The sequence below is a fragment of the Arachis stenosperma genome, chromosome 5, assembly GCF_014773155.1.
Source record: "Arachis stenosperma cultivar V10309 chromosome 5, arast.V10309.gnm1.PFL2, whole genome shotgun sequence".
In the NCBI taxonomy this organism is placed as follows: domain Eukaryota; kingdom Viridiplantae; phylum Streptophyta; class Magnoliopsida; order Fabales; family Fabaceae; genus Arachis; species Arachis stenosperma.
This window is the reverse complement of record NC_080381.1, coordinates 141,598,432-141,670,113: the sequence shown is the minus strand read 5'-3', so window position 1 is coordinate 141,670,113 and position 71,682 is coordinate 141,598,432. Positions and strand designations below refer to the sequence as shown.

General features: G+C 34.7%; 5 protein-coding genes, 1 long non-coding RNA gene and 2 pseudogenes across 8 annotated transcripts; 4 read left to right on the top strand and 4 right to left on the bottom strand.

The window, feature by feature from the left end:
- Nucleotides 1-14,866: 14,866 nt before the first annotated feature.
- LOC130982990 (putative methylesterase 12, chloroplastic) lies at nt 14,867-19,495 on the bottom strand. Of its 2 annotated transcripts, none has more exons than XM_057907148.1 (5): nt 19,184-19,495; nt 17,999-18,238; nt 17,762-17,905; nt 16,961-17,095; nt 14,867-15,380 (listed from the first exon to the last, which is right to left on the bottom strand). In XM_057907148.1, exons 1-5 carry the CDS (start codon nt 19,430-19,432, stop codon nt 15,108-15,110), a joined length of 1,041 nt encoding a protein of 346 aa, XP_057763131.1. In that variant the 5' UTR covers nt 19,433-19,495; the 3' UTR covers nt 14,867-15,107. The 2 variants fall into 2 exon arrangements, with proteins under 2 accessions (XP_057763131.1, XP_057763132.1); XM_057907149.1 differs by having other exon boundaries at nt 19,190-19,495.
- Nucleotides 19,496-27,615: 8,120 nt separating this feature from the next.
- Nucleotides 27,616-28,314, bottom strand: LOC130981605 (uncharacterized). Its single transcript, XM_057905181.1, has one exon. It carries the CDS (start codon nt 28,312-28,314, stop codon nt 27,616-27,618), a length of 699 nt encoding a protein of 232 aa, XP_057761164.1.
- A 12,506-nt stretch (nt 28,315-40,820) lies between these two features.
- On the top strand, nt 40,821-43,627 carry LOC130980014 (immune-associated nucleotide-binding protein 9). 2 transcript variants are annotated; one of them, XM_057903604.1, is made up of 6 exons: nt 40,821-40,949; nt 41,237-41,469; nt 41,654-41,931; nt 42,372-42,536; nt 42,642-42,776; nt 43,191-43,627. In XM_057903604.1, exons 2-6 carry the CDS (start codon nt 41,238-41,240, stop codon nt 43,389-43,391), a joined length of 1,011 nt encoding a protein of 336 aa, XP_057759587.1. In that variant the 5' UTR covers nt 40,821-40,949; nt 41,237; the 3' UTR covers nt 43,392-43,627. The 2 variants fall into 2 exon arrangements, with proteins under 2 accessions (XP_057759587.1, XP_057759585.1); XM_057903602.1 differs by having other exon boundaries at nt 40,827-40,964.
- An 801-nt stretch (nt 43,628-44,428) lies between these two features.
- LOC130980015 (uncharacterized) lies at nt 44,429-46,189 on the top strand. Its single transcript, XR_009086851.1, has 3 exons — nt 44,429-44,728; nt 44,841-44,947; nt 45,269-46,189. It is a non-coding gene; the product is annotated as an uncharacterized LOC130980015 (long non-coding RNA).
- Nucleotides 46,190-50,227: 4,038 nt separating this feature from the next.
- LOC130981834 (cellulose synthase-like protein G2) lies at nt 50,228-55,577 on the top strand. Its single transcript, XM_057905565.1, has 7 exons — nt 50,228-50,858; nt 51,218-51,310; nt 52,289-52,390; nt 53,012-53,224; nt 53,893-53,995; nt 54,081-54,607; nt 54,829-55,577. Exons 1-7 carry the CDS (start codon nt 50,271-50,273, stop codon nt 55,297-55,299), a joined length of 2,097 nt encoding a protein of 698 aa, XP_057761548.1. The 5' UTR covers nt 50,228-50,270; the 3' UTR covers nt 55,300-55,577.
- Nucleotides 55,578-58,134: 2,557 nt separating this feature from the next.
- LOC130981835 (protein LONGIFOLIA 1-like) lies at nt 58,135-58,971 on the bottom strand. Its single transcript, XM_057905566.1, has 2 exons — nt 58,771-58,971; nt 58,135-58,670 (listed from the first exon to the last, which is right to left on the bottom strand). The coding sequence occupies exons 1-2, from the start codon at nt 58,889-58,891 to the stop codon at nt 58,198-58,200; spliced, it is 594 nt and encodes a 197-aa protein (XP_057761549.1). The 5' UTR covers nt 58,892-58,971; the 3' UTR covers nt 58,135-58,197.
- Nucleotides 58,972-58,982: 11 nt separating this feature from the next.
- LOC130981604 (vacuolar-sorting protein BRO1-like) lies at nt 58,983-61,617 on the top strand (annotated as a pseudogene).
- On the bottom strand, nt 61,611-66,963 carry LOC130981603 (uncharacterized; annotated as a pseudogene).
- Nucleotides 66,964-71,682: the final 4,719 nt, after the last annotated feature.

The window sequence follows — 71,682 nt, the reverse complement described above, 5'->3', positions numbered from 1 at the left end:
TTTAATTATTATTAATAATAATAATAATAACAAAAAAAGAGGAGTACAAATATATTATGCATGAATATGTGATAAATTTATAATAAAAATATGTTAACTCAACAAGAATAACTTAGCTCATTTAAAAATTAAGTTGATTCAAATAAAATAAAATTATAATCTTTTTAACTAAATTTATTTCATGTTTTACCATGTTCTCTCCAGATACCAAATTTTAATTATTTTTTATTTTTTTTATATAACAATAAGAAAATGACCTTTTCTAACTATTAAGGCTGTCAAAAAAATTTAAAAATAACGTAAAACGTAATTATTTGTAATTTAATTTTACATTTATGTATATCAAAAAGACAATTGTTTCAAATTTTACTTTAAAAAAACCTAAAAATATTTCAAAAAGTACAGATCATTTACTAAAAAATAACAACAAACAAATTTAGGTTTTTTTTATTTTTTCATGAAAAAATAAAAATATTTTATGTTTAGATATTTCATACAAAAAAAATATTTTTATCCATCAAACATGTTTTGGTATAAGAATATAGAAAAAAAATTTTCTTATTGTGTCAAAAATTTCAAGTATTTTTTTTAAAAAAATATTAATTTAAATTCTTAATTTATTCCTTTCTATAATGTTTACAAAGAAAAAAGATTTATAGGACAAATGTGTAAAGGGCATTAAGTCATGATTCACTGTAATTTTTTTTTAGGATAATAAATTTTTGATAAATTATTGATACATATAGTTGTATCATATAAAGTAGCATATACCGTGATATACGTGCAGAATAAATCATGCATTATGCATTAGACTAAAGTTTATGATTTAAATGAGCTTACATAATTAGGATATTTAGTTATCACGTCGGAGTTTAAAATTTTTAGCAAACAGGATGATTTAGGATTTCAATAAGTCTACATCACAGGTGCTTTGAACCTTTGAACCAGAAAGTTATTATCATTATTTTTTATGACAACACTACTAGACTAAACTAGTATTAAAATTCAAAGTGCCAAAAAATCCAACTACCTCAGCCCAAAACTCCCATGGCCCAATAACACCTCATTGGACTAGCCCATATTACTACTTAATATAAACACTTCAGTTACGTTAATTAATACATTTAGGCCAAACGGAAAACAGAATCACGATGAGCTCCCTTACCGTTACCGCATCAACAAAGCACCTTTGACCAGTCTCCACAAACACGTGTCACATCCCCACAGCGACACATACAGACCGCATGATATGATGACTATGTTGGTAAACACCATAGAACTTCCCTTAATTCAAATGTCCATTTTATCTTTATTAGTTCTCTACCATCATCTACCACCGATATTAACGCTGTCGCTACCATAACTTTCTACCACTATCACCGCCACCTGTAATTTTTTAACTTTGTTGCAAAATACTATCTTCAACTTTTATTTATTCATCAGCGTAGATTTTCTTTGAGTTTCAGTTTCTCCCCAAATAAATCCTCTTTGCAGCTTCTCAATTTCTTCGCATATTACTTTAGACACCCTTCTGTTTTGCATCTCAAAGTTTACACTGGGACTGATGGCTGATTGGGTCTAAGGTGATCCTTCCCGCAAGGGATAAGCACTTGCTCTTCCAACCTTTTAACTTACTATGGACTCTATCGATGACAGTTTTGAAATTCTCCTTGCCTTTCCTGTTGTTGTTTATCATAGCCCCCAGATATCTTTCCAAAGTGTTATTTTCCTTGAAATCAGTTCTACTAGTAATTTCCTGTCTGATGTGGGTTGCTGCGTTCTTGGAGAATACTATGGTGGATTTGTCCTTGTTGACTTTTATCCCTGCACTGGCATGAAAGTTCACCAATACTTCTTTAGTTATAGTAATCTGGCTGACAGAAGCTTCCGCAAATAGCAAGAGGTCGTCTGCGAACATGAGGTGCGAAATTTTGGGGCCATTCCTCCCCACCCTTATAGGACTCTAGTTTTCCTCCTCCACTTATTGTTCAATGTTCTGTGATAGATAGTCCATGCAAATCACAAAGAGATAGGGGAATATTGGATCTCCCTGCCTCACTCCCCTACCGGGTTTGAAATCTCTGGTTTTATTACCATTCCACAGGATATTAAAGTTGACCGATTGTACCCCTTGCATTATGATGTTGCCGATCTTGGTAGGGAGCTTGAAGTCACTCAGCCTTCTCTGAATAAATTTCCAGTTAATCTTGTCGTAGGCTTTTTCAAAGTCAATCTTTATTGCCATATATCCTCTCTTTCCTTTAATCCTTTTCAGGGAATGCATAATTTTTTTGGCTATAAGGATGTTATCCTGGATGTTCCTGCCTGGTATGAAACTGGATTGGTGCGGAGATATCCTTTTATTAAGAAGGGGCTTCAATCTCTTTACAAGGATTTTTGTCAAGATTTTGTATCTCACATTGGAAAGGGCTATGGGCCTGAATTGGGCAACAAACTCCGGATTTTGAAATTGATAGTTTCAGTGGCTAAGAGAATGGGGGTTGAATCTTAGCCCCTTTTTGCTTAGTTACACTTGTTGGTCTTTGAGGAGACTTTTTTTATTTTTGTCTCGTCCCTAGCCACGAGACTTTTGTTTTTGTCTCGTCACTTGGCACGAGATATTTTTCAGTTTTAGCTCCTGTGCAGCAGAAACAGAAATGGAGTAGAAGAGAGAGAAAATTACACCCAGATATATCCTGGTTCAGCTGCTAACTGCAGTGCAGCTTACATCCAGTCTCTATCACAACAATGATAGAATTTCACTATAATCTTCTTGATTACAGACTGTAAAGTGCCAACCCAACTTACAAGGGGATTCCCACAGAATCATGAAACACAATATAGATGAACAAAGGAACTCTAAGGACATCTATGGTTTTTTCTTTTAATTTTGTACTATCTGCCTTTTTTCGCTCTATGGCTTTTTCATACAAATCTCACTGTTTGCCTTTTTCCATGAGACACAAGACATGACAAAATTAAACAGAAAAATACAAAACAGAATACATTGAAGGAGAAGAGAAATCTGTTAGCTCAGGTAGCTCTGAGAACACTGTGCCTCGCACTCTCACACTTTCTCCTTACTTCAAACCGTGGCTGTTCTGCCTTTTTATAGAAGAGGGAAGCCTCCACCTTTGAAGCTAAAAACCAAGCCAACTTCTTCTTCCTTCATGAACAAAACCGGTTCAGCCAGAGAGAGAAAAGAGATAACCCATGCAAAACCCAATATGCAATTACCTCTAGTCCTTCCTTGGTCATCAATCTTCATCAATCCGAGTTCTTCATCCTTGGCTTGCTCTCCAAGATAAATTTCTGGCCCTTGATGCTTCATGATAAGATAGCTTCATCTGCTCCACTTTTGCTTCCTCCCTCACGTAACCACCCTAGCTACCTTCTGTGATGAGTGAACTCAAAAGCAGAGACAAGCCATTCCAAAGATCTTCTCCTTGCTGGCCGAAATCTTTCTTATCTATTTTTGGTATGGAGAAGCCAAGATCTCTTCACAAAATCTTACCATAAGTGAAAGAGAATCTTAGCCACAGCATATTTTTTGTTTCCTTTTTCTTGCCATCATTGTGATGGTCTTGTTGCTTGCATTTTCTTCTTTTCGGTGGCTAGGCTTAGCTTCCATGGATGCTGGGTAATGACCGAAACAAGAAGAAAGAGTAGAGAGAGAATGGAGAAAAAATAAAGCTATGAGTAATGAGTGTTATTCACAAATAAATTAATTAAGATCAACTCCCCATGCTTTTGTGTAGTAGCGTGTAAGCTACATTAAAGCCATCAGATCACTTTTCTCTTTCTCTTTCATATTTCCAATGCAAGTCACTTCAAGTTTAATTGAATTTGAAATCCACCAAAATTGAGGTGGGATCTGTTGGAAACATAGAACTTTGCTTTCTTTGCTTAATGAATTCGGACCAAGTCTTGGTCTATTAGCAAAGATCATAATTGGGTCTTGTAGCAAAAACAATCCAATCTGGCCCATTCTCATAACAAAAATATTCAGCCATAAGGATGAAAAATAATTTTATATCAATGCTGAATGTTTTTAATCAAATTGGGCTTGCTGTATATTTTTTTTATTTTCGGCCCAATTAGCATCATAGTTTCAGCCATTATAATCACAATAAATTAATATCAAGGTTGAGTATGGATTCATGTTGGGCTAGCCAATTTTTCGGTCCAATCACAAAATCTGCATAGCAAAATTATTTAAATTAGCATATATGAATAGAAATCAAGTTAATAATTTTACAATTTATTATATTAATAATGTTCGATCATCATTAAATTAAATAAGAGTTTTCCAAACTCATCAATCTCCCCCTTGATGACAAACATTATTAAAATTGAAATGAAAAGAAATTAAAGATTGAAGTATAGAATACTCCCTTTGAATATTTTAATTTCTCCCCCTTTCTAATTGTCACATGGCTCCCCCTTAATATATGCTATTTTACCAAGGGAAGCTCCAACCTGTAACAATTTTATCAAGCCTAAGGCAACAATGTTATTCAACATATTCAATGTTAAATGTTGAATGGCTTGATTTATGAGCAGATTTGTATGATAGTCAAAACTCATTTGATATCAATAATATGATTTTCTGCTCAATCTCATAACAGAAAAATTTGAGAGTAAATTGCTGTTTTAAAATATTTCCTAATCAAATCAGAGCAACATACATATGGTAAGAAAATATTTTTAAGGGGTAAGTACGATTTTGGTCCCTTAAGTTTAGTGCCAAAATCGAATTCGTCCCTTTTGTTATTTTGCCATTAAAGTCGTCCTTAATGTTTTTTTCGTATTAAAATCGTCCTTTTCAATAAAATTTTTTATTTTATTCCTAAACTACCCCTATCCTATTTTAATAATAAAAATTATAAAATAAAAAAAACCCATAAAAACGCGTTGGGGGTGGGAGAAGAAAAGGGTTACGAAATGAAGGTGGAGGGGAGGGGAGGGGAGGGGAGGGGGACGGCGCCGGGGAGCCTCCGTCATCGCCGCCGTGACCTCGTCGTCGCCTCCTCCTCCTCCAGAACTCTGATGATGATGACGATGAAGGGGGAAGGGAAGCCGCCGTCCTGCCGCCGCCTTGCCGCCCTCCGGCACCGCACCGCACCACCATCACCTTCTTCTTCTTCTTTGTTGATTTGTTGCTTTCTGTTTTTGCTTGTGTTAAATTTGTATTGGATTTGTTGATTTTCTGCTTTGTTTCTGCTTCTTTGGTGGTGGTGGAGGTGGAGGTGGAGGGTGGGGGGAAGGGGAGACGGGGAAGGGGTGGGGCCGCGTGGTGAGAGTGTGGGTGCAGGGAAGGAAAAACGTGGAGGGGGAGGTGACGCGGGGTGGGGTGGGGGTGCTGGGAAGGGAAAACGGGGAGGGGGAGGGGACGCGGGGTGGGGTGGGAGTGCTGGGAAGGGAAGACGGCGAGGGAGGGTGACGCGGGGTGGGGGTGGGGTGGCGGTGGGGGTGCGGGGAAGGGAAAACGGGGAGGGGGAGGGGGAGGGAACGCGGGGCGGGGGTGGGGGTGGGGGTGGGGGTGCAGGGAGGCAGGGAGGGGGAGGGGGAGGGGGAAGGGGACAGGGGGAGGGGGAGGGGGAGGGGGAGGGGGAAAGCGGGGAGGGGGACGGCGGCGGCGTTGGTGGTGGTGGAGGTTGTGGCGGTGGTGTTGGTGTTGGTGGTGGTGGTGGAGGAAGTAATTATGTTGGTAGTGGTGAGGGTATTTTTGTCCAAAAAATTAAAAAGGACGATTTTAATACGGAAAAAAACGTTAAGGACGACTTTAAACCCAAATTAACAAGAGGGACGAATTCGATTCTAGCACTAAACTTAAGGGACCAAAATCGTACTTACCCCTATTTTTAATCATGACATGATCACAACAATTTTCAACATTTATATTCATACCCAATGCTTAAAAGGAACTGCCAAAAATAAAGTATTCAGCAAGCATGTTTACCAAGATGAACCAGATGTATGTTCCTAATCCAAAACTTATTCATCAAGATGAATCAATTGCTTCCACACATGCATATTAACAACCAGGCAGCCATATGGGAAAAATAAATGTATCACAATTATAATCAATCAAGCATTTTATCAAGATAAACATCAAGCAACATCAGCAATCACATGATAAATTATGCATTATCAAGCATCAAGTGTATCCTTTTAACAAGGGTGATCATGAACTCTCAAAAAGAGAATTTCATCCTCTGTCTCCCCTGTTTTTCCTGTTTCAATTTTCACATTCCTCCCCCTTTTGGCATCAAGGGGTACCTGCAAAAAGAATATGATATAGCAAGCATAATGTCCAAAATATTTCCAAAAGTGTCTACAGAGTATCACAGATTCATAGTACTAACAGTAATTAAAACATAGTATCAAATTGAGCCTAAGTGTGCCAATATCAAACATTAAATAGAAGTTTAATCATCAGAGAGGTTGTACTCCGAGCCAGAATCTTCTTCCTTGTTCTTTGTTCCCATCTCATTTTCAAAGCTTTGAATCATCAAGCCCACCCGTTCTTGACATTTCTGCCAAGATTTTTCATTTTCATATGCTAACTTTCGGGCAGCCTTGTGTGATTGAAACATTAACTTGGACATGTTGAGAAATTCATTAAGGACTTCTTTGATGGATTCAGTCACTTTAGATGGTTCAGCAGGGCGACTCTCAAGGTCGCTGAGAGACGGCTTAGAAGGCATTGAGCGCTTGCTTTTCTTACCAGAAGCTCCTCCTCCTTTGATCTGTGAAACCTTGTTCTCAACAGCCTCATTAGTTAAATCAACTTTAAAGTACTCGAAGATACTAGTGAGGAACATTCCATAAGGGAGATTAGCCTTTTTAGTACTTCTAACAGACTCCCACATGTGACGAATCATAAGATAAGCAAAGAAAATTGGAGAAGAGGTAACAAGAGCAAAGAGAACAATGGAGTCAGAAAGCGTTACTCTGTGGTGAGAACCACTTTGTGGTGTCAGGATGTGTGTGATGATGCGGTGTAGCAGTGAGTTCTCAGGGCCAAGAGCTTTATGAGTGGGAACTGATCCATCTAAGCCAGACAAGTTTGCACAAATGTGTTGCAGAACAGTTTGATGAGTGACTCCAACCTAGTCATCCCATCTATCAGCCATGTATACTTTTGATCCTTCATCCGGGTACCCTAGAGCAGCGCTTATGGTCTGAGGGTTGAGAGTCATGTAAACACGTTTGACATAGGAATGGATTGAGCCATCTATTAGGCGCATGTTCACATAGAATTCCCGGACCAGCCCCGGGTAAACCAGTTTATGAATGTGGAGCAGTGGAGTCCACTTCAGGGCATCGAACAGAAGAGTAAAATTGATCCCTTTAGCAGCCAGAGAGTCAAGATTCACCAAATAGGATGAGCAAAGATGACGTTTGGCTAGTACCTCCTTGTGAAATTCGTAGAAGGTACAAGAATAGAACCAAGAGGGATCATAGTGTGAGTGAGGTTTATGATGTTTGTTCTTGAAATCCAGTGATTCTAAGTTGGCAGGTTCTCTGGTGTCATGTAACATGAAACTTTTTGTCTTCTGAGAGCTTTTTTCAGATGCATGTGGAGTGGAAGTGTATATGGGTGTGAGTTTAGGGTGAAGAAAATGGTGGACTTTTTGGGAGAATGGTTCGGTTACTTCTTCTCAAGGCCGTTTTCTTTTTCATGATCTGAAAAAGATGAATGGTGATGGAAGTTGAAGAGAAGGCCGAAGGGTGAGGTGAGTGGAGGGAGGTTAGAGGGACATTAAATGCTGATTGGAAAGAGAGAGTGGAGGGAGTTAATGGCCATCAAGAGGGCGCGGTTATTAACCAAAGGGGGTTCCATTTTTTTGAAACAAAACTGAAAAAGGTAGTTTCTTTGAATCAAGGGATTAGTTGAAAGAAAAGATTTGATTTGACATTATCCTCTTCCAATTTAGATTTGATGAGACAACCAAGAGATTGTAATTTTCAAAAATGAGGAACTAACAAAACTGTCATGGTGGGATCAAAGAGATTTGGTAGGGCCCATGAAAATTAAATTCTGCGCAGCCTCCTCCTTGTTCAAAGCCCTTCAACACATTCTGATTTTTATCATTCCTACAAGATAAAACTGAGCAGAATCAAAATTCACAAAATATCAACAGAAGCAAAGTCAATCATTCCCAAGCTTTTTCTTAATGAACAAAATATGTCTTCACAGAGGGGTTTTGTAAAAATGTCAGCAAGTTGGTCTTCAGATTTTACAAATTGAATATCAATAGTACCCTTTTGCACATGTTCTCTAATAAAATGATATTTGATCTCAATGTGCTTAGTTCTTGAGTGCAGAACAGGATTTTTTGAAATGTTTATAGCACTCATATTATCACAAAATAAGGGTATACTATTGATCTTTAATTTGTAATCTTCCAACTGTATTTTTAACCAAATCAATTGAGAGCAACATGTAGATGCGGAAATGTATTCAGCTTCAGCTGTGGATAAAGCCACTGTGGCTTGCTTTTTGCTTGACCACATGTTGAGTGAGCTTCCAAGGAAGCAACACATGCCGGATGTGCTTCGTCTATCCACTCTATCTCCCACATAATCTGCATCACAAAACCCTACTGCACAAAAGTCATCAGATTTAGGATACCACAATCCATAATCATAAGTCCCCTTAATGTATCTAATGATGCGCTTAACAGCCGAAAGATGGGATTCTTTTAGGTGAGATTGAAACCTTGAACATACACCACACTTTGGACAATATCCGGTCTAGAGGAGGTAAGGTACATAAGTGAACCTATCATTCCTCTATACCTTGTTTCATCCACATCTTGGCCATCATAATCCTTTTCAAGTTTTGTGTTAGGATGCATTGGTGTACCCATTGATTTGGAATTTTCCAGGCCAAACTTTTTGATAAGTTCTTTTGCATACTTTCCTTGGTGAATAAAAGTACCACTAGGAGTTTGTTTAATTTGGAGGCCAAGAAAGAAAGTTAGCTCTCCCATTAAACTCATCTCAAACTCACTAGTCATGAGTTTTCCAAACTCTTCACACAAGGATACATTGGCCGATCCAAATACAATGTCATCAACATAAACTTGAACAAGGAGTATATCATCATTAGATGCTTTAATAAATAAAGTAGTGTCGGTGGTACCCCTTTGAAATTGATTTTCCAACAAGAAGGCACTAAGCCTTTCATACCAAGCTCTTGGAGCTTGTCTAAGACCATAAAGAGCCTTAGATAGTTTGAAAACATGATTTAGAAACTCTTTATCTTCAAAACCGGGGGGTTGTGCCACATACACTTCTCTATCAATAAAGCCATTAAGGAAAGCACATTTAACATCCATTTGAAATATTTTGAAACCTTTATGGGCAGCATAGGCAAGAAGCAATCTAATTGCTTCCATTCTAGCTACCGGAGCAAAAGACTCATCAAAATCTATTCCCTCTTCTTGATCGTAACCTTGGGCCACTAATCTAGCCTTGTTACGAATAACGTGTCCATCCTAACCAAGTTTATTTTTAAATACCCACTTAGTACCCGTAACTTTCTTACCATTCGAATGGGGTACTAGTGTCCAAACCTCATTCTTGTCGAATTGAGCAAGCTCTTCTTGCATGGCTTTGACCCATGATGGATCTTCAAGAGCTTGTTTGACATTGTTGGGCTCCATTTGTGACAAGAGGGCAAAATTGCTTGGTTCGGTTTGCCTTTTGGTGTAGGATCTTGTTGTTACACCTTGAGAGGGATCACCAACGATGAAGTCATGAGGATAACCCCTCATGGACTTCTATTCTCTAGGATTTCGGACAGGTGTTGAGCTTTGATGAGCTTCTGGTGTTTTCACTGTTTCTGTTTCTCGTGCCTGCTCAGGAGACAAAATGGAAATGTCTCCTCCAATCTGACGAGACAAAACTGGACTGACAGATTCTTCATTTTGAGCAGATTGGGGATTTTCTTTATTTATTCCAGCTTCTTCACAATCTGAATCATTATCTATCACAGTACTGGGAAATAAGTTAGAATCACAAAAAGTAACATGTATGGATTCCTCTATGGTTCTATGCTCTTTGAGATAAACTCTATAGGCCTTGCTTGTGGTGGAATATCCAACAAACATTCCTTCATAGGATTTTGGATCAAACTTTCCAAGGTTTTCTTTATTGTTAAGTACAAAGCATTTGCATCCAAAAACATGAAAATACTTAAGATTTGGAGGGGTTCCTTTCCATAGCTCATAAGGTGTTTTCTTCAATCCTTTTCTAATAATTGTTCTATTCAAAATGTAACATGCTGTATTTACAGCTTCAACCCATAGGAATTCAGGAGTCTCATTATCACAAAGCATGGCGCTTGTCATTTCTTGAAGGCTTCGATTCCTTCTCTCAACCACCCCATTTTGTTGAGGGGTTCTAGAGCATGAAAAATTATGAGCAATTCCAAAGTCATCACAGAATTTTTCAAAGTCTTGATTTTCAAATTCTCTTCCGTGATCACTTCTTAAATGGACAATTTTTAAATCTTTTTCATTTTGAATTTTCTTGCAAAGGGTTGAGAAAGCATGGAAAGCGTCATTCTTATGAGCAAGAAAAAGTACCCAACTAAATCTAGAGTAATCATCTACCACCACAAGACCATAGTGTTTACCTCCTAAACTTTTTGTCTCGTCCCTAGCCACGAGACTTTTGTTTTTGTCTCGTCACTTGGCATGAGATATTTTTCAGTTTTAGCTCCTGTGCAGTAGAAACAGAAATGGAGTAGAAGAGAGAGAAAATTACACCCAGATATATCCTGGTTCAGCTGCTAAGTGCAGTGCAGCCTACATCCAGTCTCCATCACAACAATGATGGAATTTCACTATAATCTTCTTGATTACAGACTGTAAAGTGCTAACCCAATTTACAAGGTGATTCCCACAGAATCATGAAACACAACATAGATGAACAAAGGAACTCTAAGGACATCTATGGCTTTTTCTTTTAATTTTGCACTCTCTGCCTTTTTTCGCTCTATGGCTTTTTCATACAAACCTCACTGTTTGCCTTTTTTCATGAGACTCAAGACATAACAAAATTAAACAGAAAAATACAAAACAGAATACATTGAAGGAGAAGAGAAATCTCTTAGCTCAGGTAGCTTTCCTCGCACTCTCACACTTTCTCCTTACTTCAAACCGTGGTTGTTCTCCCTTTTTATAGAAGAGGGAAGCTTCAAAGGCCAAAAACCAAGCCAACTTCTTCTTCCTTCATGAACAAAATCGGTTCGGCCAGAGAGAGAAAAGAGATAACCCATGCAAAACCCAACATGCAATTACCTCTAGTCCTTCCTTGGTCATCAATCTTCATCATTCCGAGCTCTTCATCCTTGGCTTGCTCTCCAAGATGAATTTCTGGCCCTTGATGCTTCATGATGATGATAGCTTCATCTGCTCCACTTTTGCTTCCTCCCTCACGTAACCACCCTAGCTACCTTCTGTGATGAGTGAACTCAAAAGTAGAGACAAGCCATTCCAAAAATCTTCTCCTTGCTGGCCGAAATCTTCCTTATCCATTTTTGGTATGGAGAAGCCAAGATCTCTTCACAAAATCTTACCATAAGTGAAAGAGAATCTTAGCCACAGCATACTTTTTGTTTTCTTTTTCTTGCCATCATTGTGATGGTCTTGTTACTTGCATTTTCTTCTTTTTGGTGGCTAGGCTTAGCTTCCATGGATGCTGGGTAATGACCGAAACAAGAAGAAAGAGTAGAGAGAGAATGGAGAAAAAGTAAAGCTATGAGTAATGAGTGTTATTCACAAATAAATTAATTAAGATCAACTCTCCAAGCTTTTGTGTAGTAGCATGTAAGCTACATTAAAGCCATCAGATCACTTTTCTCTTTCTCTTTCATATTTTCAATGCAAGTCACTTCAAGTTTAATTGAATTTGAAATCCACCAAAATTGAGACGGGATCCGTTGGAAACATAGAACTTTGCTTTCTTTGCTTAATGAATTCGGACCAAGTCTTGGTCTATTAGCAAAGATCATAATTGGATCTTGTAGCAAAAACAATCCAATCTGGCCCATTCTCATAACAAAAATATTCAGCCATAAGGATGAAAAATAATTTTATATCAATGCTAAATATTTTTAATCAAATTGGGCTTGCTGTATATTTCTTTTATTTTCGGCCCAATTAGCATCATAGTTTCAGCCATTATAATCACAATAAATTAATATCAAGGCTGAGTATGAATTCATGTTGGGCTAGCCAATTTTTCGGTCTAACCACAAAATCTGCATAGCAAAATTATTTAAATTAGCATATATGAATAGAAATCAAGTTAATAATTTTGTAATTTATTATATTAATAATATTTGATCATCATTAAATTAAATAAGAGTTTTCCAAACTCATCATAAGTCTTAGGGATAAGAGCCAAGAGGGTGGTGTTGGAGTCTTTGATATGTTCTGGATTGTTCCAGCAGTCTTTTATATGGTCACTTGTCTTTCTGCTCAACAGCTCCCAGTTGTTTTTATAAAAAAACAGTAGGGAACCCATCCTCTCCTGGGGCTTTGAGTGAGCCTATGCTGTAAAGGGCTCTTTTGATCTCCTCATCTGTTGGAGTTTCTTCCAAGTTTTTGCAAGTAGAGAGATCTAGATTAGGATAAGAAGTTATTAGAGAATATACAGGAGCTATATTTATCTCTTCTTTGTAGAGATTGTGAAAATAATCAATAATGTGATTTTCCCGTTGCTGCTCCTCTTCTATCCATTTGCCTTTCTGATCTCTAAGTTTCAGAATTTTGTTTTTCCTTCTTCTGATGATAGTATTTGTATGATAGAACCTTATATTTCTGTTCCCTTCCGTAATCCATTGTTTTCTGGATTTCTGTAGCCAAAAAAATCTTCTTTGTCCAACATATCATTAAGCTCCTTTTGGAGGGATGTTTCAAGTTGTTCTAAGAAAGGGTTGTTCCCATAGCAGTGATGTCTTTGGATGCCCACCAATCTGTTCATGATCCTTCTTTTCGTTTTAAAGATGTTACCAAAAGTTTCCTTATTCCAAGTGTTGAGTTCTGTTTTGATGTTGTTGAGGTTGTTGATGAGGTTATTATCATTTTTTCAATGTTGTTGAAGCAAACCATCATATTCAGGATGTGTAGACCACATGAGCTCAAATCTGAATTGTTTATTACCGCATCTGCTAAGTTTTTTATTTTCGGTCATTGTAGAATTTGGTCATTATAGAGCTCTATAGGGAGTCCAAGTAATCTAACTCACGCTGTGATCTTGTCTATGGTTGTAAGAAGAGGACTAAAGTTTGGTTCCCACAGCCTAATAGCCAAGTAGTGGTCATATATCTTCTAAGGACCATCTAGTAGAGCATGGTCGGGATCATCCTGGGCCAAAAATTTAACGATATAGAAATCATTTCCCAAATCTATAACGTCAATACCACTAAATCTGTCCCAAATGGCTTCCAATCTTCTCTTCATGGCTGCATAGCCTATTTTCCTTCCTAGCAGTTTGACTATTAACGACCTCCACCAAGGTCTTCATAGTTAACGCGCTTCACTGATCAGGATGTTGAAGAGGCCTTCCCCCAAGTCCACCACTTTGCTGATTTGCTTGTATTGTTATGTTTATCTGTTGCTTCTTCATTTTCTGTTTTAGGGATGTCTTCAGGTTGGCTGCCTTCTTTCCTCGACATGTCGTCATCTTCAGAGTCTCTCAGCTCGATCTCATCTTCTGAGTTATCTCCTCGGACCATATTAGCATATGATCTTCTACCGGATTCCGATTCTTTCAGCATCCAGCCTTCAACTCTTGGAGTGAGGATGGAGGTGCCAGTAAATCCTTCCTCACCCTTTCTCACTTTTTTAATACTTTGCTGTAGGAGATCACGTTCCTGTTCGGTGGTTTGGTGGTCGGCCGGATTATTTTCCGGTCTCCTGTTAAAGGTCATATGGAAGAAAAGAATGAAGGGAAGAAACTATACCGAAAGAAAATAGCTTTTGCTAACGGTCAATTATTTAACTTCAGCCTATAACTTATCAGTATTATGCCTGATCTTTAAGGAAGGTGATCCTATTATTTTCTCAAATTCTCCATAACCCGAAACGCTACTTACCAAAAATAAATGGCCCAATCTTTCCATTAGCTTGCACTTGTAGCTGATATCTCATCAGCTATAAATATTTAGCTTGCACTTGAAGAACGACAAAAACAGCCTGAAGTGCAAACAAAGTAATTGTCAAAGAGTTTATTTTAGTTCACGCTTCTATTGGTAAAGAGAATTGACTACACCATCCTTCTGCATATTCTATAACATTATTTTGCCAATTCATCTATACCTTTAAACTTTTTTTTATATATATCTCAATGGTTCTGCTTCATGGCATAGCAATATGCCATTAAAATGGTCTAAAATGGTCTGACACACGTGAAAACTTTCCTGTATTATTTAGTTATTTTCACCATATTCTAAATTTTTTTAGAACTTTATCTATTGTTCGTACATTTCAATATTGTTGTACCATAAATTTTGGAATGCTATTTTAATAATTTATCCTTAAATAAAGAGACAATTTAAAGGCCTTTATTCAATTATGTTATTATGTATTTTTAGAACAAGTATATTAACTGAATCCTGAAAAATATTTGAAAAGGGAGGAAGAAAAATCCAATGTACCTGTCATGTGATGCTAAAATATTCCTTATTATATATAATATATAATTTCTTTTACTATTTCTAAGACTTGAACTCTACAACCCTTAGTTAATGTCATTTTAAATAATTTCACTTTTATTAACTTTATACACATTTAATAAATAAAAAAATAAATTATAGACACATTAGTATTTATTGATACACTAATAATAATAATAATAATAATAATAATAATAATAATAATAAAACAAATGAAATATACCCGAAGCTTACACAAGTCACTTACAAGTCAGGAAATTAAATCATGCCCCTTCCTATTTAAGATTTCATGATGTAGAAGTAAAAATGAAATACTCCTCCCAATTAGGCTTCTTCCACTGTACTACACATACAACTATAATCGTTAATAATGCAAAGATAGATACATCAAATCATGTTCACCATTAACCTATGGAATTTGAGCTATTTCCACCAAAATTTTGTGCAGAGATTGTGGCTTGGAGAAGAAAGGACAGTGGTCACTGCCTTTGATTTTGAAAACTCCTTCAGGTGGGTTTTCCCTCACCAGCTTCTCTTGAACATCTGGTGAAAGGGCACGATCATCCAATGTCTGAATGTAAAACCGGTGGCCTCTACCATATTTGTTGGGCGATAAAGATAGCTTCTCCATGATAGGGCCAAGAGGGCTAGGTCTCATGGAAACCATGGCTAAAGCAACATCCTGAAATTGAAAAATACCTAGTTTCAAATTTAATGGATTCAGGCTTAATTTGATAAAACCTTTTGAAGAGGTGAACATTTCATTTTGTGTTTGATAAGTGTTTAAAAATTCAAAGTGTTTTTTAAAACATATAAGGAGGTGCTTTCTAAAGTTAACGTGTACTTATCAAAATTTATCATTATACTTATATCTAGCATGGTTTATTTAAATTCTAAAAATTATTTTACCAAAACAGATTTTTATTACTTGTGCTTTATTAAAAGTCATTTTTAGTTTGATTTATTAAAATAAATATTACCATTTTTAAAAGGCTATCTTTCCAAAGTCAGCTTTAATAAATTATTTTTAAAAAAAAAATTGCCAAACCAGCCCTCAATAAGGAAATAATATGTACTCATGGTAACTTGCAAAAAGCTAATTCAAATTGTTACAAACCTAATTTATAGTTGAGTATTTTAATTTTTCAAATATTTATATTTTCCAAGGTCATCCTGTGCTTGTAGTTTTTCCATGTAAGCTTTGTAGAACAAGAACCTATTTTGGTAAAGTTTTGTCTTTTCAAAATGACTAAATTAGCATATTAAAGATAGCTTTTGGTAACAACTATATTTGGAAAATCAAAATAAAAGTGACTTTCAATAAGCACAAATTACAAAAATTATATTTAAGAAAAATGCTTTTAACATTTAAAATGACTTTAATTAAAAGAAATATAATAAAAAGTAAGAATATAAAGAACGGCAAAAGGCAAATATTCTTAACCAAGATGAAATTAGGGGCAAGGGACTTCAACCAAATAAAGGAAAAGTATAGGTAGACAATGAGAGTACTAAACAATGTGAACAATAAATATGTCGGATGTTCAATTCAATAAGTATGCAAATGATTATGTTCATTATTTTTAATTGGATGGTTATTCATTTTGATTCGGTTTACTCATGCATAATTAATAATGGGTGGATGTTCAATTCATTAGGTGTGTGGATGGTTATCCTAATGTTAGGGTTTAGGGGATAATTTGAGAGTAGAGTGTTTTTTTTACTTTATTGGGTCAATTCTAGAGCCTATTGTTCACAAAAGTTATTGTTTACCTAGCAAAACCCCCAAATAAAACACATAATTACAAACACCACATAGTGCCACAAAATTTTAGACTTTATTCTCCATACATATTTCATCCAAACCCTTCAAAGCAGTCAAAGAAAAACTGCTCCCTCCAGCACACATCAAACACATTGATCCAAAAGGAAAGTCGATGTTAATAATGCATGAGCTACATTTCAGAGCTTTGGCTTAATAAAACATAAATTGGAGGTGAAATAAAAAAAAAATGAACGGGTTTGCAGCATGTCAGAAGGTTGATGAATTCTTAATCCAATCAGGTATTGCTGGCCCTTACACAGAGCAATGTTTCAAGAATAAACCTCTCCAAATTAAGAAAGAATGAAAAAGAAAAAAAAACAAAACAAAAACAAAAAGGAAAAGGCAACATAAACAATTATACCAGAAGAGACCACCACTATATAGAAACCAAAGAATCTAGGAGGAAAATGTTAGAAATAGAGTTGCATCCATCATACCTTAGATGGGGACTGGTTAAAATATAACCCTTTCATCTGCTCTTTCTCAAACATAAATCCTGTGGGGGGCTTTTCTTTACCATTCCCATGTATCAAAAACTTGGATTCTTTCATAAAATGTTCAGCGGAGCCAAGCTGCAGAGTAGATCATGTGAGAAAAATTACACGTTCTTCATGGTAAAATGCAAAACAAGGTTAATCAAAACATTAAGATTTTCATAAGTTGTCTCAAAGCATCGTTTTACAATAGTCATGGACGGTGACACCACTATGTGGCACATTAGAGCAATAAAACACTAGAAATTTATGTATTTAAGATGGTAAAAAGGGGGGAAAACCATACAGTTTGCCAGAAAATTAGTTAAGACATCAAATTCTAGAATCTGAGTTATTGAAAACAAACAGTCATGACATTGTAAATTTGTGATGATAGAGTAAAATGCAACCCAATGATAAGCTAGTAAGGTATTTGAGGTTGCACTACCCAAAGACAGAAGTAAAAGGAAAGATGTAAGACCTTAGGAAAACCATTCTATATTATCAGCCTCTAAGAAGTGATCTATTCCAACCCAAGGTTCCTGAACTATTTGTGCCGCATGGTCGGCAACTTATACTCCACATAAAAAACATAATTGCCAAATGAATGGTTACGTAGTTGGAATGCTTAGTTGGGACACTACATATTATATAAAAATGTTTTAGCATGTGTTATCATTAATCAAAGGTTGATTGGAGGATCTATTCACCATAAGTGAACCCTAAAAAGTTCAACTGATCATCACAAAGAAATTAACCAGGTACCTCGTCAGCGAAAACATCAAAAGGCCTTTGGCCATCAGTCACCATCGTAGCACAAAGGAAAATAGCTTTTGAAATCTTCTGTGAATAATGTTCCAATGCATAAGAAATGCAGGCACCACCAATGCTATGACCAATAAGAATAACCTGCAAGATTTCCATTTTCATTAAATATATAGATTAACATAGGGTAATGAGATGTGTCAAAGATAAAATATTTTCAATGTCACAGTTTCAAACCTTTTCATCATCCGGAAGGTTCACAAGATAATCAGTTAAAGGTTTTGAATATTCTGCCAATGTTGTGACACTGTTAGCATCAGTGAGATCAATTCCAGAACCGGTAAGATCTAAGGCAACGGGAAGCAGGCCTGATTCTTCCAGTAGGGCAACAGTCTTGTACCAACACCATGCTCCAAAACCTTCTCCATGGATTAATACAAACTTCTTTATTTTAATGTTCTCCAGAATCTCTGGAACCTGTGCAAGATATGGGAAGGAAGAGAGCAGTAGAAATTAAGGAGGAATTATTTTAATCATATGCATAAATTGAAACTCCTAAGATTTCTATTGAGGAGGAATTTTTCGTAATTTAAATTTAAATAACAAGCATAATCAACCTGCATTAACAAACATAATTAAGCACCAACACCTCAGTTGGTTTATCCAATGACAGTATTAATGGTATAACTGTTGAATGCCATCTAGTTCCAAACACAAAATCAGCCCTAATTCTCCCCTTAAACAACTATGCTAAACTTTCCTAAATGAGGCAAAATTACCTGCATTCTTTCATCAGGCTTTGGAATAATTGGAAGTCAAAATGCATTGGTAACTTACAAATGTCATGGTTTTCGTTTGAAACTCCAAACGCATGGCCAAAATCTACATGATTATAAGGTTTCAATACCCAAACCAAACATGCAGCTTCATACATATGCAACAACATGATTGCGATGCAAATTGCATAAAATAGAGTTTTGGAGACGACGGTGACAAGGCTTTGGTGGAGTCAGCACTGGGCAACTCAACCTACACAAGGCGGGCAGAGAAGTGGGGTACGTATATTGGTAAATAAATTGCATCTGCTTTTGAAAGCACGGTGAATTGGCCATGTACTTTTTCCAGATGCACCTTTTAAAAAAAAATAAAAGAAAAAAATTAAGGAAAAAGTTGCCCTTGGATACCTTTTCTAATACTTTTCGGCTATGGCTTGTCCCGTTGAGTGAAGTTGCTCCCACCACTAACAATTAACTATTTTTCCCCCTTTCCCTCCTACCCACGAGCTCCTCAAAGATCTTAATCATGACAAGCCACTTTTTGGCAGTGAAGAACTGATTGAAAAAAGAGGTGTCGCGGTGTGGTAGCGTACCTGTACCTGTTTATTGGCGGAGAAAGAATCAGAGAGATTGCGTGGTAGCGTACCTGTACCTGTTTATTGGCGGAGAAAGAATCAGAGAGATTGCGCCTTCTGGAGCTCGTGGAGCCGATTCTCCTTGACATGGAACCTTCGAACCTCTGAGACAACTGATGCTGTTGGAGTGCCATGGAGAGTGCCTGTAGATGCAGGTCTTCCTCTGCCACCAGCTTCCTCTGTGATCTGCCCATTCTCTTGCTTCTCGATCCAACATCTTTCGTCTCCTTCTTTGTCATGCAAGTAAAACGATTCCCCATCTCTTCCTTCACCTTCACAATCACTTTGAAAGTTGAAAGTTCTCAGCTCTTCCTCTTTCTTATTATTATTATTATTATTATTATTATTATTATTATTATTATTATTATTATTATTATTATTATTTCCTCTTCCACTACTATTCTGTCTTTTTCTTCTTCGTGGTTGCGGGAAGGAGTTGTTGAGGCATACAAGTTGTTGGCTTTAAATGCATAAAAATTAAACAAAAAATATTAGTATTAGTAATTTAGTATATTACTATATTATATTATTATGCGAATCAAACAACTCAGACTCTTGAACCCCAACCGATTTTAGAGCTATTAAATGCTTTATATCGTCTTTGAATATCAGGTTTTCAACAATACAAATTTACAATAGTACTCTTCAAAAAAAAAAAGTAGATTAGTAATTTAGTAGTACTTGATTAGTTGATTTCATAATTTCCTTGTTGCTTTCTAATTAGTAATTACTCTCTCTTCTGCTTCCAATATTTTAACCTAATTCAGTAATTTCAATAGTACTCTTCAAAAAAAAAAAGTAGATTAGTAATTTAGTAGTACTTGATTAGTTGATTTCATAATTTCCTTGTTGCTTTCTAATTAGTAATTACTCTCTCTTCTGCTTCCAATATTTTAACCTAATTCAGTAATTTAACCAATTTTCCCTTTTTCTCTTTTCAACGGGAAAAGGAAGTTGTTTTTACTTTTTAACTTTACCATAAGTCCATAATACCTGCAGTCAAGCATAAGTGCACAACAAATGTCATTATTTCTTGACTTTCATTTGATACTGTGAGCATTATTAATTACTAGCGATAATATGGTAATGATAATAAATTTGAAATTAACCTAGATACTAAGTAACAAAATAATATATTTTATAAATTATATATAATGAATGACATTGTAGAAAAATAAATTGGACACTAAATTACTCTTATATTTCTTATTTATAATAAACATATAATGAAAGGTATTTTGGAAAAATAATTTGAACATCAAACTACTTTTATATCTCTTTTATATAATAAATAGATAAATTAAATATAATTAAGAACGTTTTAAAAAAATAATTTAGACATTAAACTACTCTTATATCCACCTATATATCATAGTATATGATAAAAAACATTCTAGAAAAATAATTGACATATCAAATTATTTTCGTATTCTCTTTATATAATAGATGGATAAATAGATTGATAGATAGAAGATAGTTTAACATATTAACTTACACATATCTAATAATATATATTTTATAAATTAAATATGTATAATAAATTAATAATTATAAAATGTTAAAATAATAACTATTTAGTATTTTATTTAAAATTTAAATGAAAAAATTATACACTAATTTTTATAATAGAAAATCAGCTAATAAATTAATTTGCAACGTTTTGCTTAATATATACATTTATTGTAATATGTAAATAAAATTAATTATAATTGTTCCTGCCTGGTTGCGACTGAGTTATAATTCGTCCTTATGAAGAGGTTGGCCAACCTTATCAATGAATTGCAATACGTCTCGACTACCAAGTGAAACAAGAGGAGGAGCACCTGCAAAAAGCACTCCGACGCTCAAGTCAGTCAAAGAGAACTATCAAAGGAGAGTTTTTAGCTTAGAACGATGACTTCATACCTTTACCGATTTCAATCATTTTCTTTTATAACTGGGAGATGATAACGGCCATATTCCTCAATTGATTGTCTCTGATGTAACCGATCAAAGGTCATTTATTGCCATAAATTCGGTAGATCTAATGCGTCGGTTATCAAGAAGTCTGTCGAAGTATAACTCGTAACCGATGTATAACGGTCATATCACAGCCCCTAAGCTTAACCTGGGTTTAGATGAGGCAGGTTGAGCTTTAAAATTTTGATGTAACCGAGTTATAGCTCGGCATGGGGAGCCCCCAGGTCAACTTGACGCATCGTACAAATATAAAGTATATTTGTTTTATGTGGAATAGTAAAAGTTTTGAAACAAGTTAATGATGGTATTGTTTTTTCAATGCAAGGTGCGAGTTCCAAGGTGGTCTTGGAACAGTTGAAAGTGAGTTTTAAATGAAGGATCATGATTTTTATCCTGGAACTGAAAAGTTTTTCTTAAATGAATGGTTAAAATCTATTTTGAGTTACATTGACATAAAGATTGAAATACTGCTTTAACCTGTGTGTCTTCTCAAGAGGGTTTTTAAAGAATAAGCAAAAGAGGTTAGTAAGAACACTCTCTTACCTCCTTACTTTTTCGATTTTTTACTGCCTGAGAGGGAAAAAATGAGTGACAAGAAGGGAAAGGCGTTACCTAAGGTAGAAGATGATGAATCGTATGAGTAGGTCGATGGAGATGTGAAGATAAGGGCTTCTCTGTTTTTTTATAAAGAGAGTGTTGAAGGAATTAGTTTAGGAAGGATAGTGAGACCTGGTTTCCACATCGAGTTGGTTCCATGCAATCGCATGGATCTTGTTTATCTCCGAAAGAAAGATTTTGAAAATTTTTATATGTATAGCTGTGTCCTTGAAGAGTTGTTTGTGAAGTTACCTTTTACAAAATTCGAATGCAATACATTGAAGCAAATGAACTGTGCGCCTTCTCAAGTCCATCCTAACGGATGGATATTCATAAAATGCTTTGCAGTTTTAATGGAATTCTTAGGGATTGAACCTGATATAGAGTTGTTTTTTTTCTCTCTTTCAAGCCAATGGTGTCTGGAAAGGCCTTTGGGTAAACCTGAATAGTACTCCTAGATTTGCGGTTTTTAAATTGTACAAATCTTCCTTCAAAAATTTTAAGGAAATATTTTTTAAAATTAAATCAGTAGATGAGGAATTTCCCTTTTACTTAAATGAAAATCTCAGGGAGAAGTTTCCCCTTTATTGGTGTTGCCAGCCTAATCACATATTAGGTCCCGAACTTATAACGCCTCGGAATGAATGTATAATAAGCTTTTTGATGGAAATGGTTGATCGAGGTGGTTTGATATCTGTCTCAAACTTGCTTCTATGGGAAGAAGATAGGGCGTCTGTTGTAGAATATTTTGGTGAGGCATTATTGGGTTGTTGATCTGGGTTGTATTGTGTAACTTGTTTACTGAATATATAACCTTTCTTCTTTGCTGTTTCTATAGGTGGGAAATACCCTGGAGTTTCGGCATCGAGCATGAGAGCTCGATTCAAGTGAAAAGTGGAAGGTGAGGCTGAAGTGAAAAAACGATTGATCTTAGTGAATTGGCGAGCTTTACTGTTAAACAAGAAAAGCTCCATTCTTTTGAGGAAGAAGGTCATCATTGTGGGACAAAAATGTTCCTTTTAATGTTTTAGCGGATGAGGTTGTTCAATCTACTTCTGACATGAGTCGTATTGAGGAAGTCGGAGATGTTGGTATAGACCAGTTTATGCAGGTCAGCTAAACTTCTATATTTGTGTTTTTGTCAGAGTAAATTTTTTGAAAAAGTTATTTGTATCTGTGTGTGGACTTGCAGGTGTTGGGCTTTCGCCTAGCTAGCATCGGGCGAAGTCAAGAGAAAAGGCATAGAAAGGTGTTACAGAGTGCTGCGGAGAGTACCGATTTAAAGGGGCAGCTAGAAACAAAAGAAACTATGCTATCTGAGCTGAAGAAAGAGCATTCTATTACGAAGGAGAAATTGAAACTTGAAAAGGAAGAGCATGAGAGCGCAAAAGAATCATTAGGGAAGAAGGAAAGTGAGCTAACTACCATAAATGAGCGAATTGTGGAGGTAACACTGCAATTGAAACAGATCGAGTCAAGCCGAGAAGCTGATATCCTTGATGCCTTCGCAGAAGGTTTTGAGTGTTCCGTCATCCAAGGAAAGTTTCTGTGTCCTGGAGGTGAATTTACTGCTATAGACCCGAGCAAAATAGTTCGAAACGGTCAATTGGTTGATGATGAGGAGGTGGCAGAAGAAGGCGATGACAACTTGGCCGACTAAAGCATTTGGTTTTAGTTTGAACTTTTTTTGGTAATGAAATAGTTAAAGGATATGAACAGTCTTTATGAAAACTATGTATTTTGAATGGTTTATGTTGGGTCCTACTAAGGACTATGGTATTATACTGTTCCCAATTTTGTTATACACCCTAAGTTAGGGTCTGATTAGTTCGGTGTGCTGATTAGGAATTTATCAGCTTTCGATTTGCGCATGAGATATCAATGCGACTTTAAGTTTGATTGGTGATCTTTTAGGGCGGTAGATGAAAATGATTGATATAGGGTATTCACCAAAAGTATATCTAAACAGAAATGACCAGAAAAACAAATTTTATTCAACGCAGTACCTTTACAAATGAAAGTAGGTAAGCTGGCCTCGTTAAAACCTCCTTGAGCAAAACCCATTTTTGGGAAAAATCACAAGGTAGGAAAAAGAGTACCAGCATGTTGCATTTAGCTATAGTATTGCTTCAATGAACTAACATTCCAAGTGTTGGGTAGTATTTTTCCATCTAATTCTTCTAGACGGTATGCGCCTTTTCCGATCACTTGATGTATTCTGTAAGGTCCCTCCCATGTGGCGGCAAGTTTGCCATGGGAAGGGGGTCTTCGCGCCTCCTCGGTTTTCCTCAATACCAAGTCTCCGATATGAAAAGATCTCAGCCTCACCCTTTTATTATGGCACTGACCTATTCGCTGCTGTAGGGCCTTATGACGAACAGCCGCTGTGGCGCGAACCTCCTCAATTAAATCGAGCTCGGCTCGCCGAGCATGATCATTATCGTCCCCCGTGTTCTTAAGGAACCTTGTGATATTTAGATGGGTATCATCGCTTCCGACCCATATACCAACCGGAATGGTGTTTCTTTGGTTGTTGAGTGTATTGAGGTGTTATAACCCCATAAAATCTCTGGAACAAGCTCAGCCCAAAGTCCTTTAGCATCATCGAGCTTATTCCTTAAAGCCTGAAGGAGGACCTTATTTGCAGCTTCGGCTAAACCGTTCGATTGAGGATGCTCTACCGAGGAAAAATACTGCTTAATCTTTAAATTATGTAAAAAAAGTTTTAAAATTATGGTCGGTAAACTGGCGACCATTGTCAGTTATGATGTGACGGGGTATGCCATATTTGCAAATTATCTTTTGCCAAACAAATGATATCATTTGTGCCGATGTAATCCTGGCTAGGGGTTGAGCTTCAATCCATTTAGAAAAATAATTAATTGCCACAACTAGATATTTTACCTGTCTTGGGGTTGTGGGAAAAGGTCCGAGGATATCCATTCCCCATTGATTGAATGGCCAGCTTACCATGGACTGGTGTAAATTCTCAGCTGGGATGTTAATAATCGGAGCATGTTTTTGGCAGTGATCACAAGTTCGGACCTTTTGCTGACTGTCTTCCCATATGGTCGGCCAGTAAAAGCCAGCACGAAGAATCTTTTGTGCTAGACTTCTCGCTACTGAATGCATCCCATAAATGCCTTCATGAACCTCGGCTATGGCTAGCTCGGCTTCTGACCTGTCTAAACATTTCAATAATGGTCGAGAGTAACCTTGCCTATATAGTTGATCATTTAGCAGTGTGAAAAAAGATCCCTGTCATTTGAACTTTTTTAGGTCTTGGATTCCTAGTGGAAGCTCTCCACTTTTAAGGTATTGAATGTATGGCTCTTGTCAGCTACTCTCATTGTCTATATGAAAAATGGCGACTATATTTATGCTCGGCTCATGAAGGGTGGACTGTAGAAGTGAGGCAGTGTGTGACTGAGTGGTAGCTAGTTTAGATAATATATCTGCCCTATGATTATGATCTCTTGCTATATGGTTGATTTCAATTTTTGAAAAACAAAACATAAGATTTTTAACAATACCTAGATATTTTGATAAAATTGGGTCTTTGGTTTGAAAACTCTGATTTACTTGTGTAACAACTAATAGGGAATCAGAATAAACCTGTAAATTAACAACGTGTAATTCAATTGCTAACCTGAGCCCAGCGATTAGGGCTTCATACTCGGCTTGATTATTGCTAGCCTTGAATGAGAATCGAAGAGAATGTTCAATAACAACCCCTTCAGAACTTTTCAAAAGTACTCCTGCTCCAGATCCCTGAGGGTTCGAAGCTCCATCAACAAATAACACCCAGCTTATACTTTCTGTATCTGAACTTGGTTCAGTGAACTCGACGACAAAGTCAGCTAAATATTGTGATTTGACAGATCCTCTAGGCTGGTAGTGAATATCAAATTCTGAGAGTTCAATAGACCATTTGATCAATCTTCCTGCAAGCTCGGGTTTGGCGGGTATTTCTCGTAACGGTTGAGAAGTTCTAACGTTGATTGTATGGCTCTAAAAATAAGGTCGGAGCCGTCTTGCAGAAAAAACAAGTGCGTACGCGAGCTTTTCTAACCTTGGATAGCGAAGCTCGGCATTCTGCAATGATTTGCTTACAAAATAAATTGGCCGTTGTGTTTTCTCATTTTCTACAACAAGAACAGAGCTAACCGCCATATCAGTGATCGACAAATATAAATATAAGGGTTCGCCGACTTTAGGTTTTTGTAAAATAGGTGGTTTAGAAAGAAATTGCTTTAAACTTTTAAATGCTATTTCACAGTTTTCATCCCATTGAAAACTCGTATTTTTCGTTAAGCATTTAAAAAAGCTGAAGGACTTAGACGCCAAGCATGGCAAGAATTTGGATAATGCTGCCAACCGCCCTGTTAATCGCTAGACCTCCTTGATGTTCGTGGGACTATTCATATCAAGGATTGCCTGACATTTTTCAGGATTTGCCTCAATTCCTCGGCTAGTAAGGATGAAGCCGAGGAATTTTCCTCCCTGAACACCAAAGGCACACTTCTCCGGATTGAGTCTCATGTTATCAGCTCGGATCTAGCCAAAAATTTCAGTAAGGTCGTCAATGTGAGACTGGCCGAATTACGTCTTAGCGACCATATCGTCGACATATACTTTAATGTTCCAACCTATCTGCCGATCGAAAACCTTGTTCATCAGTCTCTGATATGTTGCACCTACATTATTTAAGCCAAAAGGCATGACATTATAACAATAATTACCATATTCAGTAATGAAAGCTGTTTTTTCTTGGTCTGATGGATGCATAAGAATCTGGTTATAACCAGAGTATGCATCCATGAAACTGAGGGTACCATAATCACAAAAGTTATCTACTAAAGTATCAATAGAAGGCAGGGGGTAGGCGTCCTTAGGACATGCTTTATTTAGATAAGTAAAGTCGACGCACATGCGCCATTTACCATTATTTTTCTTTACCATAACAATGTTAGCCAGCCAAGTCGTAAACCTGATCTCCCGGATGAAATTTGCATCGATGAGCTTTTTGGCTTCTGCCATGGATGCAAGCCTTTTCTCGGTTCCGAGATTTCGCTTTTTCTGAGATACTGGTTGGGCCGCCGGGCTTATTACCAGCTTGTGAGTAATAATAGATGGATCAATGCCTGGCATGTCTCCAGACGTCCAAGCAAATAGATTGGTGTTTTCTCGTAAAAAATGAATGAGCTTCTCCCTTTCTTCATCTTTTACGGAGGTTCCTATAAAAGTAAATTTCATCGGATCATCAGTTAACGTAAGCTTTGTTAGCTCTTCATTTGGTGAAGGACGATTTTGAAAGTCAACTCTGGGATCAAGCTCGGCCAGTGCTGGCTGCTCGGTATTGATAGAGTGTATGCATCGCTCGCTGCTTCTTTTGAGGTTTTAGGCTCGTATTATAACAATGCCGAGCTTCTTGTAAGTCGCCATGGACCGTGGCCACAACATTATCTTGAACAGGAAACTTGACACAGAGGTGAACAGTGGATACAATTGCAGTAAATCTATTTAAAAAAGGTCTTCCTAAGATAAGGTTATAGGGACTAAAACAGTCAACAACAAGATATTGGATATCATGTGTTTTAGATAATGGTTGCTCACCAAGTGTGGTTTGTAACCACACTGAACCCAAAACTGGAACGCGCTCTCCTGAGAATCCGACCAAGTCTCCTACAGATGGTTGCAAAATGTTAGTACTTAGCTTCATCTTTTCAAATGTAGTAAAAAATAATACATCAGCGTTGCTGCCTGGGTCCAGCAATACTTTCCGAACTATTAAGTCTCCCAACTGGATGGAGACGACGACAGGGTCATCCAAGTTGGTGTCGGTACAACTAAAATCGGCTGGGCGGAAGGTCATCTCCGGGATCTGCTACACTGGTTGAGGATTATTGGTGGTATCTCCAAGCGTCAACATGGCCCTGTACGTCCGCTTTCTTGCCGAGCTTGTTTGTCCTCCTTCAACGTAACCGCCCGAAATGCAATTGATTATGCCCCTAAGTTGAGCAGGGGCCTTTTCCTTGTCCTTTGATGATGATCCTGCAGGGGATGGATCTGAAGTTGGAACGGTTCTTTTCTGCATATGTATTGAGATGAATTTATCAAGATGTCCTTGTCTTGCTAATCGTTTCAAAAGATCTTTGGCGATCACACATTTGTCGGTTGTGTGACCATACTTTTGATGGAATGTGCAATACTTGGACTTGTCGACATTCCTCAGCTCAGGATAACTGCCAGCTTTGTGAGGAGGTTTAATCAACTTGGAATTCAAAATTTCTTTGATAATGTCGTCTCTTTTCGAATTAAACTGTGTGTACGTCTCATAACGGAGGGTACGCTTGAAACTCTTCTTATTGTCCCGAGGTTTATCGTCGTCTTTAGTAGTTGCCGAATTTTCAGCATTGCGAGCCTGGCGAAGCTCCTCAATATCGATCTGTCCCTTGGCCTTCTCTCGAAACTTAGCTAAAGTCTTTGGCTTGGCTACTGCAATGGCTTCCTGAAATTTTTCTGGTCGAAGGCCGCTTTTGATTGCATGCAAGTGTACTTCAGGATGAAGATCGGGAATTCTCATAGCTATCTTCGTAAAATGGGTAATGTAGTCCTTCAAACTTTCTTGAGGGCCTTGCTTAACAGTCGTCAAATAGTCGAGTCATGCAAATATATCGCCGACGCTGCAAAGTGATCTTCAAATTGCTTTGCCAACTCCTGGAAACATGAAATTGAATCTGCAGGCAAAGAGGAAAACCAGTCAAGTGCAGGACCATCTAGAAAGGACGGAAAACAATGGCATAAAATAGGGTCAGATGCACCGTTAACGATCATAATAGATCAAAATTTTTTTATATGCTGCTTTGGATCCCCTAACCCATCGTACGGAATTAAAGTCGTCGGCAATGTAAATTGCTGAGGAAGTTGAAAATTCATGATGTCGACTGTAAAAGGTCCTGCCGAGTTTTCGGGCTCATCTTCCTCGTCCTTAGGTGAGGTTTCGTTGTTTTGAGGACCTCCACCATCATCATCCTGAGGCGTCTCCGAGACATGCGTCGGTTGAGATTGATGTTCGTCGTTGGCGTTCCGTCTATGGCGCTTATCGTGATCTTCCAGGCGAGCATTAGCTATTTGCTGAATTTGTTGCTGCATCTTTTGATTTTCCTTCGCCATACGTTGATTGGCTTCAACCATGCGCTGATTTGCCTGTTGAAGTTCGGTTACCATCCGAAGGAGCTCGGACAGAGTGGGAAGAGGTACATCAGCCATTAACAGATGCTGGAGTATTTGGGACCTGTAAATAGAAAATTTTCAAAACTTTCGGGCCCCACGGTGGGCGCCAAATGTTCCTACCTGGTTGCGACCGAGTTATAATTCGTCCTGATGAAGAGGTTGGCCGACCTTATCAGTTAATTGCAATACGTCTCGACCACCAAGTGAAACAAGAGGGGGAGCTCCTGCAAAAAGCACTCCGACGCTCAAGTCAGTCAAAGAGAACTATCAAAGGAGAGTTTTTAACTTAGAACGATGATTTCATACCTTTACCGATTTCAATCATTTTCTTTTATAACTGGGAGATGATAACGGCCATATTCCTCAATTGATTGTCTTTGATGTAACCGACCAAAGATCATTTATTGCTATAAACTCGGTAGAGCTAATGCGTCGATTATCAAGAAGTCTGCCGAACTATAACTCGTAACCGATATATAACAGTCATATCAATAATATAAATATTTTATATTTTAATTAACAAATTTTGAAGTTCTAATTTTAAATCTTATAAACAATTTAGAGAAAAGGAAAAAAGTATATTCTTTTAGGGAATTAGATGATAGAATGCTAATAAAGAAAGTTGTTACTTATTAATGCTGACGGTGATTGAAAAAAATTTTCGTTGGCTGAACACTTAAACGAGGACATTAAAAAAAGATCAGGACAATTCCTCCACCAATTAGGGGTGTTCGCGATTTTAAGTTAAAAATTCATTCGATTTTAAGTTAAAAATTCATTCGATTCGAACATTAATTCTATTTATAATGTAGTTTGGATTAGATTGAATTTACGATTTTATAAATTAAAAAAATTAAATGTTTATAACAAATATTAATAACAAATTTTAAATAATTAACAATAATATAACAAGTCTCAGTAATATCTTAAAAAATCAATCATAATATAATAATAGAAATAAAATTATAAATTAGTTAAAATAAATAAATAAATCACATTTTAAACATAAAATATTTATTAAATAATAATAATAATATATAAATAATATAAAAATATATAATAAATTAAATATGTATAATTATAAATATAATAATAAAATAATAATATTATAACACATTGTGCAGTTTGAATTAAATTAAATCAGTTATGAAAACTAGCTGTGAAATTCAATCCAATCTAATAATTTATAAAAAATAAAATTCAATCAAATCTAAATTAATACCATTTTAATCTGCTTTCAATTTGAATTAAATTGAATAAACGATTTAATTTGAATGAATTTAAATTTAAACACTCCCATCCACCATGCTTTGATTTGGGGAAGGATATAGTATAATGGAACATCACGGCAGATGGAGATTTCAGTAAATAGTTCTTACACATCTTTGGGATATTATTTAGGGTTGGCATGGGCCCTAACGTGTTAAATGCTTCGTGTGGCTCACTATCCACAAAAGGCTTATGAATTCACAGAGAAGGAAAATATTTTTGGAACAAACCCAAAAATGTCACTTCTGCAATGACACTAAAGAATCCCATAACCATGTTCTAAGGGACTACTCGAAAGCTTCAAGATTCTAAGGGAGAAACATTCTCCTAATACACCTCAACCTATTCTTTACAGCTCTCTTTGATGCATGGATTCAGTGGAATCTCACATCGGATCATGGCTAATCCAAAAAAGTACAATGACATTCTTTCTTCATGGTGTCTTGGTGGTGGATTTGGGGATGGAGAAATAAGAAAATATCCCTCTTTTAGAAGATCAACTGATTCCGTTCATATCATCTTGGAGTACATTCGGTCTATGGATAATGTTTTCGAAAATACTCACAAGCTCCTTCCATCGATCAGAAGAACAAAGGAACTTATAGTGTGGCATCCTCCTTTGATGGATTGGATAAAGTTGCATACTGATGGAGCAACATTGGTAGTCCTGAAAAAGCTAGTTGTGGAGGGCTCATTCAGGATCATCTAGGGAGATGGGTAGCGGGTTACAAAGCTAACTTAGAGATTTGCACGACAATTACGGCTGAATTCTGAGACATGCTTCACAGCTTTAAAATGACTTAGAATTTGGGGTTTAAATCTTGAATCTGATTCAAGAGTTGTAATACTAACAGTGGAGAGTAAAGACAAACTTGATCAACATCCTAAGAGTGTTGCTAGACATATAACTTCCTATGCTCACAGGTATTGAAATTTGGAAATCCAACATATGTACAGATTGACTGCAAACAATGACATGACAAAGCCACAAGAATTTTTGTAGATATTCCTCGTATAGACTTTGGACTGATAATTGATGATGATTGTAGAAAGGCGGCATTGCTCCAAAATATTGCAGCTGCATAATTTCTTGGACCTAGGTTCTATTTCTATAAAAAAAAGTTTAAGTGCTGCATAATTCCAAAGGTGAACCGAGGTTGTGAGTAACAAATCCCAAAAAATAATACAAATATAAGTAAATAAAAATTTACAATACATATTTATTTGGTACTAAATTAGAACATTTCTGAAGAAAATCTCCCGTTCTAAGCGGTTCAACCTGTGATGTTGATGGTTTGATGGATCAGAAGGAATAAGAGAAAAAAAATAAGTTCTTATCATTGTTGAAGAGAATGAAAAATTCTCTTAAAAAATATCTGTTGAATTATTACACTTTATATACTATGTATTCTTTATATATTTCCACTAAAAAAAATTACAACAAATAAGCCTACATCTACTATTGATGAAAAAATAATCTAAACAACATCCTCTTGCAAGCTAGAATTGAATAAATCTAACAATCATAACTTGGAAACATTAGTAAGAAAAGGACCCGGTGGCAGAGCTTTGATACAAAAATCAGTGAGTTGGTTTTTGGAACGAACTGTTAGACAAATTTGTGGCAGTCCACTTCATTGTGTTTGGTAAGATGAATTATTGTCACAGAATATATTGATAGACTTTTGAAGCAACAAACTGATGAAATCCATTAAAAAGGATAAAGAGACCTATATTAGCTTCCAGCTCACGAGAGAGTTCTCAAATATGAAGCAATAACCAGAAATGGAACGACGAGTATCGGCACAGGTAGCCCAGGTGAGATGCATATTAGAAGTAAAGGAGAATAATAGACCAGTTGCGGGTCTGCCCCTTAAATATCGGAGTACGCGAAAAGCACCTGTAGGTGAAAAGTGGTTGCACAGTCCAAAAACTGGCTCAAACGTCTCAGCATAAGAGATATCAAATCTAATATTTGTGAGGTAAAGGAGTTAGCCGATGAGCTGTCTGTAAGTAGTGTTTTCTGTTAAAATGGTATCGGATTCCTTCGAGAGTTTCTGATCATAATCAAAAGGAGTGAAGAGACGCTTGCAATCTAGATAACCAAAATTCTTGAGAAGGTCCATGACGTACTTACGCGGATAAATGTGAATTTCAGTGTTAGAGCGTGCTACTTCCATTCCTAAGAAGTACTTGAGATCACCAAGATCTTTTATTTTGAATTTGTCATCCAAAATTTGCTTGATGGAATTAATTTCACCAATGTCATTCCCAGTTAAAATCAAGTTATCAATATATACTAGAATGGCAGTAAAGCTTTCGGATTGTTTCTTGATAAAGAGGGAATGATCATAAAAAAAACTGCTTATAACCAGCATCAACAAGAGTCTGAGTGAGCTTAATGTTCCATTACCTGCTTGTTTGCTTAAACCCATATAGAGACTTTTGCAATTTACAAACCAAACCTAGTGGTGACACAAACAAACCGGGTGGTATCTTCATATAAACTTTCTTGTCCAAATCTCCATGAAGGAAAGCAGTATTGATGTCTAGCTATTTCAAATGTCATTTCTTTGCCGCTGCTATTGCTAACATTACTCGTAGGGTAGTTATTTTCACAACTGGACTAAAAGTATCACCATAATCCACTCTTTGCACTTGAGTGAATCCTTTTGTAGCTAGCCTCGCTTTGTGCCTTTCTATGGTACCATCAGGATTGAATTTTACCCGAAAAATCCATTTGCAACCTACAACCTTCTTGCCTTTTGGGAGTTCAGTGAGACATCAAGTTCTGTTCTAATCAAGAGCTGTCAATTCAGCTTGTATTGCATTTCTCCAACATTCATATGCAGCCACTTCTTCATAAGTGTTAGGTTCCGGATCTAATGTGATGGATAGAGAAAGAGACTTATATTTTGATGTTAGTTTATCATATGATAAGTGTTATGAGATATGATATAAAGAGTTAGAGTTGGCAAAGTTGCTAAAGTGAGCTGCGTGGGTTATCATATAATAGTAGTCTTTCAAATAAGTAGGCAGTTTCTTGACTCTTTCAGATTTTCTAGTGATGCAATCATGTGTAATGTCGTAGTTTTGTGATGCATGTGCATTTTTAGTGTGTGGTGTGGTAATGGGTGCAATGGTGTGTGAGAAAATTAGTGAGTGCATTGAATTTGAGAAATGTTCATTTGAATCTGTGAGTGTAGTAGGTGTGGGTGATTGCAAATGATGTGTGGATGGTGTATCATATTAAAAAAGATCAATGCATTGTGGAGTACGAGTGAGTTCCGCATGAATGTCAGTGCTAGTGGAATGTGAAAATGTAAAATGTGTTTCATAGAAAGTTACATTTCTAGATATGAACATTTCTTTTGATTTTAAATTAATAAGTCGAAAACCCTTTGTTCCTAATTTAAAACCGAGAAAAAACTATTTTTCTGACTCTTGGGTCTAATTTTGTTCTTGAATTTGTTAATGTGGAGGCATATGCAAGAGAACCAAATACTCTTAAATATGAAAGGTTAGCTAAATTACCAAACAAAAGCTTATAAGGACTAGCATTATCCAGTTTAGTGCTGGGTAGGCTATTAATTAGGTTAATAGCGTGACCAACTACGTATTGCCAAAAATAATGTGAAATTTCGGATTGAAATAACAGTGCTCTAGCAACACGTAAAATATACTGGTGTTTTCGCTCTACAATCCCATTTTGCTCTAGTGTTTCTACACAAGAGGTTTCGTGTAAAATGTTAGTTGATGCAAAAAAGGATTTTAGAGTGAATTTTGGCCCATTGCCAATCCTTATACACTTAACTTGTAATACCTTAATTACCCTAAGCCTTACCTCATGCCTTAAAGGAAAGGTTAATCAAAGGTTATGACAATCTTAAAGCTTATACATAAATATATATAGAAAGGAAAAATAATTCTAGAAGTCCGATGAAGGAATAAGCTCAAAAATAGAGTTCCAAAAGCGCGAGACGTTCACACGAAGCTACACTAATCGAGGCACAAGATATACGTACAGATATCAAGACATATATATAGATATATCAAAGTATAATAGTCATAAGGATCTAGCCGCCACCCGCAGAGTTTAAGCCGGCTAGTTATATATAGACAAAAAGAGTTTTAAAAGTAAAACAGCTTATACAATATTTCTCTCAAAGTAAACCTCTAAGGCAAAGACAAATACAAAAGTGACAAATCTAATCAAAACAAATAAAAAAAACTTCAAAACATAGCAAGGATCCTCCGTCCTGTCACCATCAAGCAACTCACCGAGGTGGGTTGCGACCTGCATCTGAAAATAATAACACAATATGGAATGAGAACCAGAGGTTCTCAGTATGGTAACAGTGCCCAGTGATGTAAAATATAAGACTCCTGGATGCCAGAGGCAATCCTAGAGCTTCATATCCATCATGAGATTCAAGCTTAAACCATAAGTAAATTTAAAACATAACTTTAAGATCACAATGAAACAGGGTAATCTAACTTAGTGGATTTCTAATCTAGCAATTCTCCGTTGTCCCACAGCCTTCGCCAGCCTAACCGCCATGCAATCCCATCACCACCTCCTTCCGAACCTCCTCAATCCCAGTAGAAAACACAAGTAATAGCAATGCAAGTAAAAAACAAGTATAGCATGTATATCAAGAAAGTTAAGAAGCAATTAATCATGTTATTCAATTAGGCAAGCAATTCAAGTCGGCAAAGTAAACAAACAAATAGAAGATGCACATGATGAATGCCTATCCTATTTGGCTGTGATATCACATTGTCGGTTCAATGGCCCTGACATATTTCCATGGAGATGTCGTCCTTCGGTCTCATAATAGGAACCTCCGAGATATCGTGCCCAGAACACAGTCCAGGATATAGTGCCTGCACACTCTAGTGATTCGAAAGGATGCGAGCAGGATACTCTTGCCACGGACTTCACATCTCAACGTAAACGGGACTAACCACCGCCCTTACGCCGCTGCGATGACCTCGACAAGCGGGATTAACCACCATCCTTGCAGGCGCATAGCGTCTCAACAATCTCAGTTTAAAAATATTACATCAGTGGTTTTCAAAATCATTTCATTCAACACTCAGTAGTTCACCACTTTCATGATTCATTGTTAGTAATCATCAATACGATACTCTGCCTTCTCACTCAATCAAATCTGTCCTCAATACTCCATAAACCGAAGTCTCCATTTTCTAAATTCATATAAAACTCATCTAATTAAGTCACTAATTTTCTTTTATAAGTCCTTAAGCCTAACTACAAAACATTACCCTTAAACTACATCTTGGAAAAGTTTAGAAAGTTTAGAGAACCCTTAAAAACAAAGGAAAACATTTAACTGCAAAACAGGGGTCTCGCGTACGCAAGCCCCTGCCTCGCATATGCATGCTGTTGAAAAAATGGTGGTCGCGTACGCAACCCCCTGTTCACGTACGCGAGATGTCCAACCCAAAAGGGTTGCTCGTGTCGCGTGTTAAAGTTCACGTACGCAAAGGTTGCATTTTTTGATAGCTCGTGTATGTATACAGTGCCTCGCGTACACGAGATGCCCAACCCGAATGGTTTGGCCACGTCGCATGCACTACGTCGCGTTCGCAAAGGTTTCAAAATCTGTTTGCTCGCCTACGCAGACAGTGTTCGCGTATGCGAGTTACCCAACCCGAATAGGTTGGTCGCGTCGCGTGTCCCTTGTCGCGTACGCAGCCAATACCAAACTTGAAAAAATTTCAAATATTGCAGAATTCAGTTTTTGGCACTAATTTAAAGCTCTCAAAGCAACCTTTAATTTAAAACAAAGTTGATTCAAAATCAAGTATTGAGGCTCAAGTTATGATCCGTCAAAGTTCACCAAAAACTATTTTTTACCAAAAACAATAAGGTTCTCAACTTTCCAAAATTTACAACCAAAACAAATTCAAAACCACACCAGCCCCAATTTACATCAAATTCTACTACTTGTGTCATAATTTACCACTCATATTATATAATCCTCAACCCTAATTATTAATTTTATCATCCTAAAACCATTTCTCAACTAACAAACTCATCCATCATCATTCTATCACTACCAATCATAATAATCAACCTCATTCAACCTCAATTTCCATCCTCTACATCATTTATCAACATCAACACCACAATTCATCAAAATAACTAAAATCATCATTTCATCGTACATCATCATCCAACAATTTCAACAATCAATTCAATCCAAACCTATCCTATGAATCACTAGCCTAAGAGTCCAGAAATATTACTACATAGAGAAAACCGAAACCATACCTTACTCGATTCCTAATATGCACTAAATCACCAAATTGAGTCCAACTCAAGCCTCCAATCACCAACAATCAATCCAAAGCTCCAAATAAATGCCAACAATCACAACTTCAAGCTATATACACATAAAGGGTAGAGTGTACCTAATAGGAACCAAAGGCTAGAGTGTACCTAAACACCCAAAATCACAAAATTTCACTTAATACAAAATCCAACAATTTTGAATTTATGAAAGAAAATGTTGAGAGGAGATTCGTGATTTTCTTACCAGTTTTTTAGATGAGTTTTGTAGAGCTATTCGTGATGATTGCATGGCCACAAACGATGCGCCAATTGGACCTCATAGCTCAAGTTATGAGCTTGGGAAGTTGTATGTGAATAGTGAAAATGGGAATTTCTCTCCTTCCCAACTCAGCTGCATGTGTTTAGTGTGCTTGTGTAGGTTGTGTGCTGAATGGGTCAAGTTTGGAGTGTTAAATGTGTTGGGCTTGGACCCAACTTGAGTCCGGTCTAATCCGTTAGTATTTTTGGCCCGTTTGGTCAAATTTCGGGCCAAACTTTTAAAATTAGTGTCCAGCTTTCGATTCTAAATACTGTTTTTAATTATTCTCACACAGTACCGGACAGACTTAAGTCGGTACTGCCAGTTAATTTATCGGTTCGCACTTTTATGCAGTTTTTTGTAGAAAATTACACTTTCTAACTTAGAAAAGTCTACTGAGTCTAAAAATCATATTTAAATTGTCTAATTCATATTCTAAATTTTTGGATCTTATTTTGGAAAATTTAATTATTTAATTAAACGGTTAATTAATCGCGGTCCTTACATAACTTGTTTTTCAAATTGTACTTTGACAAAATTCACAAAATTAATAACCAATTGTGATGCCTCAGATTTGGTTTTTATAAAAAAAATCTAAGTGAATATGCTCTTGCCATCCACCACAATAAAAAAATACCTATATACTTCATTGGAAGGGACAGAAATAAGACCCAGATATCCATATGAACTAAGTCAAAACAATCTTTTATTTCGGTTGTACTAAGATCAAAAGATAATTTCTTTTGTTTTGCAAAATAACACGAGTCACAAAAAAGTTTTGAAGCAATATATTCTATAAAAGGATAATACTTTTTCAGTAAAATCAATTTATGCATGGATATGTGTCCTAATCTAAGATGCCAAATGTTGTTGTGCTCAGTGTGTGAAGGTGTTGTGGGATGAGTAGTAGTCATAGTTGCCGCTAATGAAGCTTGTTTTGGTAGAGGAGAGAAAAAGTGAGAGAATTACGGTTCTCTACTCATTGTATATAACCATTCTATACACTCAGCAATGCCAATCATCTTTGAGGTGGATCGATCTTGTATCTCACAACATTTATGATTGATTAACAGTTGACAATGTAAGTTTGAAGTTAATTTTGACACAGAGATCATTTTAAAATCAAAAGAAGGAATGTATAAAATATTTTTGAGAAAAAATTTTTAGAGAATGTGATTATGCCAATGACGGTGCTAACAGTTTTGGTCTCATTTGACAATATCATATTGATTGGAGCAATATTTTGAAAGCTTGCAAAAACTTTTAAGTCAAAAGTCACATGATCTGTTGCACCAGAGTCAATGACCCATAGTTCAGATTTTGGAGTGATAATACTCATAATTCTCACATTAAAATGTAATGCAATGGTTTTACCTGGAGTGGAGGTCTGAATGAAATTAGTCAAAATTTGATTTGCATTATGAGGTTGTTGCTGTACACTTTTATCTTTGATCAACTCTAACAAGGCAAATCTTTGCTGAACCCAGATCTTGATATTCTAATATTTTCTTGAAGACAATTGAGTTGGGATTGTTTATCACTGAGTATATCATCACGCCTCTCAGTGATTGATGGTGGTGTTATGTTGCTATCGTTGATAGAAATGAGAGGAGTACCCTGCTTCTTATAGCACACATCTTCTGTGTGACCTTGCTTATTACAATGAGAGCATGTCAATGTATCTACGACCTCTACTAGCTAAATTTTCTCTAGGATGGAGAAAATAGAGGTCTGATTGATATTGACTTGTGGTGTTCTTCAAATTTTGAGATTAAAAGATTCGTGAATTGGGGGAGGAGATTGGCATTGCTCTGTTGTCAAAACCACCACTCGAAGTCTGTTTACCATGTCCGCCATTTTGAGAAATCAATGAAAAATCACAGTAATAAAGATTCAGATCTTCTTCCTTCCAACTCGTTGATCGAAACAGCTATGTTCACCAAGAAAGAATCTTGCGAAATAACCCTTCATCAAACTCTATTGAATGAGTATGAAGGAAGATGTAAGAAAAGGGGAAAGAAAATGTCGAAAGAAAAATTAGAGAAAGAAAGAAAATAGCAAAATTGGCAACAATTGGACCTCAATTCACAATTTTTCAATTTGATTAACAGTTTGGTTGCTTTCCACACCGCACTATGAAAAAAATCTCATGCCCTAACCTGTTCATGTTGATGGTTTGATGAACCAAAAAGGATGAAGAGAGAGATAAAAATAAGTTCTTTTTATTGTCGAAGAGAATGAAAAATTCCTTAAAAGACGTTGAGTTATTACACTTTATATACTATATACTTCTTACGTACTCTACTAAAAAAAATTACAACAAATAAGTCTACATCTACTATTGATAAAAAAATCTTCATTTTTATACTTTTATAAATTAAGATAAAAAAAACTTTTTTTTTAATTAAATAGTAACTATAAGATTTTTATCACTCATTTAATTATATGTTTTTTCTAAGTATAATTTTATATAATTGTTGAACATATTTACCATCACTTGCATTGTTCAATAGATCAATATTAATTAGAATGTTTATTTTAACATATAAATGAATGATTTAAGTGGTTTAATGTTTGAAAAATAATTAGATAGTATATAAATAAAACCTAAAATGCTAAATTTTTAAATATTATATTATTTGTAATAATAAAATTCAAATCATATTAATATATTATACATATTGAAACTTCAATAGTTAATTTAGAATTCAAATATTCATATATATATATATATATATATATATATATTCTAAATAGTTATAATCTTATCGATAATCTATAATAACTATTAAGAGAAAAGGGTCAAATTCATCTTTAAAATATTATTTTTACTCAAATTCGTCCTCAATAATTTTAAATTAATTATATTAGTCCTTACATTACTTTCCATTAAAATTTGTTAATATGGCACGTAACGTGATATTATATTGACCACAATATATATCTGACCGCTTTAATAAATTGCTAACATGATAAATTTATAAAATTATATCAAATCAATCTCAAATTGAGAGAACTTGGGGTATTGAAATTCCTCAATTTAAAGTTAATTTGATCCAATTTCATAAAGTTATCATGTTTACAATATATGGGTTGTGATGTTATCAAATTCTGATATTATCAACAATGAAAGTGACGGAAGGACTAATATGACAAATTTAAAATTTTTAAAGGACGAACTTAATTAAAAGAGTAGAAATGACAACAAACTTTTATATTAATGTATACAAATGACTCATTAAAAAATTAGAGATACATTTATCCACTATATAAAAATTAGATTTTTTTAAAAAATTATTATTTTTCCAAACATGATTTTTAGACTTTAATTCCCTAAATATGATTTTTTTTTGTTGCATTTAAGCAAGTTGGCCGGACCTAATGAACTCTATAAAAATTGGCAAGTTCACCCTAATTTCACTCAAGTTTTTTAAAACATGCACTCTCAATCTATATCATCGTCTAGAAAATAGTATATTGATCTACAAAGAGAAATAGTTATTTTTTAATTTATAAGTTAAATATGGCTTATTCTGGTGTAGCTATGTATTTTTAAAGACGATAACAATGGTTGTCATTATTAAATATAGCTTATTTTTTTAATTTATAATTAAAAAAATATTTGAAGAAGTTATGCTTGTTGTCTGTGTATTTTTGTGTACTCTTATATACTATTTGTAGATCTATATACTATTTTCTAAACAATGATATGAATTACAACTGCATGTTTTAAAAAACTTGAGTGGAGTTCGTCGGGTAAGGCCGGAGCCCGGAGGTAAGGCGAACTTGTTAATTTTTATAGAATTTGTCAGGTCCAACAAACTTGTTCAAATATAAAAGAAAAAATCGTATTTAAAAAATTAAAATTCAAAAATTATATTTAAAAAAAAATAAAATTTTTTATTTTATTATTAAAAAAATCCTATAAAATTCGTGTGTGCTTTAACTATTTTTCTTCTCTGGTCCTCACCCTAATGAAACCAGATTATACCCTCTAGTTTTGCGTTTTGAGTTTCGCGTTTTCTCTCTTCTCTGCCACATCCCACTAGTATAGTAAATTCTTGCTTGGCTGTTGGACTGAAAGTCTGAGACACAGGCACGGTTTGATAAAGTTCTATCGTCTACCCTTTCTTTTATATTATAAATATAAGAAGACCCTTTTGGGTTTCTCTATTTCCCCTTTGAAATCGAATTGTTGAAACCTTGTTTTTGTCCTCCTTGATCGTGCATACTAAATTCGAAGGCTATAACTTATAATCCATATATGTATTTTTAGTAGCTCCGGTTTTGATTTTCTGTGCCTTTTTTTTTATCATATTAATTATATAGTTTGCCTAAGATACTAAGATGATTGCATTACGGTGTGACTGATCCATGTTATAGGATGGGTGGAAGCTCCATTGATGATGACTGGGAATTTAGTTCCTCCTCTAATGAGATTCGAACAATGATCCTAGTTGGACGTACTGGCAATGGCAAGAGCGCCACAGGTAATAGCATTCTTGGGAGGAAGGTTTTCAAGTCAAGGGCAAGCTCATCTGGTGTGACCAGCACTTGTGAATTGCAGAAAACTGTCTTAAAGGATGGCCAAATTGTTAATGTTATTGACACCCCTGGTAAACAAATGGATAACATGCCATTTCATAACTTCTTTGTTTGCGTTGCGTGGAGGAATGTCATAGTCATAGAAAATGTATTTGTTTTATTTTATTTTCAGTGTTTCTGGTTTTGTTTTTCATAAAATCTGTAAAAAGAAAGCATGCTTGTCATCTCCCAACCTAACTTTGTAATCTTTTGTAGGACTATTTGATTTTTCGGTTGAATCTGAGTTTGTTGGGAAGGAAATAGCCAAATGTATTGACATGGCCAAGGATGGGATTCATGCTGTCCTTGTAGTGTTATCGGTTAGAACACGTTTTTCTCAAGAAGAACAAGCAGCGTTACATAGCTTGAAGACTTTGTTTGGAAACAAAATTGTGAACTACATGATTGTGGTCTTCACCGGTGGTGATGAACTTGAAGATAATGATGAGACCCTTGATGATTATTTGGGTCGCGAGTGTCCGGAGCCCCTAAAGGTTTGTTAATATTAATATTATCAATTTATTCTATTTTGATTTCTAGTTCTGTCGAGAGCCATGCTTAATTTTATATAAGCTCCTACACCTTTTCCCTAATTTTCTTGATTTAGTGTTCCTTTTTGTGCATCACATAGGTAACTTTAATTGGGTTGTTAATCATTTTGTTGTAACTGGGAATTTAGTGACCTTCGATGCTTTTTCAGAGACGTGGTGATTTTAAATCAGTTTTTGAAATCGTTGTGTTGGTTCATGGTTTATGCATTAAAAGTTAAGTAATTATGCTAGATATCCTCCTGAACTCCCTTGCCTATCATTGTGGTGCCTTCAATAGCAGTAGAGATAGCATTGTTGTATTTCTTCATTTCTTGAGCATCTTGGAATATATGACTGTAGGAAAAATTTAAGTATCACGTTGAGTTTCAATTCAAATTTTGTAGGAAGTTCTTGCTCTCTGTGAGAATCGCTATGTGCTTTTTGACAATAAGACTAAAGATGAAAGAAAGCAATTTGCACAAGTTCAACATCTTCTTTCTCTTGTGAACAAGGCTATATCACAGAATTGTGGACGACCTTACATAGATGAGTTATTTGTAGAACTGAAGGTGAAAGCTTTGCAAATCAGGGCAATTATGTTTTTCTTTTGTTTTTAATTTTAAATTTAATCGAATCATGTATATGATGACAATGACTTCATTACTTGATTAAAGGAGGGAGAAAGTAAGATGCGTAAAAAACAAAAGGAAGTTGATTCCTCGGAAGGATATTCAGAATTGCAGAGGCTGCAGTTTAAGGAACAAATGCAGCAAACATATGATGAGCAGCTAAAACGAATTACTGAGACGGTACATTTATGTTAATATGTTCGGATTTATGACTTCTGATATTTGTCAGTCGCTTGATTTTTATCTAATTTTCCTGAATTTCAAGCTTGATGATACTTTCTTTGAAGTGATGGAAATAAGAAAATCGGATTTTTATGATACTTTAACATAATTACATTGAAAATGATTTAATGTCTCTTCCATATCCTTTTGATTATTTTGTCTCTATGCATCATTAATCATTGCTTCTTTTTGTGTTACTTCCTTTCCTTTGGTTCCAGAGAAGTATATGTATATGTATCTGAATGCAAACTATGTCTAGCTACATTAGTTTTTCAATAAATCACTGTGTCAAAATGGACAATTATTTGGAATGGGGAAGTCATCTAGGTACATTGTTTAATGCTTTATCATTAAATGATAATGCTTTTGTAGGTGGAAATAAAGCTGAAGAAAGCTACTGCTAGGCTCGAGCAACAACTGGCAGAGGAGCAAGCTGCAAGACTTAAAATGGAGGAAAAAGCTACGTTAGCTCAAAAGAGATCGGATGAGGAAATTCGAAATCTCCGAGAACATCTTGAGAAGGCACATGAAGAACTACGTAAGCGTGAAGAGAATCGTTGTGCTATTCTTTGATATTTGATGGCGGATCATGCCCTTATTTATCCCAAACTCTCAAGTTAATGAAGCCATATATTTATTTTCAGTGTTTTGACTTGAGAGTTAAAGCTTAGACTCACCTGTTTGTATATTGCCAATACTTATGGTTCATGGGTTTTTAGATTCGACAATTTGATCCGATCACTAAAGTCAATTCTCCAAAACTATGTATTGGGATGGATCTCTTTTTTCTATACATGTTGCATTATTAAGTGATTGAATTAAATACTTAGTTTTTAAATTGTCTCAAATGAGTGGTGCTTTGTTGGTGGTGATGAGGTTTATGGTGCGCCATAGAAGACTTGGTATACAAGCCGTACCTCGTAATAGGTATAATCTCATTGAAAGTATAAACTCACAATTAATTTGGCCCAAAGTCACTCACTCAATATATTTTCTCTTTCCGTATGAGACACAAATTAGGTTTAATTATTCTGTAAGTTTCTATAATTTCACTAAATTTTTAATTAAGTCTTTATACTTTTTTTTCTCAATTGAGTCTTTAGATATTAATTTTTTTTTAATTTAATTCTTACTGTAAAATAACATAATATTCTATTCAAAAATCGAATATTATCCTAATTAAGTTATGATGGCTAATTAAACCCACTTTTATTTTTTCAAAATACCAAAATCACCCTTCCCATTTTATCCAAAAACAAAGAACCTAGTCAGCGCTTGTTCTCTGAAGTCACTGCGTTTCTCCTCCGATCCATTCGTTGGTGTCGTCCTCCATCTGCGGCGGCGGCGACGTCGTCATCGTCATTAGCGGCGGCGACGTCGTCGTCGTCATTAGCGGCGTGAGCGTCCATTGTCGTCATCGTCCGTCGTCCTTGGTCTGCGCTGCACTGCTCTGCGCTGGTCGTGCGTCTACTCTACTCTGCTTCCCACTGGTGGTGTGTCGCTTCCGTCGTGTTCCCTCGCCGTGGATCGCTACGCCGCTACTCGCGTCGCCACACCTCGCCGCACCTCGCCTTGTTGCCTGAAGTCGATCTGCCAAAACAGGTAACAGATTAATTTTTTCTTTTGTTTTTTCAAAGTTAATGAAACAGGTTTAAGCAAATGATAAGTTTTCTGATTTTTGAATTTGATACAATAGTTTGGGTTTACAATATATATATATATATATATATATATATATATATATATATACAAGGGTTTTGTGAATTGATGAATTGACATATGAATTGGTTTTGCTGATTATGAATTTACTTTATTGTTGATGGTTGTTGCTGTGATGAATACCATGCTTCTTCTAACCACCGGTTCTGTTCTTGTCGAGGCTTCGCCTCATGATTTCTTTTGGGGTGGAGGTCGAGATGGAAAAGGCTTAAACTATCTTGGTCGCTTATTGATGAAGCTAAGATCAGAGTTTCTTGGCGAGTCGTCATCATCGTGCGAACAATTGATTCTTTTGGGGTGGAGGTCGAGATGGAAAAGGCTTAAACTATCTTGGTCGCTTATTGATGAAGCTAAGATCAGAGTTTCTTGGCGAGTCGTCATCATCGTGCGAACAATTGAAGTTTTTAACAGTGCGTTCTATGTCTTCCTATTTCTGAAACAATTTATCTCTGTTCTTCATCTTTTGTTTTTTGGTATACAAATGACATCTTCTAAACTCGAACTAGCTTTACATGTATTTTGTTTGCAGTGATGCTAAAATTAGCTATATCTCTATTGTAACTTAAGCTCAACTGCTTTGCCCATATTGTAGTGTACGTCATGGATGTTTAGGATAATGAGTTGTATAATGAGTTGTGGTTTTGACATGTTCATCTTTTAATTCATTTATCAATATGATGTGTCAAATTTGTGTGAACCTTTTTATTTTTCCCTCTTCTTTCTTTTGGCAGCTTGTCTAATCAATGAGCATGATCAAATTGATCCATTTTGAGGGTTTGGGTGAGTGCTGATTGGACATTACTGCAACTTTAGTTAGAATCTATGTAGTTATTTTGTTGACATCCTAGTTGATAATGAACTTGTCCAAGAAAGTATCCCAAACGACGATGTCAGCTCCTTGATGATATAACCCCTGATTTCAAGGTCGTGGGAGAAGAGTCCCAAGGTCTTAATGACCTTTCTTTAGCAGGCTTATCCATACATGATGAGATTGAAGGCTTGATGTTTCATTCTTCTAAAGAAAGTAGATATATATTCAATGAGCAGGAAGAATTATCTCAGCAGCACATTAATGGCAATAACTTTACTGATAGACCAAGGTTTTTCAATTCTAGCTTTCGGGAGGATCCATCTTCAGGAAGCACTTTGAACACCTCAGCGAATTCTTGGGATAGGCCAATTAGGAGTGCCAACAAGCTTGTTAGCAGTGGTCAAGAGGGGTTTACTTATGATGATAACTCAGGACATGGATTCTTAAATGACATCTTTGCTGAGAATGCAATCGTGGATGATACTAATTTGAACCCTTTGGAGTTCTGAACTTGTTGGGACACCTGATGGACTCAAGTCTGCTCTTTCAGAATCGGTTGTTATTAATGTTATTGTTGATCTTTATGCCGGTTCAGAGAATGGGGGTTGTTATTAATGTTATTGTTGATCTTTATGCCGGTTCAGAGAATGGGAGGCTGCAACACAAGAATTGATTTCCAGATTTTATGTATTATACTAAAATTATGCTTTCTATGGTTTTCATTTTTAGATTTCAAATTACATAGCCTTGTGGTTTTCTATAGTATACCATGATATGATAAAGACACAAACTATATTTCATGAATCTACATAAATGTAAAATGTTACATGATCATAATAAATACTTGAATGATGGAAATTGAATTTTATATATACTTTTTACTACTATTTCTGTTTTATTTTATTCATTACTTTTTTTGTATGTTTTTAAGATAAGGTATTTTGGGACTGAATCTATCTAAGAAGAAATGAACCTTTCTTAAATTAGTCTGTTTTATTTTGATGCTTTTGGATTACTGTTTAGAACATGTTTGTTATTGTGAAGGAAACAGACATTCTTTTGGAACTAGTTTTCTTGTTGCCTTTATATTTTTGTGTGTTGAAAAATGTAGACCTTTGATGATTTTTATGGCTACTAAGCTTAGCCACTTTATTTCGATACTCTACCAAAATATTATGTTAAGTTTGTATCTGGATATATATTATTAAAAGCTGCGGTGGTTTGGATATATACTAACTATTTTTATGATGTTCATCTCCATTTGTTAGTTGTTACACTAAAATTTGCACAAAAAGAGGACTTAATACCATGAAATCATATATTTCATAGCCTTTGAACTAATATCAACCATTGCAATACAGTAATTTCTCAAACAAAATACAATGCCAAAGATGCCTAAACAACCACAAACATACAAAACACAACAGCTAATTCTAAGACATCCATGTCTCTTCACAATTGGATTCTCTTCAACCTTCTCCAACAACTGTTTCTCCCGTTGCTTCACTTTCTCTTCTAATCCATGATTGAAGTCTAGAGCAATTTCTTCTCCCCCTTTCACTACACTGTCCATCTTATAACCAAATATCTCATAAAATCAGTCGAAAAAACTGCAATGATCTTGTTTTTCCTGCATTTACAATAACAAAAATCATTACCATTTTTAACGATGTCATTGCTTCAACAATCCAAAATACTAATAATACCTTAAACTGAATATCTAAAGAACAGTCTATTCGAGTTTTTCGGTGTGTGAAACCTGCAGATTATAGCATACGTCCTGCACTTGCACTTAGGGTATTCTCCTTTTTTTTACTCGACCCTTCGCGAAGCAAGTCATGCGACCAACACTCATCTCTTCACTAGAAGTTGCCCACCTCATCGCCGGGTTGGAGTCGACATGCTACCTCCGCTTTCCATTACCTACAACGAAGATGCGCGACGAAGGTGCAACTCACCCTTGCACAAAGAACAAGAGGTTGAAGACGATATCCTAATTTCAACAATATTCCCTTTTAAAACGGACTTAACTTATAATAAAGAGGGTTGGGGCCAAATTCCTAATTAATTTTCCTGAGGAAAAAATTGTCTGATATCACAAATTTTAAAGATTTATTTGAGATATTACTCCAAAAAAATAGGATATTCTTCTTGGGATCAGTTTTGAAATATATAAATAATTAGTGGACTTTTGAAAGACAACAATAGGTATAATTTATTTCCAAATATATAAGTAAGAAGAAGAGAGGAGGAGAAGTCATTTTATTATGTTGATTGTAAAGGGAAAAAAAAAGTTTTTGTATATAAAATAAAATAAAAAAGCAAAATTATAGAGATCGCCCAAATAGTACTTGGTTATATGCGTGTCCTCTCTTACTAAGAAGTTACTATATGTAATTTGTGAATCTGAGGGACACATGTATAATAAAAGAGGATACGTATGTAGCCAAATTTAAAATTTTTGTTCGAAAAATCTCTGTAGTTTTGTTTTGTTTTGTTTTTTTTAGTTTTATCTATGAAATTAAAAAAAAACACTGTTCAATATTTAAAAATTTTGAAAAAGTTAATGTAACTTTAAATTTGATAATTATTATTTTAAATAGCCAAATAATACGTGTATATTAAAATTTAACTACTAATATAAAATACAAAATTCATGTGTAAATTGATGAATACATATCATTTTATAGTTTAAATTAGTATACTTATAGTTCTAAATGTCTAAATATAGTTAAATAAAACTTATTCATTCTTCTTATAAATATCTCCCCTATATAAATTTTATGAATCCATTACTGTTTTTTTATTCTTCTTCGTTTAAATATTTACATAAACTTTATTCAGTTCGACCCAATGCTTTATTTCTGTCCTAGTTGATCCCGATTCGACATTAGAAGTATATTGATTTTTCACCAATAATTGAATATCTTTGTTTGTATATACTGCATTTTTGATTCCATTCATATTTGATTCCATTCACAAATAGATTTTCTTCCCTATGAGTTCTAGTCTCAATAAGAATACTAGTTTTTACTGTTCATATGTTATGATTTGAATATATCACACCAATTTGTTATGTATGGATGATGAGATTTCATTGATACAGAGTCAATCGTTCTTTTTTCTCTGACAGATGGTCAAAACTGCATCTGGATTCGAATCCTACTGAGAGGTCTAGAGACGGAACTTGAACAAAAATTTTGAGAGGAAATTTTTTTTTACAAAAAAATTACATAACATTTATATTAAATAAAATTTAAAAATATAAATATTTTAAAATTTGTTACAAATATAAAAATAAATGAATAATTTTATCAATAAAAAATTATAAATATAACTATTGTTGGAAGTTATATTTTATTATTTTTGAATATTAGTTTTTTTAATTACATTTTTTATTTTTCATTATTACAGTTATAGGAAAATTAAAATATATAACTGAAAAATATTTAAAAAAATTATTGTTAGAATAATAAATATTAAACATTACAATAATATTGAATGTTTAAATATCATTATCTAAAAAAATTTAATCAAAACTTATAAAAAATAAAATAAAATAATATTAAATTAAATATATAAGAAAAAAAATAAAAATTACCACGAGTAATAAGTCTCAAAATTTTAGTGTTATAGTTGCACAGAAAATAATTATTGAACTAAAAAAGAGATTGATTTCACTCATCGAAGCAATAGACAAGGAAATTAAAAAAAGATTTTTATGTTTCTATTTATTTAATTCATACTGGAGAAGAATTTAATGTTCAAATTATTTTTTAAAATGTCTTTTATTATATATCTTTCATCTTCTATAATATTAAAAAAATATAAGAGTAGTTTAATGTCTTTTATTATGTATAATTTATAAAATAAAATATTTTTACTTATTAAGTTGATTACTTTTAAATTTATTATTACCATATTTTTATAAAAAAATTTGAATTATTAACATATGTCTAAATATCATTTCATTGTTTTGAGAGTGCTTTTTCAAAAATAAAATAGAACGCAATGTGAATAAATTCGAACCTAGGTGTTCATATACATAGTTGAGTTAAAAAACAAAATTAATTAATTAATTGGACAAAAAATATGTATACATCACTACTAATTGTTTTATAAAATATTTGGGTGGCCAATCAAACTCCGCCCTGACTTTGTCTCTAACCTCTCGTATACATCATTTACTTTAAAATAATATATCACTTTATGTGTAAATATAAAATTTAACCGATCACAATAATTATATTTTAAAATATTTTCTTTTTTAATTAATTCGTTACAATAAAGCTGGTTAATTTATAAAATTACTCGTAGTCAATCAATAAAATTAAAATATTTTTATTATTTAATATCAAATATTAGTTTTTTTATATTGAAAAAAAATTCTGAAAACGAATCTAACTAAATATATTTTCTTTTTATCTTTGAAAAATAAATTCTATTTTGACAATTCAATTACATTTCCTAAAGTTTAAAAATCCCATAACAAATTATCAAAAGATAGTATTAGTTTGCCAAAAACATTACAAATACCAGAGTTATATCTTAAAAAAAATAAAAAATGTTTTCATTCTTGAAACCTTACATGGAAATAATTATTAAAATATTTCAAATAAAAAATTTAAACTAAATATATGAATTATTATATTTGACATTTTATGAAAAATAATAATTTTTTACTATTTTATCGTTGGTTCAACTCTATAAAAGATTCAATTAAAAAAAAGACTACTCACGCATAATGCTTTCCACGAGTTATTTTTAAATAACATAACGTGCTCCTCGCGGTATGCGGAAGGAGTACTGTTTTCTAATGTAAGTTTGCTCTTTTGATCATCCGTCTTATTTGCTTATTTATATCTGAATAAGACTGTAATAGATTATCAGACTCAAAGTAAACACTAACAAAAGAGGCATACATGGCTACCTTCACGTTGCATACTGAAACTGTTCAATCATGTTTACCTCTGAGTAGACTTCACATTCTGTTTCACTTGGTGGCTGTACTACTCATCTTCTACTATCGATTTACCCGCATTTTCGAAAACAATAGTGCTACTCTACCATGGATTCTCATCACCGTAGCTGAACTAATTCTTGGTGCGTTGTGGTTCTTTAACCAGGCGTTCCGGTGGCACCCTGTGTCAAGGTCAGTGATGATAGAGAAATTGCCTAAGGATGAAAATTTGCCTGGTCTTGACATCTTTGTGTGTACGCTCGATCCTGAGAAGGAGCCAACTGTAGAGGTGATGGACACTGTGATCTCAGCTATTGCCATGGATTATCCCAGCAATAAACTTGCAGTGTATCTGTCCGATGACGGTGGATGTCCAGTGACTCTGTATGGCATTAAGGAGGCTTGGGAATTTGCCCGGTCTTATTGGCTTCCGTTCTGCAAAAAATATGGGATTAAGTCAAGGTGCCCCAGAGTTTTCTTTTCTCCTATGGGGGAGGATGACCAGCTCCTTCGTTCTCACGAGTTCACGGCAGAGTACGATGACATTAAGGTAACTTATACAAAAGCTAGACCCAAGGGCAACAACTTCTATATCAGTATTCAATAGTACTCATCAGTCAATGTATTAACATAATAATGCTCAATTTTTATTTTATTTTAATTTTCACCACGTAATTATTTATAATTTATATTATTGATACAATAAAAATATTAAAAGTGTCAATGAAAATTCTATAACTTATCATTTTTAAGTTGAGAAAGAGTTTTATTATCCTATCTTTTTAGGATATTATATTTTTCTTTATTTGATATCTGAATTTTTTTGAATTATTTTACAGGACAAATATAAAGAATGCAAAACTAATATATTTTTTATTTGGTATCTAATATTTTTTGTTTATTTTGCAGGTTAAATATGAAAAAATGCAAAAAAGAATTGAAAAATTCAGTTCAGACTCTAAAAGTTGTCAAATTGTGACGAATAGATCATCTCATATCGAGGTACGAATTAAATAATCATATTTACAGGAATACTTTAAAATAAATAATAAAAAATAAAAAATATTCTAAATAGAAATTCTATTTTAATATAAAGTATTTTAAAATAAACCCATTTAAGTTAGTATAATACTAGTTCATTAATTCGTTCAAATAAACTACAGAAATTTAAATTTTATTTTATACATACAATAACACAACTATTTTTTGGCCATCGAATTAGGGAGGAAAAAAATAGAATGTAACAACTATGTTTGGTTACTGAAATAACCTTCTAAGCAAGAGATTAGGAGTTTAAAATTGAAATTTTTTACTTTTGAGTATAGAAAGTACTTAGTGTTCAACTATTTAACATAACTCTATCTATTTTGTTGGATTTTGCTTTTGAAATGGTAGGATCCACTAATTACAAAATTAATTATTATTATAATAAAATGTTAAAATAATAAGAATCTTCTTCTCTATACATGGTATAAGAATGAAATGAAATCATTTTTTTAAAGTTGTTTTTTATTGTTTTTTTCAACTTTTATTATTTTTAAACATTGAAGAATTGAAGTAATGAAGTTGCATATTGACTTTATTTCAACATAAAAAAATATGGTTAATTTTAGGGTGCGTATGAATTAGCACTTAAATTTTGCCTAACTTACTTTTTGTAATAAGTTTTGATTTTTTTAAAATTATTTATTTTTATATTTTTTAAATTAAATATTGAATTTTAACTATTTTAGTAAATAAACATGACTTTTTAACCACCATAGCATTCACAAAAAAAATATTTAGATAAATGAAGAAACTTTCAATTTATTTAACTTTATTCATTTTATTATATTCTATTAATCATTATTTTTTAAATAGTATCTAGTATACTATATTAACTAAAAAGTTAAGATAAATAGAAGTTTATTTAATAAATTCATATATTTAAAAATTACTACAAGATCAATCTTATTAATCATGATGACATTTCTTTTTCAGATTATAAATGAACAGCCCGAAACACCACTTGTTGTTTATGTGTCTCGTGAAAGGAGGCCGTCTCTTCCTCATAAATTCAAAGGAGGAGCTCTCAATACATTGGTATGCATGTACCAGTCTCAAAAGATTCAATCCATGCTTTTTATTTATCTTTTTCTCTTAAAGTATTATTTTAATTCAAAAAAAAATTATTTAGTTTTAATGTAATTTTATCTTAAGATCAGTTAAATAATTAACGAATATTTTATATGACAGTAATATAAAAATAGTAATATAAAAATAGTGTTAAGAATTCGAAAAATAAGTACAAATTTTAGAAGTATAAAATTAACCGTAAATGCATTAATACATTTATTTATTATTATCTTTAGAGTTTAAATGAAATATTTTTTATAGAACTAAAAAGAATCATAAATAAATGTATTGATACATCCATTGTTAATTTTGTAGTTCTGGAACTTGTACTTATTTTTTAGATTATCGACTCTAGATTATCGATTTTATTATTGTACTACTGTCACTTTAACATTTCGTTAATTATTTAACTTTCACCTCAAATTAAAACTACATTAAAACTAAATAATTTTTTTTATTTAAATAGAACATTTTAAACATTAAATATCAAAACATAATTACGCCTAAAACCCAAAACATAAGGAATCAATTTACTACTTTATCTTTCTCTTTTTTGAGATTCTAATGATTGCTTGTGTGGTGCTGCAGCTCAGAGTCTCAGGTCTAATTAGCAATGGCCCTTATGTTCTTGTAGTGGATTGTGATATGTATTGCAACGATCCATCCTCTGCCAAACAAGCTATGTGCTTCTTCCTTGATACCGAAACTTCTAAATATACTGCATTTGTCCAGTTCCCTCAAATGTTCCACAACCTTAGCAAGAAAGACATTTATGATAACCAATCCAGGACTGCCTTTAAGGTAAACCAAGCTAAGTCCATCTTTTATTATTTACTTAATTTTTGTTATACGAAAGACCGTAACATTAACAACTTAGCCTCCGAAAATAAATAATATCAAGTTAGATATGCGGACATTGTGGGGACATCTTCTTGGTTTGTCGTGCAGGTCAAACACATACCAGATATGACAATAATTAATACGTGTCTTGATAAAAATAAATAAATTTTTTTTCGGACACCTTTAGACATAACTAAGTACTATCATTTATTTAATTTTATTCTTAATATGTATTCTTATAATATATATTTTTAAAATATGTTTAAAAATAGTACATATTAATAATTATTAAAATAAAAAATATTTAAATATTTTATATAATTAAAAAAAGACATTAAAATAATTTAAAAATTAATTTATATTTTATTATATGTCGGGTCTTATCCTCTTGTTAGAATTCCAAATTCGCATGTCTGCCGTGTATCAATACACGATAATATCTCACAAAATATATTCCAAAATTTAAGAAGCAAGGAGGACATTTTGTTAATTGTTAGTTGTTTATATTGTCAAAGGATGTTTTTTTTTTTAATTTTTCCAACGCCATAATTTTTGGGACTAAATTGATGATTTTCTCTTTATTTTCTATCATCTCTCTGATTGTGATGAAATGTGGTGAATTCTTGAAGACAATGTGGCAAGGCATGGATGGACTCAGGGGTCCAGGTCTTTCTGGTAGCGGCAATTACTTGTACAGAAGTGCATTATTGTTTGGAAGTCCAAACCAAAAAGGTACATACAAATATTAATGTGGTGCAATCCAAAAATTCTTTACTATAAGACAGTGAAATGAGATTGTATTGATCAATAATGACAGATGAGTATCTGCTGGATGCCGAAAGCTACTTCGGAAAATCCAGCATGTACATAGAATCGCTCAAGGTCATTCGAGGGCAGCAAAATCCCAAAAAGAATGTTCCAAGAGATGCAATTTTACAAGAAGCTCAAGTGGTTGCCTCCTGTTCCTATGAGACAAACACAAAATGGGGTACAGAGGTGGGATTCTCGTACGGGATCTTGTTGGAGAGTACAATAACTGGGTATCTGCTGCACTGCAGAGGATGGAAATCGGCTTATCTGTACCCAAAAAGGCCGTGTTTCTTGGGATGTGCCCCAACTGACATAAAGGAAGGTATGCTTCAGTTGGTGAAGTGGCTCTCTGAACTTTGCTTGCTCGGAGTGTCCAAATACAGCCCTTTCACTTACGGCATTTCCAGAATGTCCATCATTCATACCTTCACTTATTGCTTCATGACCATGTCATCCATGTATGCTGTTGCATTCATCCTTTACGGCATTGTTCCTCAAGTATGCTTCTTCAAAGGAATTCCCCTATTTCCAAAGGTAAAGTGCCTACTCACTGCTAGTTTTTATTAATTTCTTTTCTCTTTTTTTTTTTTGGGTCTAGTTAAATTTAAAATTTGCCTACTTTTGGTTTTGCAGAAAGAAATCTTAAGTGGTGACATGATAAGTTAAATGGAACAATTTTTTTTCCTTGATGGCCATTAAATAATCTCAATGACTTGAAGTTACATGCATGTTTTGGTTTCTTTTCTGTGGTACAGGTTACAGATCCATGGTTCGTAGTGTTTGCAACGATTCATGTATCCACCCAAACTCAACATCTGATTGAGGTCCTTTCTGGAGATGGCTCTGTGGCAATGTGGTGGGATGAACAAAGAATTTGGATTCTAAAGTCTGTTACTGGCAGCTTATTTGCACTAATAGATGGAACCAAGAAATGGTTAGGATTAAACAAGGTGAAATTTAGCTTGTCAAACAAGGCCATTGACAAAGAGAAGCTTAAGAAATATGAGCAGGGCAAGTTTGATTTCCAAGGCGCAGCACTATTCATGTCTCCATTGGTTGTGCTTCTTATAGTGAACATTGTCTGTTTCTTTGGGGGATTATGGAGACTACTCAATGTCAAAGATTTTGAGGACATGTTCGGTCAACTTTTCCTACTTAGCTATATATTAGTTCTTAGTTATCCCATTATTGAGGGGATAATAACAATGAAAAGCAAGAGTGGGTAGTAAAATTTCTTTATAAGTAGGCTTATTCTATGATTATATAATAAGAATTGCATAATAAGTGTTTGTATCTTGAGAAAAAATAATTATATTCCACGTTGTTGGGGGTTAGATGAATGTCTTAGTTGAGTTAGTTCTTTTACATAGTCGTACACTAGTACACTACTAGTGCTTTGATGTTCTGTATTGTTGATGGAGGTTATCTGGTAGCCAAGAGTGGTGATCTAACAAGGTAATTTGTACATGCAAAAACGATACTCTGACGACGCTCAAATGCTCAATCAAGTCACTAAGAGTGTGAGATAATATGTGCATGGATGAAGAGGAAAACTAGGAAAGGGTGAGCCTCCAAGAGAGTAGGGTGTGCCTTAAAGTGGGAGCTTCCCAGATGAGGACAGAGATTAAATAACACAACTCATGAATAAATAAGAATAACAATAATAAAAATGTCAATGGTTAAGAATTAGCAAGATGCTGGGTTTTTATGATATAAGTATGCAGTAAATGTCAGTGTCAATAATAAAAAAGGAAAGGAAATGATTAAAAGATATCAAGTTTAGTACAACCATAAACATTTAAAACACCAACGCAATAAGCGATAACTACCAAAAGAGATATATTAATAAATTAATACGTACCGTTACGTTTAAAACGTGGACAAATAACAATAAGCCATGTGGAATTTATTTTCCACGTCAGCATTTAATTTTTTCTTTTTTTAAATATATAATATATCACCACTTTTACTAAAATACCCTTTTAATTAAATAAAAATAAAAAATATTTATTTATTTAATTTTATAAAAAGACTTAAACATCATTTCTTTATTTGATTAGACAAAATATTCTTTTAAATTAATCAAATTTTAAAATTCAATTAATTCTAATTTTATAGTTTCAAATGATTGAAACAACAAAATAAAAATACATTAAAAAAACAAAAAATTAAAATTGTTCTTCATCTTTATTAAATATATTAAAAAAATAAAAAACTAAAATTGTTCTTCATGTGCATTCAGAAATCTTATCGTTGAGACCTCTGTCTGAAAATTTCGTCTTCTTCGTCTTCTTCTCTCCTCTTCCTATCTGCTGAGATGCCCTAGCCAATTACTCAACCCAGCAACCTTAGCTCCACACAACGCTAAACGCGAACCCATCCCTCCCATCACCCTCGAGCTCCTCCTTCCTCTCTCCGTCATCGATCTCACTACCTCACCTCCGTCCATCTCCCGACGCCGTCGCCGAAACGAGCTTCGAAGCCACCGTCGTTATCGTGCAGCTCTGTTCCACCATCGTGCAGCTACTGTTTCAGCTTTGAAAGCATCGTCGCGCAGCTCGGTTCCATCGTCGCCGGGGTCGCCTCCTTTTTCCGTCGAGCAGCTCTGTTCCATCGTCGCCGGCGCTATCTCTGTTCCTTTTTCCTTCACGTGGAACACACTCATAAGAGCCTATGCTAGAACCGCAGATCAAAAACACAAGTCCATGGAACTTTACAGAGCAATGTTAATGATGGAACGAGAACAACAAAGTGCAGCGGTTATTCCTGATAATTACACATACCGTTTTATATTAAAGGCATGTGCTTACTTGTTCTCTCTTTCTGAAGGGAAACAGGTGAATGCTCATGTATTGAAACTTGGGTTTGAATCGGATACTCATATTTGTAACAGTTTGATTCATTTTTATGCAACTTGTGGGTTTCTAGACTTGGCACACTAGGTGTTCGAGAAAATGTCCGAGAGAAGTGAGGTTTCATGGAACATCATGATTGACTCTTATGCAAGTGCTGGTGAGTATGACACTGCATTGAGAATATTCTGTGAGATGCAGAGGATTCATGATCCTGACGGTTACACCATACAAAGTGTGATTAGTTCCTGTACTGGATTGGTTGCTTTGTCTTTGGGTTTGTGGGCTCATGCTTATATCTTGAAAAGCAGTGACAAGAACATGATTGATGATGTTTTGGTTAACACTAGCTTGTGTGATTCCTTTAAGTAAACAAATTATATGACTCCTAAACGATTCTTAGGTTAACATACTTGTGGATGCTTCAGTATGCCAGATTTGTTACTAGGTCTATGCAATTCTCAAAACATTTTTTTCTTAACCTTTTGGCCTGTTCTTGGTTTGATTGATGTCTTAAACTTCTAATGACATTGTTGCAGAATGATCCTAAAGTCCTTAATTATTAACCAAGCTCTGAATGCTATCTAAAATACACCAACCAAAATATCTATAAATTGTTTTAAATTGATATAACTGATGTGAGTATGTAACGAATAAGCATTGCAAGTAAGACAAGTGCAACTAATATGTTCTAAATTCATGAACTCTTGGCTTCACTTGGGCCATTGTCATATTTAATTGAACACATAAAGCTTCTCTCTCTGGCTCTCTGATTTTGTCTCTTCTGTTTCTGTGGCAGGATATTATATGACAAGCGATATAATCTCTTCCATTATCCAGTCTCAGACGAAGATGCTCCTAACTATCACTCAATTATCCAGAACCCGATGGACACGGTAACCATGTTACAGCGTGTTGATAATGGCTGGCATATTACACGTTCTGCATTCCTGCAGGACATTGATCTTATTGTTTCCATTGCAAAGGTATGCATCCTGTGGCCTTTAACTTGGCTGGGTCCTATCCAATGTCCATTCTTGTGATGTGACATAGTTAAAAATGATTGAGAGTGCTTTATTATATGATATTTTGGTTAACAAAGTTAAATTTCTTGCCACTTTCTCATATAACTCAAGCTGTTTCATGAGTTGTAAAGGTTCTTTAAATGATTAAGGCTCAAATATTATTTATCATCACATCACTTGTACTGGTTTAGGCTTATAAACAATGCTTGCCTGTTTCCTTGCATATTAAGAATCTCAAACTTATTTTTTAGCCAAAATATACATATATTAAGGCACTAATTTTTTGTACTAGAATCTCATTGACAACATCAAATATGAGTTTTCTTTGCATTTCTTCAAGATTATTTATCCTAAGAATCTTCCCAGCATTGTGCTTCATATTGAACTGCAGCTTGTTTGTCTTCAATAGTTCAAGTGCAAAGAACAACTTTGGGTTTATCAGGTGACCTGGTGAATGAACTGCCTGGATTAAGCTGGGGCTACTGAGCAGCCCTGATGCGAGCAATATTTCTGCTATGTATTTACGGTCAGAATCTTTTCTCTCTCTGCAATTGGTGAATTTCTCGCTATTATCGTCATTTTGCCAAAGAACTTTATCCAAATTCTGAGTTTGAAGGTCATCATCACTGGTTCCATTGCTGAAGTTGGCCTTTGTGTTATTGAATGAAAGAGGAAGGTCCAATGCATGCCCTATGTTATCAGGAGTGGCTAAAGCTTCATCTGTAGAAATATAAATATGAAAGAGTTAAAATGTAATCCAAACTCCTTTCCTATAGATGATTTTATGTGAATATCACAAAAACTTAAGTGTAGAATATACCTAAATCTTTTGAGATTTCTGTCTTCTTTTTGATTGGAGAAGGTGGGTCTTCACTGTAAAATTGCAGATCAAGAACAGAAACTGGACTTTGTTGTTCTGAAGTAACTGTTATCATGGCCATAGCACTTTCCTTGCTTAGCTCCTTTGTAGCAGTCTGATCAATGAAAGAATATTAAACCTAGTACTTTATGCTTATGGGCAACCATTGTATAATGGGAGGAAGAAATACTTACATTTTGATTCATGTGAGTCACCTGTTGAATGGAAATGTTGTTGTTGCTTTCAGAATGATCAGCTTGGGTGCCCTCTATGTCACGGTGAGAATCCATGCTTCTGTTGCTGTCAACATTGGAGGAAATAACATCAACTTGATGCTTAAAGTTCCTCTTTTGACACCGGATCTTGCTGAAGCCTTCATTTCTTTGCTGCAAGGTACAAACTTTTTGCTTTAGACCAGCCCGGCTTTTGGAGTGTCACCGGTTCAAAACGAAAGGCCTCCAAACGCCGTCGTTTTTATTTCTTCATTAAAAAAAAAAAAAACAGATTCAGAAATCAAAAACCCCTCTTCGATAGATACCCTTTGGCCCTTTCTCCCTCTGAAAACTTGGAAAGAAGTATAGAACTCAAAAACCCAACCCTAAACCCTGAGCGTTCGGTTAGAGAAAATTCGGCATTCATGTCAATCCTTGATGCCCGCCCGGTAAATTGTTGTACTATTTGTTATGATTCATTTGGCTCTTGGTGTGGCTAGGACATGTTGCTCAGTCACTGAACTTCCTATGCACTTTACCAGATTGAATCCGCACTTCCAACCTTGGCAAGGCCGATTATGTCTTTAGATCAAAATGAAGATGCTATTGTGGGATCTCTCAAGCAGAGCCTGGTTAGTTGCTGTTTTTGGTCCTGTTATGGTTATTTTATGATTGTGTATTATGATTTTCAAAGAATAAGATTCACTACCAGTTCTTGAATCAATAATTTATATGACTGTTATTTTTCTCTTAGAATTTTCTGGTATATGTGACAAATTTTTTGCTATATTGGCAATTTCAGTAATATTTTTGTTTTACAGTCCTTCAGTTCATCCTATCTGTGTCATATTGTGGGACAATGGAGTATTGATTAGAGTTAGCAGTAGGAAAAGGGATTTCAGTTTACAAAAGGAATATTAGTAATACATGTTCTAATTGTTTCATAGGGTTATAATTTTAAAAAATGACTACAACATTGGCATTAGATGTGTTTATAATTCTTATCAAATTTTGTGCTCGCTATTTCAGAGGCAAGTAGAAACTCTTGGAGCCCAAAGGGCTGGTCTTGAAGACATGCTTAAAGAGATGAAAAGAAAGGTACACCTGATTAGGATGCTTCTTGTGGAATTTTTTCCATCCTATGTAATCCGTGATTCATGAATCTATAACATGTACTATTTATCTTTGCTTGTATTTCTAAAAATATCTTCAGGATGATATATTACCAAAGTTGATGACATCCACTGGCTCTCATGAGGATCTCTTTAAGAAGGAAATAGCAAAATATGACCATATTTGTGAAGAAATAGCTCAAATATTGAGGCACAGGAGCAACTGTTGATGCAGATCCAGGTATTGCATTATGTGCGCTCGCTTAAAAAGAATTGATGCATATTAGAACTTTCTAAGAGAAATATTTCCCAAACTGTCTTGGTGGTTTTTTTTTTAATACAAAATTTTCTGGGGTTCCTTTTTTACTTACTACATTGATTATTGTGAGCAAGCAACAATCTTCAATTATGTGATTCTAACAACCGTTTGCTTCTGTTTACAGGCTCAGAATGATGAATTCTCGGCTCTCTTCAATCTTGAAGACTATAAAGGTATATCTATTTGGTTGTTCTCCTCAATATTGAATCTGATTTTAATGTACACAAAACTGAATATTAACCAGCAACAGAAAATTGTTTGAACTGATGCATTAATTAATGGACCTTCTTTTCTATTTCAGTGGTAATAGTTGAAATGGCTCTTATTATTTCATACAGAATGCTACCCTTTCTTTTTTTTTTTTGGTGTAGTCACCCTACTTGTCTGATGGTTGATCTTTTCATGGTTTCCTTATAATATCTCAGCTTCACGTGAAAAATGCTATAAGCAGATTGAAGCTGCCATAGCCAAGTTTCGAGAGATAAAAGACAACATTAATGAAGGGTTAAAATTTTATGTTACTCTGCAGGTTAGAACTTATCAACTATGTGTTGATTGAATTCTATTATGCAAGAAATTATCTGAGTATGATTAAATATATGGTTGAAAACAAGTACTTGCTATTTATGCAAATTTCTGTTCGATAGGATGCGATCACAAATGTAAAGCAGTAGAGCAATGACTTCGTAATGACAAGGAACATCCAGTGCAGAGAAATGATTGAAGATGTTCAAAGACAAGTGGCTGGTCTGAGTTTCCAAGATAAAAACTCAGGTGCTTTTAGTAGTAGCTACCCACCAGTTGGAAGCCAAAACCAAAGACCCAGTACACAACAAACAGATCCTCGTCCCCAAACACTTTATTATCAACCACCTGAGCAGCCTCCGGTTTCTTCCTACGGACATCCCCCTCCCTCAAATGGTTCAGTAGCGCATCAGCCTCCACCTCCATACCACATTCCACCAACATCTGCCGCTCCATACCAACCCCATCAGGTTCATCAGCAGGCACCAGCAGAGTATGGCCAACCTGCATATCCTGGATGGCGTGGTCCATACTATAATGCGCCGGCTCAGCAACCTGGTTCTGTTCCCAGGCCTCCATATACCGTTCCATCTCCATACCCTCCACCTCATCAAGGTGGATACTATAAGCAGCAATAGTGTTATCCAACCGTCTTCTATAATAAGAGAGATTATTCTTTCCGTCAGCTATCTCCTCAACAAATTGGATTTAGATATAACTGTTATCTTGAAGCTTTAGACCAGCGTGGAGAATTGGTATGTACTTTTTGGGTCGTTTCTGGATTTGTATTTTGTTAGTTTGCATTGTCATTGGTTTGTGAATAGTTTATACAAAAAATGTTGTAAGTACAGTTGGTTTATTTCCAATTTTCTACTTTATGCAGAGTGGGGTTCCCCCATTTATACATGCCAACTCGTCAGAAAACATATACTTGTATCACTACATATTCAAAGATTTCTTACCCTCTTTTATGGTGATGAGTAGTATCATGTTCGGGATTGTTTGTCTCTAAAAGAATGTACTATGTGGATTGTCCCTTGTGAACTTTTATGTTGTATATTTCCGTAAACTCAACAAAGGAAATTGTTGGATCGTAAGACGCACAAGAAATACAAGGGAATTAAAAAAGAAATTATGTTGTTAAGGCCTAAGGGGAACATCTTATTTGAACCATGTTTAATAAAAAATTCATCTGGTTCTTGAGGTTAAAGAAAACTTGTGCGCGTCAAGCCATGAATATTTTGGTACTTGTGGATAGTCAAATATTTGTTTCTATCCTATTTGTTTCTGAGTGCCAAATTCTTGGCGAAAACGGAGATGAAATTTATGCATGTGTCAAATTTTAAATGGAGACACAATGCAGACATAAGACTTTAATCAAAAGTCCATAGCCAATGGATTGAGATTCTTTGTCCCTATTTTCTATCCCTTTCCATTTTCTCCACTCATAATTTGACACCCCAAGAACACAGTTTAGAAATCTCAAAATTGATGAGAACTATTAGGTGTAACATTTCTTCCAAGAGTAAAAGGAAATATACTATGATGCTAACAGAACCGTGAATCAGTGATGATAATAACATTATATTCCTTGGGCATAGATAAAATTGAGAAGAAAAAGGATGGGAGATATAAGGTTTTAGAAAGTTATGCCAATCTATGCCCGTAGCATTAAAACCACTTGTAAAATGTATACAGATACCCGCTAAAAAGCACAACAACAGAGATTATAGTTATCATTCACTTCTCAAGCACCATAACTTCTTCCCTAGACGCAGATCCCATGACTTTGAATAACCATTAATTAATATTATTACACTACAATCGAGCATTCTCTTGGCAAATCGATGCGAAGCCTTGTATAGGAGCCAGTGAAATAAGCAAGCAGATAACATGAAATAACAAAGAAGACTTAAAGACCCGTATCAATGAGATAATCACCCAGCCTTTCAACAATCATGTTGCACTGCCCTGGAGTCATAAGCTCATCGTAGATTCCGATGATCAACGCCTGATTCGTCTTCTTAATGGTAACACCACCAAGACCCTGCATGATAAGGACAAGCTGAGATTTTAACAACCAATGGCCAAAACCAGCATCAAGGTAACAACGGTATGGACATGGTGCAGCAATGAGTTTTACGCTGATGCTGATTCATTGTGAGCTATGGCCTAAAGCAGTCACATACCACAATTTGAATCCATGATTACATCATAAATTTACTCAATCAGATTAGCAGATTCACATTATCATAGATTGTTGTATTTTCTTTGATGAACTTGTGCAATCAAAATTCAAGCTATAATTAGAAACAGTCAGTACCTTCTTCCCTCGAATGACAGCGCCGGGTTCACCTTGTATAACCATATATTTGGTGCCACCGAGGTACAACCCGGTGGGGGCAAGCGATCAAGGCTCAGCAAAGTCATTCATGATAGCAGTAATTTCCTCAGGCTTGAACTGCACAACACAAAAGACCAATCAAAAACAGATCAACTAAAACTATTTCAGATTGCAAGGATCACTTGACTTGTGCTATGAACCAAACACACTTGAAATCCCCAGCCACATGTTACTTGCACAAGTGATGTGAATATCCGATTTCATATATAACAATAACGAGTGTATGATTGATCTTATGATGTTACATACTAATAAAAAGGAATGCATCTCATATCAGATAATCACATAGTCCAAACTCCAAGTCATTCCTAATGACTCTCTCCAAGCTTTAATTTATAGCATAAATTGCACTTAACAAGTGAAACATTAAGAAACTGAAAAATTAATCAATTAGCTCCAGTTGATAAAACTAAACAGCTATGGTTAAAGCGCGAATGTATCAAATTAACACCAAAATCATAGGATATGTCAGTATGTCACATGCAAATCAAATCTGATAAATCGGAGGAAAATTAACGAAAAAAAAAGAACAGATGAATCTGGAAAACAAAGCACTAAGAAAGAAGGAGAGTTTTGGAGAGAGAAATTGAGAAGTATTAAAGATAACCTGAGGGAAATTAGAGCTCTGAGCCCAAACACTGCCGTCTTGGCCGACGATTGCGGCGGAGGAGAGGTGGCTGCCTTCAATTTCGCAGAGAAGGTGGTCATCGACGTAGGTTTGCCACGACGGCAACCGGCGAGACGACGGCAAGCGGTGATCCGACGGCGAACTGCTCCAAGCCACGAACAGAGAAGCCAGCGAGAATGGGTACGACGTGCCGAGCTACCTGGTTTCGGACAGGGGAAGAGGAAGAAGCGGAAGCGCTGAGAACCCGGAGACAGCGGCCGGGCTAGGGTTTTGTCGATTTGGTTTGGGTCTTTAACTGCTTTTCTTTAGAGGGGGCACCAAAAATGAAGAGTTAAAAGAGAATCGGAGAAGATGAAGAACAATTTTGATTTTTTGTTTTTTTAATATGTTTTTGTTTTGTTGTTTTAATTATTTAAAATTATAAAATTAACATTAATTGTTAATTGAATTCTAAAATTTGATTAATTTAAAAGAATATTTTTGTCTAATCAAATAAAGTAAGTAAGGATGTTTAAGTTTTTTTATAAAATTAAATAAATAAATAATTTTTATTTTATTTAATTAAAAGGGTATTTTAGTAAAAATGGTGATATAATATATATTTAAAAAAGAAAAAATTAAATGCTGACGTGGAAAATAAATTCCACATGTTTTATTATTATTTGTCCATATTTTCAACGTATCAGTACGTATGAATTTATTATCGTACCGTAGCAATCACCTTACAGATTTATATTGATTGTGGGGTTACTGACAGCAAAATCCAGCGAATTTACATTGATTTCTCTAAGTCTTCTGAAAATAATTAATTTTTTTATTTAAATAAAAAAAGTCGGTTTGTGTAAGATGCCACGTCAAGTTTGATCCCAGCAATAGTTGGAATGGTGATTAAAGAGCATATAGTGTGTGTATAACAAAAATAAATAAATAACAGTATGTGCTTCTTTCTAGCGATCTGAATCAGCTGATTATCTGAATTGAGTGTTCAAGCGAGTAGGATATTTAGATTGAGAGAGATTGTGGCTACTAGTGTTATATTGCTAAAAGGGTTAATTAGATCAGTTAAATTTCAATTATTTGACTAACAGTATACTACTTCAGTTTTCGCAACACACAACTAAAAAGAGACCATTGTTAGTTCTATTCCTCATGGCTTAATGCTCGCTCGTGTAGGAATCTCGAACTCTTCTTGTAATTCATGCTGGTATTAACTCTTAACAACAAGTAGAGCTCAAAGTGTGTTATTAGTTTTGGTGGATAACCATTCTCCAACATTTTGTTTAGAACGAACACAGGCACACTATTTAAATGACACTTCAAAGATTTTGGTTCTCACCAATAGATTCAAAAAGAACAAAAGTCTCCTACAACTCCCCAATTGGTATATCATTTGACATGGTCCAACCAGGATTATATTTTTCTAACAATTACTTTGAAATTACTCATAGTTACACCATCCTATCAAGAATTCATAACCTTTTAGAGGGGTGATAAGTATCGTAGTTTACTCTCTTATTTATTTATTTACCTTCTCTAGTATTAAATTTAAAATATTATCTCAAATGAACATAAGTTCAAATATTTTTCTTCCTCCATTCTCTTTATCTTCCATTTTTGTTTTTTCTTTTCTTTGCTGTTTTCTTTCTCTTTTTATTAAAATTACTTTACGTAGTATTTTTTTTTTTATTTCATAAAGGAAGTAAGAATGTCAAATAATATTAATAAAACATTTAATGTCATCAATTAAATGTCTTAATGTGGTATGATCATCAGACAATAGAGAATTATAACCCATACCATGAACAAATTACAGTAGTATGCAATTTTGTGGTCAACAGATTTGTCACAACTCACAAGCATTTAATAATAATTCTGATAGATGTAATGATGGAAGAAGAATTTGGATTATGACTGTCTTTTATATTATCAATTTTATCATTTAATTATATAGAAAAAATGATAACATTTTCAAAATCATCCTCCCATAACGACAAAAAAAAATCATTCTGCGATCCTAATTTGTAACCAAAAGAACTTTTGAGTACTTTAATTTTTTCAATATATGAAATGTGTTTGATTTTTACTTTGTTTGGTAATTAAATGAATTGTTAAGCATGTTACTAGGAGATCCTAAACACTACCTTTTATATAACCATTTGAATAATGAGAATAACTATAATGGCTGATACGGCCGTATAATTTTTTTTATTTGATAATTCTTGTTTTTGTTCTCCATAATTAGATAATAATATAAAAAGTGACACTATTGTTAAATTTTAATTAAATTGTACTTATATTAATTACATTCTTTTATTTATCCTTTTATTAATGGACTAGTTAAAACCTTCTTTATATTTAGTTCTTTGTGTTCACCGAATAATTGACAATATAGATATTTTTTTTGACTTGTCATAATATTTTTATTTAAAAATTTGTAACTAGCTAATTGAATTTTTTTTATGTAAAACACAAAATTTGTTATGAATAAGAATTTTACTTGAAAATTTATATCTAGTTAATGAATTTTTATATGTATAAGATAATTTTAAATATTTATTTAAATAAACAAAAAAATTAATTACTCGGGCAATCTAACTTGATTAATAATTCACAATAATCCGAGAGAGGAATATGGACAAACCTGGTTGTGGATAACAGTTCTCTGAATCAATTCTATCACGACAGTAACACCTGAAAGCATAGTGGTCTTGATCGAACCCACACCTTCCACCACTGTTGGAACACTCACTGCAATTCTTGGCCGTCCAATTCATCAAAAACCCTCTTCTCAGCGCCTCTTCAACCCCTCCTTTCTCATCTTCCACCCTCGTTACGCTCACCGTCCCCCTGCAATTCTTCTTCGCTAACTTCAAATTCTCGCCAACATCCCCATAAAGCGCCACAACCGATCCTGTTCTGTTTTCAGCTGAACACCCAATACTGTGGTCTTGCATGTTCTTGCAGCCATAAAACAGCAACACTTGCTTCTGCTTTGAAGCAACACTGAACCTTTTGCTGTGGCCGCTGAAGTTTCTCAGTGGGGAAATACATTCCGTGGATCTTGGTCCCGAGAGGCGAGAGCCCAGGGATGGACACTCGAAGTGATTGGTTGTTGTAGAAAATGTTTTGGACAGTGTATAGAGTTTCTGAGGTGTTGAGGATTGGGAAGCCGTCGTGGGAGCAGGTGAGACCGAAATTGGGGAGACCACAATAGGAGTTTTGTTTTGATATGATGTAGAAGGGAAAGCTTACGTTTTGGTGATTAGTGGTGCCACCACAAGTTTTGGGTTCACATGCTTCGAACTTTGGATTTATAGAACACACAGTGATTCTTGTTAGAAGAGAGAACACGATTGTTAAATTGAAGGTGGATAAGAGTGTTCTTTGTTTCATTTGGAATGTTTCAAGATGGCGGCTGAGAGATGGTGGAGTTTAATTTGGAGAGGAAAGGTGAAGTTATCATGATAAGATGTTTTTTTTTTTTTGGTTGCGAGTTTGAGCTTTATTCAATTGGAGTCTACTATTGTTAATGGTAATGCTTTTGACATTTTTGTTTTTCGATAACCCGCGTGCGTCACTGTTCACGGTTGAATAATTGATCACTACAAAGGTTTGATTAGTGTACTCTACGGGGGATTGTTTCGAAGCCTTTGATTATTACAGGCAAATATTTTTTATTTTTACTTAATATTAAATTAATAATAATTTGTAGTTATATTTACTAAAATTTATATATATGAATTAATATAATTTATTTATTAAAATAATTTAATATTTATATTAATGAATTGGTAACTAAAAATACTAAAATCTATACTTTTTTATCTCTAAGTATAATTGAAATGTATTCGGTTATGAAACTAGACGCCATGACCGTGACAATTGAGAAAATATATCAATTTTACTATGTACACTAGTGAAATAGTCTCTCTTCAAGTGTTTTTTTTTATTTGCTCACGATATTTTTTTATTTACAGATCAACGACTAATTCGTCACAAATCTGAACTTCATTTAAGGATTTATCGTTAGTCAATAGATTGTTGCATGTACAAGGCAAAATTCGAACTAAGTGGATGAATGAGTTGATCACTTGACCAATTCAAATTAATTTACCTTCAAATATTTTTATTTGTTTATTAAATAAATTAAAAGTATTTTTTTTCAACCCATACCACTTTCAGTGTCCAAAATTAGGGCTGAAGTCTTAATTAAGTTCAGATTGAAGGGGAAGACTTGTTGTATAATTCTTAACAAATTGGTCTATCATTCAAACTAAATGAAAAAAGGACAACCAAAATTTTAAAACTACATAAAAAAAAGTTTGTTTGTATTTTTGTGTTAGGTACTCGAATGAGAATGTATTGTCGCTTAGATTTCAAGGGTCTCTTCAATGGCCAACCTTATGTTACTATTAATTTTGACTTTTTGACTAACCTTGCAATTTCATATTGTTATTTGGTGAATTATACGGTAAAAATGTAAGTTTATAAATATTTTTTTTATCAAATGAAAGAGAAATTGAAAAAGTTAAGACCCACATTTTAAAGAATAATAAAATAATAAAAAATAATTATAAAACGAATTTATATTTTCTCTCTATACAACTTTATTTATAATGTTTCATTTGATTTTTTGTAATCTCAATAGGATGTTGAATTAAATTTGTATCAAAATTTTAGTTTGGAGAACAGATACGATAAAAAAGTAGGTTTAATCTAAAAATTATTTATTGTTTGTGTTGAAATAAATTGTGTCAAGATACTTATGACACATTATAACAAATGAAAAGAAATACTTAAAATAAATGAAAGCTTTAATTAAATGAAAGAATAAAATTAAAATAAAAAAAACAAAGTATTTACAAAAAAAGAAATGCTCAAAGAAAAGTAAAATAAATTGACAGGAAAATGAAAGAACAAAGAAAATAAAAGAAAAGCAAATAAAAGAAATAAATCAAAAGTGCATTCCACATTTACATGTATTTGTACTCTATGATTCTTTTTGGCGTGAGCATGACTTGAATTTTGTAGAGTTTTGTGTGATGATAAAGTGTTTAGATTGAAGTCCTTCATTCCTTTTGAACTTCTCCTATTTATAGGCTGTAAGGACAGGCTTGCAGAATGTTTTTCTTCCCACAATTTAGCTTCTTCCTTTCTCTCAAGCCACGACCTTGCTTTGACCATGAAGAATTTTGATATCCAAGTTTGCCATCCCATGTCTTTTCCTACCTTGGTCTCCAAGCCCCACATTCTGCGTCGTGCTGTCAATTTGGACCACGTGCTATTGATTCAGTTCGACTCCGATCTTTCTTCGACATGACTCATAATCATCGTCGTGCCATTGACCCAGTTTCGACTCAAATTATTCTCGACTCGATTCATAATCGTTACTCTGCTTTATTATAGTCAAATTTCATTACTAGTCAAATTTTGTTCTAACAAATTGCCCTTTAAAACTTGTTTTTTCGAAAAATGAAATGATAAGTTTTATTTAATTACATGCATGCCATTCACGTGCCACATTTAAAATTCTAAAATTTGAAAAGACAGTTACACAATTTTTGAAATAGTTTGCGCATTTCTTGGAAATACGTAACGTTCTCTATGGGCTTTAATGGGACTTTTCATTTAAAAACTCTTCATATTCTCTTAAGGTTTGTTACTTTGTTCATCTCCATTTACTTTCATCATTTTTACCATTCTTCATTTTTCCCGAAGAACTTTCTCTCTTCTCCATAAAAGTTTCTTTCCATTTCCTCCATGGATTCTCAATCCGTTCTTCATTCTAGTAGCACTCCCGCTATTACCGTTGCATCTTCTTCTTATGCGACCGATGCCGCTACTACTGCTTCCACCATTACTCCCGTAACCATGGCATCCGCTTCTTCCTCTTTTTCGGCCATTATAGCTACCGCAGCGACCTCTGCGTCCGGTGTGGCAACTACAACTCAACTACCTCATCAATCTGAAGAAGATGATGATGTTCAAATCATCCCTCCTCCCTCTTTGGTGTCTCACGTGGCACAATTCTACAATGAAGACGGGAGCTTGAGATCCCCAGTCTGGATATTGAAATCACTGCCCTTTGGAAGGGCTAGGTATTCCTTCCTTTCAAGGTTACTGGCCGCTTATATTCCTTTTTAGGGCATTTTTCTACTCAAGAACAGGTCGGATTTGTCTCTTCTTTTTTTCCATCTCCCCCTGAACATCTCCCTCTGATATTTTGCAAAAATGTTAGGCTTCTTATTTTGCTAGTCGGGTCTTTAATACTGACCCTCCAAAGGAATCAAGTTCTCTTCTTTCCACTTGGATGTCGAGGTTGTCCCCGACCTACAAACCTTCGACCTCTCTTATACTGCACCCCTCTTAGGAGCCAGTTTATACTTTTGGTATCATGTTACCAATAACTTCCATTTTTTTTTATGGAATGATGGAATCAACTTTAATAGAAGTTTTTGGTTTAACTGGTATAACCCCCCGATGGGGAATGTGTGTCATGGGCTACCGAATATCTTGATGATATTTTCAACATCAATTTTGACTCGACTTTTGTGTCGGAATTTATTCAGAATAAAATGGGGATCCGAGAGTGATCCCATGAATAATAGTGAACATGTGGCCTTTTTACTTTTATGACTTAACGCCTTTGTCTTTTGTCCCAAATTTATTCAAATCCAAAAGAACAACTATCTACCACTAGCCATCATGTTTCATAATAAAATGTATGTCAACCTTCCTTCTTTAATTTTAGGTCAATTCTATGAGACACTTTCTTTAGTGGTTGGTGAGATTTGATGGGGTGAATCATTGATCAATTCCTGTGGTCCCCTTTGGGTTGCGAACTTGTGGTTAAAGGAAGTTTGTGAACCTTGACTAATAGCTTCTCCTCTGATATGCCTTAAGCTCAAGTCGTTGGTATTCGACTATTTCTTCTCTCTTGGTCGAAACAAAAGAATATTTCTGCCATAGATACCTTTCGACATTTTGTGACTCTTCTTCTTGAGATCAAAACTGATGATAACACTTCCTATTACCCAAATCCATTCACCCACCATCGAAGTGTGGTTAGGTATCGTAATTACTTCATCAATCCCAAACCTGAAATGCAGCATATTGTCAATGATTTGTGGTCCAAAATCCTTACTCCTCAAATTCTTCCTGTGGGGCTTCCACGTTAGTTGACAATGGCCTTAAAGAAGAAACTAGTCACTTACTCCCTTCAGTTCATGTCACGACAATTTGACCTAGCCCAAGCACTTCCTTATCCACTCTCCCTCGACTTTGAGGCTCAAATGATACATTATGAGGTGTTGAGACGAGAAGATTTTGACCAAATCCTTGACTTGAATCACCAAAGAGTGAACAATCAATACCAAACGCTCGACTTTACTCGTTGTTTCCTTTCAACTCCTGCCTTCCACAAGTGGTGGTCGACCTACTATACTTCTCATTGCTCTTCGATTGATTGTGCCCTTTCTAATTTGGTTCTTCCTACTGTGCAGACTACTACGACGTCGAAGAAAACTAAAGGTGAGCATGTCAAAGTAATTGTTAAGTTTGAAAAGTATTATAAGGTAAAATGGCATTTCAAGAAGGTAAATTATGTTTTCAATGAGGCCTTGGAGGTATGTGAAAAGAAGATGGAAATGCATTTTTATAAATGTCTCAATCGT

Excerpts from the sequence above, each read along its gene's own strand:
- LOC130982990 (XM_057907148.1), bottom strand. The coding sequence starts at position 19,432 with ATGGGGAATCGTTTTACTTGCATGACAAAGAAGGAGACGAAAGATGTT. Across the intron at positions 17,906-17,998 it reads ACCTTCCGGATGATGAAAAG|GTTATTCTTATTGGTCATAG; the intron begins GTTTGAAACTGT and ends GAAATCTTGCAG. Across the intron at positions 15,381-16,960 it reads TTAACCAGTCCCCATCTAAG|GATGTTGCTTTAGCCATGGT; the intron begins GTATGATGGATG and ends TTTCAATTTCAG.
- LOC130981605 (XM_057905181.1), bottom strand. The coding sequence starts at position 28,314 with ATGAGAATTCCCGATCTTCATCCTGAAGTACACTTGCATGCAATCAAA.
- LOC130980014 (XM_057903604.1), top strand. The coding sequence starts at position 41,238 with ATGGGTGGAAGCTCCATTGATGATGACTGGGAATTTAGTTCCTCCTCT. Across the intron at positions 42,537-42,641 it reads AGTTATTTGTAGAACTGAAG|GAGGGAGAAAGTAAGATGCG; the intron begins GTGAAAGCTTTG and ends ACTTGATTAAAG. Across the intron at positions 42,777-43,190 it reads TAAAACGAATTACTGAGACG|GTGGAAATAAAGCTGAAGAA; the intron begins GTACATTTATGT and ends ATGCTTTTGTAG.
- LOC130981834 (XM_057905565.1), top strand. The coding sequence starts at position 50,271 with ATGGCTACCTTCACGTTGCATACTGAAACTGTTCAATCATGTTTACCT. Across the intron at positions 50,859-51,217 it reads CAGAGTACGATGACATTAAG|GTTAAATATGAAAAAATGCA; the intron begins GTAACTTATACA and ends TTTATTTTGCAG. Across the intron at positions 53,225-53,892 it reads AATCCAGGACTGCCTTTAAG|ACAATGTGGCAAGGCATGGA; the intron begins GTAAACCAAGCT and ends GAATTCTTGAAG.
- LOC130981835 (XM_057905566.1), bottom strand. The coding sequence starts at position 58,891 with ATGGCCATGATAACAGTTACTTCAGAACAACAAAGTCCAGTTTCTGTT. Across the intron at positions 58,671-58,770 it reads AGAAATCTCAAAAGATTTAG|ATGAAGCTTTAGCCACTCCT; the intron begins GTATATTCTACA and ends ATATTTCTACAG.